We start from the raw sequence: 60948 nt of genomic DNA, 5'->3' as shown, positions 1-60948 counted from the left end.
TATTCACACAATTGATATTTGCTAAAAAAATCAATATATTTCAACGAATCACGATCTATGAAACTAGATCTAATGTATCATTTTGTAAACACAGTTATGACTCAACTTCACGAAATACTGCAGTAAATTTCACAAGACGAAGAAATCCTTTGCGGCTGTTGTTCGGTGATGTTTTCCAAGGAAGCGCTAAAGAGAACGATCGATAGCTATTGCATCACTACTAGAAGTCGTTGAACAAGACGAGTAAAAAAAAAAAAAAAAAAAAAAAAAATAGGCATTGAATATCGTGTCGATAAGTCATACTTCATATACAAATTTCAGAATCGATCAAGAATTGCGTAAATTGTGAATGTAGTTTGAATGTTTAAGTTCTGTTTACTTATATTCACATTGAACTGACATTGGATCCCTCAGTGAACTCACTGGCAGTAAGGCAGAACTCTGTGAATCATGCAACACATGATTCACAGCTTTAGGCTCATTTTTTACAAATCAGCTGTTGGCTTTTAAATATATAATAATCACAGAACTAAACAGGGACAGAACCCGTCTCGGACAGACAACAATTGTATACATATTTTCATACTTTTTTTTTTTTTTGACAACTAGCCGTCGGCTTTTGCTTTGTTGTACACAGTCAAATGGATGGGGTTAAAAAAAAAACTTTTTTTTTTTTTTTCATATCGATTAAAAAGAGATTTAATGTTTGCTGACTCCCGTTTTCGAAAAACACAAAACTGTACAGTTTACATTTTTTGAATTAACTTATTGGCTAGTTTATTTAATTCGATTCTAATAACTCGCCTGCTGCCTAAACCGGGCTTTTTCTAGCAAGTGCGATTTTTGAAAAAGATACAAAAGAATATTGTAGAAACGATTCAAAGTTGATAAAGGTGACATGAAAACTGAATTTCAAGATACTGTATTCTTAAGTTCATTCATATATGAATCAGTGTGTGTGTGTGGGGGGGGGGAAGCCCATGATTATTGAGCTTGACTTCATCAGAACTGTTTGCTATTTCGATGTTAAGGGAAGTCCCTTACAACATAAAACTAGGAGGATGTGACTGTGACTCACTCCATTGATCTGAGAAACTGCAACCTAAAATAAATCAATGAGTCACTCGTAAGGACCATCTGTCCATGGTCTGAAATGTAACAACTGAAATCAGTCACCAATGGCTCAAACCAGAAATTAATACTTCACAGCTTTATTACAGGATCTAGTTCACAAAATTCACGATTCTTAACTTTTTACTTATTTTCTTTAAAATTCTAATGCCTCTTTCGTGAAATCCGGGACTTGCAGAGGCCCGAGCAGACATCTTCGTGGACGTGGGACAAAGGATGGGAATTCCGGGAGTGTTCCAGTAAATTGGGACGGTTGGCCACTCCAGTACGGTCACTTAAACAGAATGGGGCATGAAAAATTAGCAAAGCGTTTCATGCCAGGAAAAAAGACTCGGAGGAAGACTAACATGTAGGTGGAATGATTCCGAAATATGACATTTGACAATATTGCAGTTCTGATTGATAAGGGAATAATGTCGATTGTTGACAGGAAATTAGTAATAATGAAAACCTGTCATGTACTGTCATAGCATCCTGTACATCCCGTGGGGGATGAGTTTAGATCAACAGTTACCATAGAAACATCTGGAAACTCATTCCTCACCATCTGCCTAATTGTTCCCTTCTGTACGACTCATGTGTTTGCAATTTGTAGAGTTATTAGTTCTTCGGGGTGATTAGAAAGAGAGAACTTTCTTCCTTGCATTCTAAGGAGACTATTCTTCAGTCATATTCATGTCCGGAAACACATACGGGGGGGATAATGTAACTGAGTAGCAGGTAAGAGTCAGTCTAAAGAACATGGTTATTTGCTATTTGGATATAAACAAAACGTATTATTTTCGCATTTCATATATATATAATATAATATAATATTATATATATATATACATATATAATATAATATATAATATAATATATAGACACATATGAAATACTCAATGCTATTATAGACCAAATAAAAAAACAATAAATAAAAATGCATGACCTGCTTAGCACTGATTTCTATAAATATATTAAGTGAACTATACAAGTAAACCCTATTAAGAATGAACAAATAAAAGCTTTTGGAGGTTATCTTCATTTCACTTAATTTTTATTTCTTGAATTCTATAATTCCATGTGGGGTTACGTTACGTACCATAAATCAGTACCTTACATCCCTTTACGGAATGACTCTTTCATTATTCTTTTAGTCGTGATTCTAATTATTTTTATTTTATTTTGTGATTGTATTGTATTGTTGGGATCTATCTTTCTTATTTGGTGTCAGCTATTGTATCTTTTACCTTATTTAATACTTAGACAATATCACCACTTTCCCTTTGTAGAGATTTCCAATTTCATCTCATCGTAAGAACCCTGTAATTTATTCAGAAAAAAAATTATTTGATATAAACACAAAATTGTTTTAATATAAACGTATAAAATGATATAAAAGTCAACTTTCAAAACCTCAAAATGTTCTGCTCCCCCCCCCCCTCATTTATTTTTAATTTCCAGTATTTAGCACGACCGTTTTCATACTAATTTCCAGGAAAAGCTTAGCTGACGCTAACCCGATTGGTCGCAAAACCTCGCGTTAATGTGCAAATGAAAAGGATTAATGAGTGCTACTCTCGTCCGTAGTGTGAATGACGCACAAAGCAAAATAATATTTTAAGCTATTGATGGCTAAAATCCATAATCCTGTTTTCGCAAAGACAGCATGATAGAATGACATAACGGTTTTTTTCGTTCGGTTTACCAGATTAAAAGAACAGAAAAAGTCCGGTATATTTGGTAAGTGACCTATCCTATTTTTTGTGTATTTTAATTAATAATATTGATAAAATTTATTTTAATTAAAATGAAACATTTTAATTCAAAATTTTCGTTGTGAAATTATTATACGTCGCAAGTTAAAATTGTAAACATTAGTGGAGTTATATTCAAACACGAAAGGGTTTTGCTTTGGTTGGAAATTGCATTTTTCATCGTTCTTAAATAGATATTTAAGTAATATTTGAATACAACTTTCTTCGAAATGATTCATACTATACTTTTACTGTCAATCATAATTTTATTCTGTCGAATATTGCATTTGTTATTGTTGAAGTTTGACTTTGATAAACTTATTACAAATCTATATGACGTGATATGCTGTTCCTATACTGTACAAATAATTATGATAATGAACTGTCCAAAGGGTTGACGTAGTCACTATTCGCACGATGTTGAATAGTAAGACAGTATTTTCATGTGTCAAAGATGATTGCAAGTTTCATTTTTTTGACTAACATTTTTTAATTGGTGTATTAACCAGCTAACGTATTTTAGTTAACATCAGTGTACTGTTGGAATGAAAAAACAGAATTACAAAGAAGCATTAGATATATATATTTACAATAATCAAAAAGAAATTTTGAAAGAAAAAAGATACCTTTTATAGAATTCAACAGAACAATTTAAAATCAGTAAACATCGGAAATATTTCACTCATCTGCAGGTTTTTCGAAAAGAACCAAAAATAAGACCACAATATTCCTGGTTTCTTCTTATAGAAATGTTTATTGCTGAAGTTATATTCATTAAATGACAATTTAATGAATATAACAATATAAACATTCTGCGACAGATCAACAACATAGGCATCGATGAAATAAAATAATCGTAATTTCTATATTTTCTATCATAATTCATTAAAAATCAGGAATAAATTACTAGTCTGTATTATATATAATAAATATTATATATAATAAATATAATTCATTATATTATAATCATTAATACGTTTATATTAAGCAATATTTTTATTTCATACGAAATCAGAATATTAACATTCATATTTCCTAAATGTTTCGATCAGAGGGCGCTGGTTTATGTTGTATAAGTTTAGGACAAAAAGAGAAAAATCCGAAATGCATAATTATGTAATTTTATGGATAAATTTCTGCTATATTATATTATATTATTTTTATTTAAACCCTGTGAAATAAATGGTTTCTATGCTTTGCCTATACTTACAAATAAAATCTTTTTATGATTTTAAACCATTTGTATGCTATTTTTAATTTCAGTGTTGCATATTTAATATACATTTTTACTGCTCTACGTTAATCTGTGCTTTGTCGGGGTTTTGAAACTTACAGAGTATCAGTAAGTTTCAAACCTCCCTCCTTCCCCGGCCATTGTAAAACAGGCTATTCTCAAGAACTTTCAGTTTACTGCCTGGGGCGACACTAATGGGTCGAATCCTTAAACACACACTTTAAGATCGGCAGGATAGTTTCAGACTTTGTTCTCAAATGCATTAACAATCCCTCTCTATCGAAATCTTGTTTGCCTTTTGAGAAGTACAAAAAGAACTGACTTAAGTTAGAATTCTTAATCGCCAGTAAAGAGCACCCCCTCCCTCCAACAAAGGGAAAGCGGGAAGAATGAAACGATATACATGCTATAGACCAAGTCTATCATATATATCTTAATTCGAATCCTGTTTAGGACAAAGCAATGAATATACACGAATTTTATATAAATTGATAAAATATTTTATATTCCTCTATAATTATATAAATATAATACAATATTTATATCCAAGTAAATATAATGGATATAGACATAACATTTTATTTATAATTTTCAGATTAAATATATTTATTTATGTCGAAGCAGGTTTCTATTTGAAGTAGGCGCGAATATGTCATCACTTCCGGTTGTGGAATGCATGAGCAGACGACGCCACGAGAGTCAATAAATTTCGTGCACAATTACTGTTAAAGCAACACCTCAAGATTGTACAGCTTTGTAACAACCCCGTATTATCCATGCTTTGGAACACGTGGGATATTCAAATTATGGAAACTATGCGTGCATAGCATTGGACGAATGCCACGGCTCCTCCTCTCACTTTCCCGCCATACAGACGCCTAACTTCTGCAGCGATGTCGCATTCCGAGACAACATAGTTCGGTTATAATATCAGTAGAAATTGCTGACTGTCTGTATTTAGAGGTGGAAAAGCTTACAAATACTCAAAATGTCTCGGTCTTATCCGATTGCGGAGTGAAAGTTAAGTTATGCAATAAAAAAATACAATGGATTCATCGCGCAAAGATATGAGAAATGCCGGCTTATATCTGACCGGTCACTAGTCTAACACTCATAGTATTCCACGCTACTGCTTACGTTGAAGGGAAAATTGGACATGAATTTTCAAAGTTTCAATGAATATTTCACTCAGTTCGGTTGTTTGTCCATCTATGCCAAGCCAGATGATCCAGGTGAGGATATATTTTTAACTATTGATGGTTTATTTTCTTTGTGTTGACAATTGACGCATCTGGTACTACGTATTACCGGAAGGGATGAATGAAAAGTTAATATTTCTTTGTGTGAGGTTGCTGTTTTCCGCTATAGCGGGCTTTTTCTAGACGTGATGGAATGTAGCATGTATAAGGGGAGGGGTTGTGGAATGCATCCCAATATTTGTAAGTGGTGGTTAAGCTTAAGTCTAAAACAGATTTCTATACTTAAGGTATTGCTACAATTCCTGCATGGTTAAATATTTTTACGACTGCGCATATGAGACAATCTGGTGAATTTGAAGACGTTTTGGCATTTCATCATGCCTACGTGTACCGTGATTGCACAACATTGTAACAGCTCAGGCCTTTTGTTGGTCTGTCATGTTAAGTCATGTGTATTGATTTAATGCACTAACACTTCTCTTGCTCTAACATGTACAAGACGATGTTAGTAAGCCATGATGTTACGCGGAAGTCACGAATATGGACCTTCGTCTGTAACTGAATTTGTTTTCATGCGTTTTTAGTATATTAAATTATTTACGGTTACGTGGACTGTATATAATGATAAACTTGCCGTATGTCAATTTGACACTTAAGCATCCAAAACGCAGTAGGAATTCCTAGAGCTGACTCAAGATCTTGGCAAGTTGCCAATGATGACGTCGGTCTAATGAACTTGATGGGAGTATTTAGCGCAGAGGTGAATATATAATATTACAGCATTATTATATATAATGCTGTCTAAGAAATTGTCTTGGGATTGGTTATATATGAACATGTACTTTAAGCATTAATCAGACTATAAGCAAAGTTACTGAAATATGTTTTATCCTGTTAAGATATTAAAAAATAGCCTCACAATGGAGAAAACTAGGCTAGTAAACTTTATTTCTTTGCATTATTAGTTCCGTCTTTTAATAACTAGGCTAAATCAATCAAAGCTTTCTGCCAGCAATGTGTTAATTTTATGGCAAATTAACATAGCTTGTCTACTACTTTAAATATGGATGAAAAAAAAATGACGCTTAGATGCGGTCTGTCATTCGGGGTTGCTGACCGAGAGCTGCTATTTGCTAGTTTTTTAAACTTTATTTAATATTTTAAAAGGGTACACCAGTGTAAGAGCCACTCGACAAAAAAATCATTAGTAATATACAGCTGCTTACCCTTTTTCACAGAAAGATGTGGCGTCTTTCTGTGAAAAAGGTATTACGACTCTCTCAGAACGAGAGTCGTAATACAGAGATATTTAAAATGACTTCATTTACTTTCGCATAATAGTTAAATGTAATCTCTCACAAGTAGCGTGTTACGCAACATACCCGGAAGTGTATTCGGAATATTCATGGAACTTCATCCAATTAATATTACTAAAATTGGAAATGCTAACATGAGCTAATTTCTTACGAAGTTCTTCACCAGTATAAATAAAAATTCTGCGTTTGCATTTCATCCGGCAACGAAGAAATAATTTCGAATCCCTTGGCTAATCAATGCTAAACATAAGAGCCCCTTCACAAGAGAGTGGTGCCTATAGTACATTAATAACGTGGACGGCAAGTTATTGCGTATGTGTGAAACATTAATGAACTATGGTACAAATTTCCCTGTTGTAGATCAGAACTTGAATTTAATGGATATAAATGCCTAGGTGGCGTGGTGTTCCTACGACAAAAGCCGGTTATAATCCGTTACACCTGATTAGGTGTACGCATTGCTACTATCATTCGATTGTTTTGGAATTTTATTGTAGTGGGCTGGTCACGTGACTCATCAGTCCCAAATAACCGAAAATTTGGTATTTTCGTAAAGGTTAAGATAACATTATTTTAAGAAGAAAAACTTTTTAATTATGTCAATTGTCGCCATGGGACATTCGAATTCTGTTCATTTGCCAAACGCAGTGTTTAGCCCATCCGCACCTGATAAATTCAAGAAATTTCTACGCAAACTATTATTTATTTTTAAAAATTTTAAAACTTAAATTGACTGCTACAATAAGCATGGCTTTTGTGTTACCAACGTTACTGCGATGGACTGCTTTTGAGATGAGTTGATATAAGCACACCCTGCAGTATGCTGATTAAACCGCTGATCAGTGGAATTAATCGACGCAAAGTAACCACACGTCGTTCCATCCACACTAACTTGCATGAAGCTTTGGTAGATTTGCCCGTTCCATGAAAACCACGACATGCAACTCGTTCTTGGAAGTCTTGTAGCTGCTCCTACCCACGTTCTTTTTTTCCTCATGGAAGGTAAACCTTTAGTATTAACACTGGATGAGCTAAAACGGAATCATTGTGCCACTCGGGCTCTTGTCAGTCAATATTTTCTGAACTTGCTCATATCTTTAGCTCATTGTTTTTCAAATCATTAAAATGTCTTAAAGATTACTCGCTTCGCTATTGGGGTTATACATGCTTTCTATCACTACTGCCCAGAAACACGACTATTGCAGAAGAACGCATCCCTGTCATCACTCCGAAAAAGTCGAAATGACAGAATTGATTAAATCTTGACGCACTTGTAGCATGACCTGTTCAGTTGAATTTCCAGATTAGCTGCCGTAAGTTAATGTATCGGCAACCTGGAATTTCGTGCTTATTGATCCTAAATCAGCCACGAATCCAGCAAAACCTTATTTCAACTCTATCCGATGATTCTCGGAGTCTCTCCGAGAGGCCTTGGGTTCTAATCTGTTCATTAGCAAGGACATTTGTGACTATCTTCCAGCTGCTCCTTCTGAGACTGGCTTGTTCGAAGTCTGAAATTCCTTTTTCCTACAGCATTTTAGGGATATGCAAAAAAAATCCAACTTTAAAGTCCTTTGCCTACACACGGTGCTAATATGCTATTAGTTTATAATCCAGTGGGCGAGGAAAAAAACCTTAGACGATTTATAAGTTTCAAGTTCACTTTCACTGAGGTTTGAAGAGTTAAAAAAAAAAAAAACAAAAAAACTTGTAATTTTTTCTTCTACTAATTTGGTAAGCTACCGTGCAAACCCTACCACAAGTTTATAGCTGCGGAACTATTAACGTTAATATTTTCTAAAATCGAAAGTATTTGTCGTTGCGGCGAGGCAAAGCGACCCAACGATTGTCAAAATGGATATTTCCATTGATAACCAGTTATTGTTCTGATGCTTCTGAGTATTTCTAAATATACAACGAAATATTTTTAAGACATTGAAAACTGAGTCATATTTACGTCCTTCAGTATAAAAATGTTACTGTAAACCTTTCCACCTTCCCCTGAGAGATTTAGCTTATCCCTGATGGTGGTTCAGTTATGCTATGCATTCAAACACTGAAGTGGGGATAAAATCGTCTCAGCTGAGTGTCGAGTATTGTGCATGACACTGTTGCATTGTGAATAACACCAAGGAATGGAGATTCCTATCAGAATAACAATTACCAAAATGAAATTAGGTGGATGGGGAAAGCATTTAGCTGAAGAGCACATTCTTTTCCTGGTAGTCAGTGCAGTTTCTTAAGCTTTCGTTAAGTGGACATTTGGAATCATTTCTGTAATTTTGTGAGTCATTTAAACTTTTGTTTACAATTTTAGTAGAAAGTATCTGACATTCTGTGCATAATCAAAACCAGGTATAGAGGCTGTGATAATGTTAATTAGAAATTTTTTACTACAGGAGTATGCACTGAAATTAGGTACAAAACATTTAGATGGTGTGAGAAGTCTTTTGTTCTGCTAATTTCAGAATGCACAAGTACTGCAGAAAAGAATGTTAAAATGAAATCATGATTTGAATAGAGGTTACCTCCCCACTTTTGGAAGTAAGTTATCACTTAACTGCACATGATTGGTTAATGTTGGAAATTGTACCACTGAAGAGTGGTACCAAAATGCATTGCTCCCTCTTGCATCATCTCCAGTACTGCATGGCAAGTCAGAATCCTTGGGACTGACAATTTACTTGTGACAAGCAAATTGCATCAGTAGTTTCTCTAGACTCAGTTCCTGTTTGGGGCAGTGGATGTTCTTGATGCCTGGAGTAATGATTTAGTTGATTGATCATTGAGCAAGGGATTGTCAATCTCGCAGATGTGCTGTTTTAGCCTTTCCAGAACTACCATAGATACTGCTGTAGTGAACTGGCATCAATCATTCCTCTGCTTTCTTTTTGGCTTCTTTACAATAGAAGCCTGCAGTTTATCAACATGCCTTTTGTAGTCCAGCTGGAATGTTCAAATGTTTCATTTCATCTTTCCTCTTGAACAACTTCCAAATGTTCAAGAAAAATCTCTGAAGTCTATCATTACTTCTGCTACTGGCCCAACTTGTTTTGATTTGTTAAAAAAAAAATTCTGCAATGAATAAAGTTTCTGAATCAAAGGATATGGATATTCAAAGAATTTAGGATAAGATTATTTAATAAAAAAATTAGTAACAATCGGATTTCTTTAATTTAACAACTTCAAGGTAAGCAAAGTTATTCTCTACATCTGCCACCCTACTACGGTTCACCATTGGTTAGCCAGGTTTTGAAATAGATAAGGTATTCGAAGACTTAACACTGAAGGAATTGTGACTACTCGGATTCTTATTAATTTCAATTTTAGATAAATTAAGTGCAGTCTTACTCTTCTTGACCAGCTGATCCTCTGCTAGAAATAAAATGCTACAAAGTACCAGAATGACCAGTCTTGTGCCGTTTCCAAACATCCATGCTCTCAGTGGGATCAGACTTGTTTGAGTGGGCATGCTATCCACTCAACCAATCAGCACACAGTCGGAATTTGATAATTCTGGTCATTTTGTTGCTCCCTAGTTAATTTCTTGACAGAGGTACTGTTCCTGTTTTCAACAAGTCTCTTCACTGTTCAGCGAAATGCAACTTATTCAGTTGAGCAACGGCTTGTTGTATTGCTGGAACATTTCCCTTGGGTGATGAGCAATGCACTTAAAATCCCAATGCTCGAAATAATTGTAAGGCTTCATGTCTCATTCATTAACTGAAAAGCATGAATTGCAGGTTGCTCATTCACTTCTCTACCAGCTCGATTTTCTGCAACTCACTTTCGCGATCCTGAGATCAGGACAGTGTCATTCTTTCCTGAGAATGTACTGGAAGTTACACAACTTCAGATTGTATGAAAACTTCATGCCAGTATAATTATGCATTAAACTATAGAAAATTGGCCATTAAGTATTAACAACTACAAGCTTACGGTAACTGGGCGATTCTCTTCGCTGAACCACGCAGAACTGACATTTCGATTAATTCAAATTCATGTGACATAAGCGTAAAGTTTCTCGAATCTACGAGAACATAGTTTCGCTACTTGGCTAATAGATGGCGCTACTTTATACGCGAATTCCATTTCATTAAAAGAAATGGTCTTAAACGGCGGTTTCATAGATTTTTAAAATGTAATTTTTTAGGTGTGCTAACGATCCTTCAAAGGGTTTTTGAAGACCCATGCTATGCATGCTACGTAAGTTTCTTGGATTGCGTGGAAAAGGAAAATCCATCAACATGGGTTTCGTTAAAGGGAAGTTTCACATTTGCTTGCTTTATTTATAATAAGCGACTACCGTTCTGGATAGTGGGTTATTCAGGATGATACTTCTGGATTTTACAAAACATTGAGTGGAATTGAAAAAACCAGTTGGTTGATCGAATAGCAAACTGTCTTTCTAATCTATATCAAACGGTGTACAGAGGTGCCATCTCTCTCGGGAGAGTTACTAGTGGACTCCCATAGGTTTCTTTCTGGGCCACTGCTGTTCAATTTTTTTTACTGATATTGCCGAGTGATCTGCAAGCAGATTTGCGGATGATACTAAACCGGGAAAAGTTAAAGTGTGATGGAGATGTCTTGGTGCTTCAGAGCGAATTGAACAAAGTGATTGTGGGGATGTCAATTTAACACCCGTAAATGTAAAGTTTGCACTTTGGATCTCAAAATAAAGCCGATCTATAATAGTGGAGACGTATTACAGGTGGAGGAAGTGTGATCTTTGGGATATCGATAAATCAAGGGCATATTTCAAAAATAATAAACACAAAGAAATGCCAGTATACTCAATGTTATCAAGTAGAGAAGGATGGGGTCATTCCGCTGTACAAAGCTTTGATTAGACTACATCTGAACTACTGACCATCTCTTTGCTCACCTGCGTTCCTAGGTGAGAAGCAAGCTCTGGAGAAAGTTGAGGCGAATCACAAGCAACATCGGTATTGTTGAATTCTGACTGTGAAGACAGGTGGATAGAATATAAATTAAGCGGAAGAGAGGCTGTTAAGAGGTGCTTATGAAATAAATACCGAATATATTTTTGAAAGGGTTGAAGGAGGGAAGGGTATAGAAAAAAGTCATTCTTGGAAGTTCTATAAAGCCGTGTTGAGTGGAATTTATTCTAGTGGACTCCCATGGTGCGCAATTGAACCAACTTAAGATGAAGCATGATAAACATCTGTTAGAATCAATCTTGCTATTGCCTTTCCCGGTGAGTCTCGTCTGCAGGTATTTGTATAATAGATCCAAATGCCGATACTACTTTCTGCATACTTACTTCATACGTTAATAATAGCCCCCTAATGTCGAGACGGGTCTGGGTAGTGAGCTTTATCATATACAGATCCCTAGTTAAGATTATTTGTCTGCAAACTTACGCAAGCGATCTACTGTAGACTAGTATAACGTAGTGTAGACATAACGCCCACATGCTGTTGATTTAACTGAATCAGGTACAATAGGTCCCCAAACTCCTCATGTGGGCCATCCTTAAACGTAAATGACATGTAATTCGACTTAAGTTACTCCAACTTTTCAGTCGACTGCTTGGAGGCTTTGAATTTTTTTCTTTAAACAGTCGTACTTTTTTCTATTCTTTCTAGTGAGTTTTCATTAAACTCACGTGGAAATGTTATGTGAAAAGTACAATGAAATTTGACTGGTAATTTTGTACACTTTATGCTTTGAACAGGCTACTACAATCGATGCAGCATTTTGTTTAGAACTACTTAAAAAAAATTAATTCAGGAACTCATCTGTTGTTTATAGCTTACGAAGAAGCATTTGACGAAGTAAAAAGATATACTCTGTATGTATTACAATACCTAATATTTTACATGCAATATTGAATATATATATACAACCATAATGAAGTGAAAAACAATCTATAAACCAAGCAGTAAGATGGTTCTGTCACCAACAGTTAAATATTTATAGTAATGAATTAATAATACAGTGGAACACATTAAACAATCCAGGTATAGAAATTTTCCGGAATAACAAAATAAATACGCTATTTGCAGATGATCAGGTAATAATATCAATTAAGAATTTACAAAGAGCGAGATATAATTTAAACGTTATAGTAGAACAGTTTGGAATGAAAATATCAATAGATAAAACAAGGCATTTTGTGGACAAACACCAGTTGGAATAAAATAATTTTTACTCCTTGAAAATATACAATACTTTAGCAGTGCCCACATTATTATATGGCAGTGAAGTTTGGGCAATAAACAAAGAATAAAAACAATTGAAATGAGATTTATGAAAACTGCACAGTGCACTTTATTAAGACCAATAAAGAACAAAATCAAGACCAAAACTAAACAATTATATAAACAAACGAGTAGAACACAAACCGAATGGCCAACACCCGATATCCTAAGGAAATAATGAAATTTCCAATTGGAAAGAGGTCTGGTAGACCTCAAAAAATATTAGATAATGAGACCAGACCAGAACAATGTGGTCTACACACACATCCGTAATTAGCTTTCGCAAGCACAGATTCCCGACAGTCGATCTGATAACGACTCAGAACGGCAAGTAATTAAAACTTCTGAATTTTCTTTTACTAAAAGAAAGAGCATACAGCTTCACTTCGGCGATGTAAAATTACATCGTCAAAGCGGATATTAGATCTAACAAATTTCAAAGGCGAATATTTATAGAAACAGAGGCAGTTTTTATATATATATATATATATATATATATATATATTCCAAAACATGCATTGTTTTTATTTCAAAATTTATAATATAATTTCAGCATACTCAAATATTTGGGATCTTAGGGCCTAAAGTCTTCTTGGTTCAGCAGGTCCACCAATTTAGCGAAAAGCATGGCTATTTTGAAAAGCAGTATTCGGACTGGATTTGGAGTCCACAAATGCCACCAGAAATCCTTTCGAATCTCATGGCAGTTACTGAATGAATGACTAATCCTCATTTGTGACTAGATTCTAATGTCGACTTAAAGGGTTTAATCATCTGAACATCTCCATGTTCGGGTAGTTTATTCTTTTGCTCAGACCAGTACAAATAGTAAACTTGCCCATTTGTAAAGTTTCAATACAGATTTTGATCCTTGCAGTGGTTCAATCGGCACTCATGTTCCATTTTTTTGCATTTGACATTGTGTGGTAGACTATACTACCGTACAAGTGTATCTGCGGGACAAGTGTTATTTAAATGCAAATGTGTGTTCACGCATAGCTGATGCATCAATAACTGCATGACCCATCGGTTATTTTAAACTTTCAATTCTTTCAGTACTGTATTTTTTAAACTAATCGATTCTTGACGCCCTTCTTAAAACCATTTGTAATTGCATTTTTCTTTGCTTGCAGGTCTAAAGTTTTGCCGTGCAAACAAGTTCCCACCAGATACTGGGACTAAAGAAAATAGTCGTAGTATCCAGTATGCCACCTCACAGAGTTATGGGCGTTACTCCAAGTGAAGAATCCACTCCCAATCCATTAAGTCAGACTTCTACAGGAGGCACAACAGAAGTCTTCCAGAGTGGTCAGAGATCAAGAAAACAGGATGATCCTACGCTTGCAGGACTCTGGGAACAACCCGCAATTGTTTCCGAAGTCAGAAGCTCTCATTTTTGTCTAAACACGTACGATGATTACCTCTTGCATAACAGTAATTTAGATGAGCTTACTTTCCTGGGTAAGGAAGATGCTTTCCATCCTAATGAAATGCCCGAAAATTTCCAGCCAGATAAATACGACGAGGCAATGGCGACAGTTGAGGAAGAAGCCAAAAAGTCGATAAAACACGACTGCATGGTTCTAGGTTACTGTCGTATAACCGAACCACACAAGTCGCAGGACCCCCCTCCAGGCTGGGATAAAAACCCGCTGGATTTCTCCTGGGTTTCTGAACACCGCACTCCGTTAAGCGGTGTCCAAGAGACGTTAGCACGTAATGAAAACGGGGAGTATAATTTTTTTGATGAAAAATTAAAGACTGAAGACGAACCAAAATATGTATACGATACCGGTGCAATTAGTTACTTAGATCACAGCTATTACATAAAGCCTGGCGCAGAAGGAAAGGTGAACGGTTCATCTGGAAGTTTGAATAATAACTATTCTTCTGAAACCGGTAAGTTTTCAATAGAATAGCGTTCTTTTCAATAGAGTTCCCAAATTTATTCTAGACTGTATTCTACAACAGTGGTTTTTAACCTTTTTTGCCTGCTGCACCCGCTCAATTTTGGAGTAGGTTAATGACTCAATAAGATAATTATAATATTATTGGGCAAACCTAAATTACCATCAGCATATTTGAACTCTTAATTAAAAATGTCTTTGATACAGATTAATTTTTACTCAAAAAAGATAAACTTACTGTATTTAATAAGACAGCCGTTTATGGCTACCCTGAGCCTGATGAGATTCTGCTAATTTTTCAGTATTAGGTTCAGTGTTCGGCAACCAAAGTCTCAAGTCTCCTCTTTTACTTATTTGCAATCTATTTCGCTGCTTGGCTAACATTTGCAACACGACGCTGAATCCTTTATCGACCAAGTATGGAAAAGCAATGAGCGGTATTTGTTTTCTTGCCAAAGCTGCAGATACTTGCATTGCATGTTTGGCCTCAATCTTCATACCCACGCTGTTGAAATTCTACTTTAGCTTCAAAATTTTTTTTAAGTCAAATTCTTACACAAATTTGGATTAACAGAAGTGGCATCAGAAAGAAATGGATTTATGATCCAATCGGGTATTTTAAGCTAATCGAAGGTCTGAATCTGATCAAGCTTCTTTCAGTGTCAGAAGATGAACAATAACAGTCCAAATCTGTATCTAATATTAAATCATCATCTATTATTTGTAGACTTGAACTGCAGAAAATCTCGTCTTGCAATGCTCTGCTTGTAGAATGTTTGCTGATAAAAGCATTTATAATTCCCTTTGCTTTAATAAGATTCATGTTCCTGCAATTTGTTAACCTCGTTTAATTTGAAAATATCGGAAAGATATGCGATGCCAACCTTCTCCTTTTTTTAGAACATTACACATGTTCTTATCACGTGAATTAAGAAATCCAAAACAGTATCGTAGAGATCACTAAAGCGTCGCAGACAGTTTCCATTTGAGAGCCATCTAGCTTCAATATCAAGCAAAAGATGGTCAAATTCTTTTGCTTCATATTGAAGCTAGATGCTCAAATTCTTTCAAGTTTCCGAAAAATACGGGTATCAATGACTTGGATTTTATTTTATTCACTGCTTTAATGACATCATCCAAAGTGTTACGTAGTCTAGCGCTAAGATCTTTTGCAGCTAAGTGCTGTCTATGAAGAATGCAATGAATTGTCGAGATATTTGGAACTGCTTTTAAATGTTATAAATCCATGGTGCCGATCAATCATAGCTGGTGTTCCACCAGTTGTACACTCAATATTTGAGAGGGGAATGTTTGTAGCATTAAAGTCTTGAACCTTTAAAACTTGGAACCTTTTGTTAATTTTCAGTTGTTCAGCAAATGAACAATAATTTCTTCATTTGTATTTATATAACGTCGCAAAGTTACATGAAACAACTTTAACGTAAAGTTACTTCATCGAGTTGCAAAAAAATTCTATGATTTTTAAATCGCCGGGTTTTTTCAATGTCTTTTGTCAATTCTTGTTGACACTGAATTAGTGCTAAGAGGAATTGACGTCATATTACAATACGTAGGCTGATCATCGTATCAAAAAATTCATTTATAAACCTGTAAGATCAGTTTCGCCAATAGTAAGTGGCTTTCCACATTTGGCAATTAATTTTACAAGTTTGTAAGACAAGTTCCTTCTCTTGTTGGTTACTTTGTTTTGCAACCAACCCTGTAAGTCCAGGACTTTTTAAATTTAGTCGTTAATTCGCGAAAGTCCTCCGCATCCTTTTTTTTTTTTTTTTGGTAGTAACTTGAATGTTGATTTTTCTTTTTCGCTCATCTTAATGGGCCACAGTACTATCAACAAAGTGCGCCACGGGTTAGATGTAAACTGCAAACCAGGGCTGTCAGATAGCTGTTGGGAAAAGTAGAAAAATTCAGACCCCAAAGTAGTCAGATTACTTTTTTTAGAATTTTTACATTGAAAGTTAAGTATTGAATAAATTTGAACAGTATTGCCAGACATACAATATTCTGAACAGTGTTGTCAAACATACGATATAAATAGGGATAACGGAATTTTTTGTTTTTATGATATAAAAGTAGTATCATTATGCTTACTGCCCCCTCATCGTTCACAGCGCCCCGGGGGCGCAACCGCCAAGGTTAGGAACCACTGGTCTACAAGATAAGTGAATAATATCTTGCGGTTGATACTTGTCTTTTTTAACTAATAAGAATAATTTTGTTTTTACTGTGATAGCTTGGAGTTCTCAAGGGATATGTGTAGTGATATTAAATCTTGACATTAATTATCCAAGCATTAACTGCTGTCATTAAAGCATGTTCGCTTTAATTTATTAATTCGGTAATGATTTAACTCTGGGCCAGTAATAGTACAATTTAACACCAGCTATTGAATAGCTAAACGATTGGGTATGTGTACTTGTAATTAAGGAAAATGTAAAAATGGTAACGGGTGTTAAAGCCGGTCCCTGTTAAGCAGTACGTTCAAGTTCATGATCACTCCTCTATCGTAGAGGAAGGTTCAAGGTTGCGATCTCACAAGCAACGCAGACTGAGCAATACCAATAGGTCGTTGAGCTGTTTATGCGCAGTTTAGTTATTGTGACGCATTAGCGCAGCCAACATGCGGGGGCCCTCATAAAAGGCCTGGAAAATGGCATTATGCATGAGGTGAGCCCACTCCTGTTTCTCACAATTTCTACCGTTCGTCCTAAGTTTTTTAGTGCAAGAATAGCGTTCTTCAATTTTTCACTGTTGCATTCCTATATCCTCTAATTTGCTGTGCGAAATGGGCGGAGCAAACTATGGCTCATTTCAAATGAGCATATGTAGAATGCATTTAAACTCGGTGTACTTTTTTAAATTTTCACCCAAGATTGTGTTGCACAATTTTTTATAAGCAAATATTGCTGAAACTTGATTTAAGAGGTGCCATCTTTCTTCCAAAGGGGGAAATTAAAATATAGAAACATCGTTTTTTTCCCCATCGATGTTACATCCATATGGAGATTGGGAAAAAAAATACTAACATGCATGAAGTTAAAGAATCCCAACAAACGGATATGCAACTTTTGTTTCAGAAACATGCTGGGTTTCACTAGCACAGTGGGGGTAAACCATTTTGTGTGTGCATGCCAAAAATTTAGCAATTGAATTGTTGACATGCTGGGCAGTTTTTAAAAGGGGAAAAATTAATCTAACTTTATTTATTTTATGAATTTTATTTTAATTATATAATATTTGGTTAAAATTCATTATTGTATTACTAAATTGATTTTAATGTTTTTTGAGAAAAATTATGCATTGTAACTTTTGATAGAAATCAGCTGAGTAGGATAAGCAGCAGAAGGATGTCAACTTGTCAGCAAAACACTTATGGTATTCACTAGAATATAACTTGCACCACTGATTTTACTTTATAAAAAAAAGACAAAGTTTTTAAATGTACCTGCACATGAAGAATGTTTAAACACGTTCACGTCGAGACAATTGTAACTCGCTTCCCACAATTAACAGCATGCCCTCCCTAACAGCCATTATACTAAAGATTCAGGAAAAACCCTGAATAAGATATAGAGCCTTTTGCAGTCTGTATAACATTTCTCAAATAATGCAATTGCAGTCAGCTGGAATAAAAATGGTTCTAATTAATGAATCGCATGCCCCTTCCAGAGAAACTAGTCTGTGTAGACTCGAGCAACTTTGAGTTGAGCCTGTAGTAACAAATTCTGTCAGAAAGATAAACAATACCTTGTCATGAATGTGTTAAAACTAAAAAAATATATACAGCAATCTCCTGATAAGTGCATTTTTTTCCTATACCCAAATTTGATTAGTGTGTCTATATACATCGTAAAAATAAAGGTTACAGATTTAAAAATTTTTCTATCTATACATTTTTTATGGCTAACTATTTAAATCCCTAACCAGGATGAAATAATTTAGTTACCAATTTGAAACATTTTAAAGTTTTTTTTAATGGCATACATACACTATTTCCATGTATGCTGCGTTCCAAATTTACCACCAAAATTTGTCATCTGCTTTACATAGCATTTTGCTGATCATATCTCGTGTAATTATTTTCCTAACCTTTAATCATGACTAAAAGAATTTAGTGAGCAAGAAATAGAAGTGTGAAAATGATTCAAAGTTTTCAGATTGAAAGAAAAACTTGAAATAATAAAGAAAATGGAACAAGGTGAAATCAAAGTATTATAATGACTGAATTAGAGACTTCTTTTTACATGGATCAAAGATTGTAAACAAGAATGGATCCTGCAAAACACATCATCAAATTCCTGCCATGTACTCTCAAGGGGTGTACAGGATATGACAGTACTACATGAAAAAATTACATCATTACTAACTTACTATATACAATTTTCCTCCAAATCAGTCTGTTACTTGTCAAGACTCCAACATTATCAGATCTTATATTTCTATCGTCTAAGGCACTTTGTACCGTATCAATCCACCTATATCTTGGTCTTCCTCTGGGTCGTTTTCCTGCCAACCTGGCAGAGAACACTTGTTTTGCTAATCTTTCCTCTCCCATTCTATTTAAGTGACCATACCATCTGAGATTAGCCCTGCTAATGCATTCCTGGATGCTGACAATGTCAAGTTCTTTCCTAATATCCTCATTTTTAATGATATTGCCATTGATGCCATCTGTTCACGCCTCTAATCTTTCACAGGACTCTCATATCTGGGTCAGAAGTAAAACATTAGAGTGTTTTACTTCTGACCCAGCTCTCAGATCCATAAGTTAAAACTGGTTTGAACGCTGTCTTATATACAGCTAATTTAGTGCATCGACTAATTTCTCTCTTATTCCATATGAATTTATTCAATTGACTTCCTACCATACCAGCTTTGCTGATTCTGTTGTCTATTTCTATATTTAGTTTACCATCTTCAGTAAAAATTGTGCCTAAGTAGCTGAAATGTTTTACTTGTTCCACAGGTTCTCCATTCACAACACAGTTGACATTTTCAATGATTCTGCCTATTTTCATTGTCTTTGTCTTTTTATTGCTGACTTTCATACCATATCTATTACAACAGCTATTCAATTTAGTCAGAGAATCTTGCAGACTTGTAGCGAATTTATTTAGAAGTATGACATTAACATCTGCAATTTTGATATCAGGTTTAATACCACATTCCTTCATAATGTGATCCATATAGATAATGAATAACAGAGGGGATAATGTACATCCTTGTCTCACACCAGATTTAACATCAAACCATCTTCCTGCACTTCCTTCAATTCTAACTGCTGACTCACAACTCAAATAAAGACTAAGTATTGCTTGGTATAATGCCCCATTGACACCATATAACTGTAGCATATTGAATAGCGTCTCTCTTGACACCTTGACATATGCCTTTTCCAAATCGACAAAATTTAAATACAGATCTGTTATATTTCCTTGCTTTCTCAACTATTTGTCATAAAGTGAAGATCTGATCCTGACAGCCTCTATTTGGCCTGAATCCAGCTTGTTCTTCACCAAGCTTTTCTTCCACAATTCTTCTCAACCGTTTCTCAAGTATACTTGCATAGATCTTGCCAGGAACATTCATTAGGGAAATACCTCTGTAATTCTCGCATTCAGTTTTATTTCCCTTTTTATATATGGGTACTATGAGAGCTCTACTCCAATCATTAGGAATTCGTCCCTCTGTCCAGGCTTTCTGAACTATGCAGTGCAGCCACTGTAAGACTCTTATACCACCATACTTCAGCATTTCTGGTCGAATATCATCTACTCCTGCTGCCTTTCCACATTTCAAGCATTTGATGGCTTTTTCTACTTCAAGTATGGATATGTATTCCTGACTGCATGCCTGGTCAGTGTTTTTTATCACTGTGCTGTCATCACTGCTTGTTTCATTTAGCAGTTTTTCAAATACTCCTGTTTTCATTGCACCTTTATCATCTCTGATTGCTTTTACAGCACTCTTTCCTCCATTCCTAAGCTTCAACAACCTCCAGAATATTTTGCCACCTTCTTGATATTTATTTTCTATATTCTTGCTAAAGTCCTCCCATGACTTTTGTTTAGCTAGTTTTACACACTGTTTAGCTTTCTTACATTTGTCTCTGTATTCTGTAAGAGTAAAATCTGACTTATTTGCCAGGAACTTTTGATATGCTTTCTTTTTCCTTCACTGCCTCTTTAACTTCCTGTGTCCACCAGGGAGTTCTGATTTTTTTTATCCTTGCACACAACCTCACCACATGCCTCTCTGACAGAATCAATCAATGTTTCCTTCAGAGTTTGCCACTGAATCTCCAAGGTTTGATTCCTGTTCTCAAACTCTTTCATTTTCTTTTCAATAATATTTCTGTATTTTAGTCTACAGTTCACATCTGAGAGCTGCTCAACTTTTATTCACTTTAAAACTTTCTTACATGTTATTCTTTTCAATATGAAATTCAATTTTATCCTGCTCAAGACTAAATAATGATCACTTCCAATTTCAAATCCTCTGTACACTCTGGTGTCCTGTACCAGGGAGAAAACATCACTATCAACAATAACATAGTCAATGAGACTTTTCTTATTCCTTGCCTCTTCTCTCCATGTGAATTTGTGCAACATTTTTATGTTGGAACATGGTGTTAGTAATAACCAGTTCATGTCCTGAGCAGAAATCCAACAGGTATTTGGCATTATTATTAGCTTTGCTCTTTTCTCCAAATTTTCCCAAAATATTTTTGTATGTCTCACAATCATTTCCTACTCTACTATTTAGATCCCCAACAAGGACCAACTTTTCCTTTTTCATTGTGTCAGTTGCTTTTTCTAAAGCCTCAAAAGATTCCTCCACTTCTACCTTAGTAGAACCTTCTGTGGGACCATAGGCACAAATAAGTCTCATTGTCCAGTTCCCCATTCTCATATTTGCCTACATTACTCTACTTGAGACTGACTGCCATTCAAGAAGATTAGCCTCGTGTTTTGTGTTGAATACTATGGCTACTCCTTCTTTTTCTTGATTGTCATTGCCTGAATATAACATTTTGTATATATTGCTCAGAAAAATCTCGCCAGTTTTGGTCTTTTTTGTTTCAGTCACCCCTATTATGTCGATCTGGTACTTATCTAATTCCTCAACTAGCTCCATTTCTTTGCCATTCAGGCTTCTTACATTGATAGTACCGATCTTTAACTCTGATGTTGAGTTGGGGTTTGTTTTCAGATTTGTTCCAGTAGCTGACTTTTCGCTGTTTGCCCTGGTTCCCTGGTGAAAACAATGGGGGGCCTTGTTTAACCGGGCGACGCCCCAGCCGGCATGAAATTTTGTCATGTTGTACCATCATTTTTTATTTTGGTTTAACCAATAAGAATACAACTTGGTCGGCTAAATCCCAAATTGCCAGCCCATCCTCGTTCGTTCAGTATCAAAGTAGATACCCAACAGGGTGCACCACGAGAAGGTGAGGATTGGACATTAGGTCAGAAGCCCTGGTCGGTTCTCTGCATTCCTTTAAAGGCTATGTGGAGGTCTCCTCTCAGTTATACAGCTTTGACCCTTAAGCACCCCTGCAAAACACTGGCCTTATTAAATCAAAAGCATTCTTTGTAACCTGGAAAGAAAGGGCTATCAATGATCGAAATGAAGAATTCCATGCTGGATGATTTGAGTATTTCAAAAAGAGAAATAGCCTACATAATGCTCTAATCACAGGAGAAGACTAGTGCAGATAAGGAGATCCAGAAATTTTGAAGAAAATTGTGTGAGGAGACTATTGTGATCAACAAATATATATATATTTTTTTTTAAGCAAATGCCTTCCAAGACTTCTAGCCAAATCAAAAAAATCTCAGCATGGTTATAAAATAGCACAAAGTGGAATGAAATTACTGCTAGCAATATGGAAGCACATTGTGCAAATGATTTTAGAGGATTTTCAAATGTAGCCAAGTTAAACATCATTCTGAGAAGTTGAATACAAAGTTGATCCGACCTGCTAAATTTAGATACACAGCGAGAAGATCTGAAGAAAATTTAATCGCTGAAACAATTCGAAAATTGTTTTAGTACAATCTAAGTTTTTAAGCAGCAATACTTCGATTCGAGAAACTTACAAGAGAGAACCAGTAAAATTTGCAAAAGAGGCAATAGGGCCACACTGTGTTTTATGAAAAAAAGAAACAGAATGCCTGCCAAACTATGTTGGCTCAATTCTTTAAGAAGCAGAATAACGAATTTATATTCTTAATGTTTGTGTTGTCTTTCATCTTCATAGTTTTCCTATAACTAGGCACTGAGATTAACCTAATTATTTTATTTAAAAAATTTATAAGGGTCCAAAAAGAAATCTGAGGAACGAATTATAAATTTTCCCATAGGTTATTATATTCGATTAATGCACCTGTTTTTAAGAATGCATTAGGTACATTAAGCGAGACGTTACTGTATAGTGAATGTTGACAGTTTCAGATGTTATGGAATTTGGTTGAAGAGAATTAGCATTTCAACTCAACAATTGAGTTTTTGGGTTGTGTGATCTTTTGTTAATACCACACCAATCATATGCATGTCTTCGTAGCTGCTCTCGCGTGTAAAACAATTTTACTTTTGTTTTTAACAATTAAAAGTTGCTTAATTTATAAGCATAAATAAGGATATCACCTGTAAGTTGTTGACGTGCTATAGGTTTGCCATCGATGCACTAGAAAATCGGACATTTGAATGCCATTTTGACTCAGTGATGCCGATAATTTATAATTTGTCAAGTAATTTTGATATTTTTAGATTGTAATTGGAGTTGGTCTACTCTTTGCATTTGTTTACCTTGGGACACCAAATCTGTTCATTAATCTTAATTTGTTAGGCCATAGTAATGCATAATTCTCACAATATAATGTGACACAATGTAATTTAATTCATGCCAGTCTCTTGAACAGCTTGTTGTAATACTCCTCAATAAAAAAATCATGTTTATTATATTTAGATATGTTTATAATGAATTAAATGCCATAGAAGAATGGGAAAAATTTTTGTAACAAATTTTCTCACAGGCAGAAACAGAAAGCTTAGGTATAAATGAATTAGACTGAAGCCTGGAACAACACCAAAAAAATAAAGAAGATAGGCAGTTACCAGAAATGGCTAAATTTTAAAACAATGGAAGCAGAAATAAAGTAAAAAAAAAATCATGCAATTGCAAGGAAAAACATGTTACAATTTTGTAACAGAACTAGCAAAGGGTATATTTGTCACAACTGAAAACCTATAGAGTAAGAATGAATAAAGAAATACAAAAAATAGATATAGAAAAACGGGTGACCTACTTTCAAAATCCTCTGGACAGATGGAAACAATGATATAAAATTTTATAAAACAAAGAATGATCTAAAGGGGAAATATCACAATGCTAGAACTGAAAAATATAAGGTGTAAAATGGGGCAAACACCAGGAGAAGACTATAAATATAGAAATACAGTATACAAAAATATAGGTGAAAATTTAATTCAAACCATCTGAAATTTTTTAAGATGGCTTGAATGTCTGGTAAATCTAACTTGGAAAAAAAAAAGCACTGGTTGACCCAATCTATAAAAGGAAACTGAGACGATTGCAACAACTATAGGTGAATTAGTCTGCTAAATGTAGGATATAAAATATAAGGAATATTAAAAGATGAACAGTATTGTAGATGACAAACTACTGCCAGAGCAACAATGCTGCTCTTGCATAGATCGAATTTTTTTTATTTTAAAATTAATAGAATAAAGAGAATTTCAAGAAGGAAACGTGTGGTCTATATAAAATTAGACATTTTGTTTAAAATAACTAAGTTTAATAAACCAACTTTTACAATCCATTCAGGAAATATATACAGGAAATAAAATCAGTAGTTAAATTACAACACATCTCAGAATGGAAAAATATCTCTAAGAGGAGTATGACAAGGACGTACCCTCTCCCCACTGCTTTTCAATATACAGGTATCAGTCTTTTTTACTATGTATATCAAAATTGTGTTAATCAAATCTAATAATCAATGGTAAAATTTACAATTCATCCATAATTGATTATTGTATTAATAGTTCATTTTATATGGTACTCTTTAAGGAAAGGAAAAAAATGAATGCAAAGTAAATGTTTAATAAATACTTGTACGTATATTATTTACTATATTTTTTTTTATCATGAGTCACTTGAACAGTTTTAGTTTTTTTTTTTCTTATCGGCATAAATTCTAAGATAACAAGCAAAATGACTTCGGACATCGGCAAAGAAGCAATAAAACAAAAACAAAAAAAAAAAAAAAAAAAAAAAAAAACTGCAAATACATGATGGTACAAATTAAGTGGATATTGAATCCAACATTATTTCATAGCCGAATATAGAAAAGAGTTTTTGTATCGAATATATAGAAACAAAGTTTTGGCTGATGCAACCTTATGGACAACTCGTGAAGGTGGAATAAGCTCCAGATCACTTTCCTTAGTATTTTCCATAATGTAAAGCACATCTCCTAGAGAACATTTATGATAAATAAGCCTTTGGCTTATTTATCATAAATCTCTAGAAGATGTGCAATACAAGAGTTTATTTTCAGTTACAATCTAGAAATTATTGAACAAAGAATAAATGAAGAAAAAAAAAAACCAACTCAACCATACTATGATATTGAATCCAACATTATTTCATAGCCGAATATAGAAACGAGTTTTTGTACCGAATATATAGAAACAAAGTTTTGGCTGATGCAACCTTATGGACAACTCGTGAAGGTGGAATAAGCTCCAGATCACTTTCCTTAGTATTTTCCATAATGTAAAGCACATCTCCTAGAGAACATTTATGATAAATAAGCCTTTGGCTTATTTATCATAAATCTCTAGAAGATGTGCAATACAAGAGTTTATTTTCAGTTACAATCTAGAAATTATTGAACAAAGAATAAATGAAGAAAGAAAAAAAAAAAACAACTCAACCATACTATGACATCAGAGGTCACTGTATCACTCAGATATAATTTCTTGTCAAATATCAAACCTTTTTTACATAGCATGTTAAATCAAACTGACATAAAGAAAAGTGTGGAATATCACTCGTAACATGAATGCTCAGCTACTCGTGACCTCCAAGCTTATACACTGAATTGTGTAAGAATATTTATATTAAACATTTGGATGTATCTGTCAGATCAGCTGAGTTGCCAGTTAAAGGCACGTATATCAAGGGAGTGCAGTAATTTTGCTGCGTTAAGCAATGGATACCTATGTCTATAAATAAGATTATAACAATCTGGAAACAGTATAACCAATTAGGTATGCAAATGAAGATGGGTACACATCTGTTTACAGATGATCAAATAATAATAGGTGATTGTCAAAGATCATTAAATGATATCTCAAAACAATGACTATAAGACCCCCCAAAATGACATTCAAAGGACACTCAATAAGTAAAATAGTGATAGAGAATAAAATATAAGTAAATACTTCATCTGATTTTTCATATCAGAAGAAAGACACAGTGAAATGTCAAACTTTATATCAAAATGACATCTACTATATGGGGAGCAAATCATGGACCATAAAAGGAAAGACGAAAAATGAATTCAAACAAATGAAATTTCTCAGGAAAAAGGTGCATATATATACCAATTGGGACCATAAACAAATGAGGAAATTTTACAATTCCTGAATGCTAAAATCAATAATTACTATATATATATATATATATATATATATATATATATATGATGACAGTATAAACAAAAATGGATGGAACATTCAAATCTAATGGATAGCAGACTACTGAAAATATTATACAAATAAGATAAGAATCAGAAAACCAAGAAAGAGATGAGACTGGAACAGGCCACCTGGCCTAAAATCCATGTTGTGAATATTTTATTTTTTTGAATTGGTAGCTTCATGACTAGCTTAATTTGGAGCATGAGACGTATATCAACATTCTTCGATGCTTCCAGTATCGAACCAGTGATGCAAATAGCTTTTAAAGCTTCAAAATAAATATGCGTTACAACAAAAAAAGATACTGACGTCCAAGTGCATGCGAACAATTAAATTATAGACCTATTACATAGTAAGCGTGTCCTCTTGCACAGGCTATGTAAATAGCCCATGGTGCAATCGCAAAATAAAAAATATAACTTACAAATTGAATAAAATTTTAAATTATTCTGTGATAAATTATAAAGTTTAAATTCAATTTTAAAATTTTCATGTCAATTTAATTCACCTCCAAATTGCATAATTAACAATTAAAATCATTAGTGCTGCATTATTACTATATGGCTGTTTCCCAAAGTGTGGTATGCAGAGGTATGAGGTTTTTTACAGATGAAATGCAATTGATAATACACGTGGCATGGTTTGGGCTATATATGTATGTATATTATGCAATAAGTTTTAAAATTTTAGGATATTTTTGTAAAGGGTATAAGTTTTCTGAACATTTGGGAAGCATTGCCATATGGGAAAAGCAGAATTGCCATTAGGATTAAATGCTTGTTTTATTGACAATTTGAATACTGACTCACTGTAATTGTTTTCTTTTAACAGGTAGCGATTCTGAAGATATGGAAACAGAGGACAAATATCTTGCTCCAGTAGTGCGAAGAGGAAGAGGTAGGGGTAGAGGAAGAGGAAGAGGTTCATCAATTACCACTAGGTCAAGAGCAATCCTGCAAGACCAGTCCCAGTTTCCCACTTCAAATTCTTTGTCGACAGCACGTGGACGTCGAAAGACCAAGCTATCATCCCGAAAACCACTAGCAAAGGTTCCTGTAGCCAGAATAAAAAAGGAAGGCACCTGGAGACAGCATCATAACATAATTGAAAAGCAAAGAAGAGATGAACTAAGTAGCCTCGCAAGCAATTTGTATACCCTGATCACAGGAAAAAAATGCAATGTATCGAGACAAGAACTTCTCCATCTATCAGTACAATATATAAACAACCTTAAAAGAGAATCGCAAGAATATGAGGAGAGACTAGATAATTTGCAACAACACAACTTAATGTTACGAAGGCACGAACAATGGCTTTTGGAGAAAGTCATGAGATACGGCTGATTATTTATTACGTATTTAAATACATGTACATTCTTTTAACTACAGTGTGGTGAGCTGAAGAAAATCTTCAAGAAATGCATCCATTTCAGTTCTGAGTGTCAAATCATGTACACAAGCATTTGTGTTGCATGAATATTTTCTTGTAGATGGTTTAAATATTTGCTTACAACCACTTAAGAGGAACTGTCATTTGTGTGTGTATATATATGGAAATTATCATTGATACATCAAAGCATGAATAACAATTTTCTTAATATTTGAGAAATTTTATCATTAAGTTAAATCACGGCAATATCTACTAGAAAATTAAAATTCCAGGATTATTGCTATAAGCACTGTGTAGATCAGATCATTGTGAAATCACAAACATAAACTGTTAGTATTATAACACTGGTTTCTAGGAATTGATGAAAACAATATTTAGATATACATATTGCCATTTAGTCGGCGTCATCATTCAATCTTGAATATCTCATTTGCAAGCTCAGTGTTTTATTAATTATTGAAACTAAAGTGAAATTCATCTGCATGCTAGTACTTTTTTTTCCAGAAATACCCACGACATGACTAGCATCAAAAAGAACAGGGACTGGGTTTAGCTTGTTACCATTTTTTGTCTACCTTTTCATTAATTACATATACAACACATTTAACTATTCAATGCAATATTGGGACACAATTGTACAATTACTGCCCCACAGACTTAAATAATTAATAAATTGAAGCAAACTGATATTTTAATCCAGCAGTTCATGCATAATTATCACAATTTAATATCATGACATCCATTGGAAAATCCAAACTATCTTATTGCAAATAATCATAGTAAAAATAAACTCTCATCCTAACCTCAATAAATTATTCACTTATCTTCTAAGCCAGTGGTTCCCAACCTTTTTACACTTGTGTACTCCTTTTAAAGCCATTTCTATAAATTGTACCCCCTGTTTTTAAATACTGAATTTTGTTCATTGCCTATCAATGTAAAATTGCTTACTTGTTTTTCTGCCATTACTGATTATTTTTCGTGTACCCCCAAACAGTCCAGAATGTACAATCAGTTGGAACTGATTTTCTAAAATGAATGCATCTAGAATAATTTGGGAACTTGAACAGATAATGTTATTAAAAACGTCTATTGTAAATTCTGGTTGAAACATTGAATTTCTCTTCTGCAGCAGGCTTAATATTAGAATTGATCAAAATAACTAGCTTCATGATGGTGTGTGTAGGTTCTTCAGGCTTTAATTTTTCATCGGAAAAAGTTCCAAAAGTGTCCAAACCCAATAGAAAAAAAATTTTGATTCCATTCCACGTGATTTGCATGGCTCAGTTATATATCACAATAGCCCAGCACCATGCAGTTGTGCTTTATGGAATTCTTGAGCATTTCGGCAAATGGGAATGCATCTTCCTTGTCAAGGAAGGTTAGCTCGTCTAAATTACTGTTGATTTAACATAATTGTTGTAGCTGTTTGCATAAAAATGCACCCTTCATCTGACTTGGCACACAATCCCAGGTTTCCTGGGAAGTGTCAGATCCATATGCTGCAAGCCCCCATCCTGAAGTCCTGGAATTCTTTGTCACTGGTGGTGGATCTAATCTAATTTTTATGGTATGGTAGTGTTATCTTGTATGGGTATGTTATACTTTTTTGAGCAGATGGTTAGGTAATTTCGTTCATACATATGTACATTTGTGTTAATGGTGAGATTGCATTGATGGTTTTGATAAATATTCTTGGGATTTGCATTGCTTGCAGAAGATTGGTTAGTTATTTCAGATTCTCATTGATTTCTTGAATATTTAAAGGCAATCCAGTATGTAAAATTGAATTTAGTAAGGCTGTAATGGAATTGTCTTTCAATTTTTATTGATCAAATATACTGGAATGAAATTTAATGATTTTTTTTTTTATTGTAACATTAATCTCATAACTAAATGAAAGTGAGAAATAGAGAAAGCTCAAATTGCCTGCAGGAAAAACAATCATCAGACTACTCCATGTGGGAAGGCAAAGATTAGGTTTCTGGCTAGGGAACTATTTACTTGTTCACACCAACAATACATCTAAAAATGAACCGCCTGGCACGACTACAGGAAGACCTCGCTTAACGCGAATTCGATATGCGCGATTGGGTGAATTGATACTATTTCCCTCTTTAAGCGAGTGAATAACTGGGGATTTGCTAGTGCTGATAAATTCTGTGTCGTCCACATTTCCTGAAGAATTGCAAAGGATAATTCAGGAGGGTGATTATAACGATCGGCAAACAAATATTCAACGTCGATGAAACGTCTATTTTGGAAGCGTATTCCAACAAACGAAATGTTGATAAAACAATCGCCGTCTTTGGCAAATTTCATGACAAGATGAAAAAGTCGAGCACAATTCGAACATCTTTAAGCCTCTTTTTTACAAAAAAAACAAATGTTTAGACATTAAATAAAAATTTAAGCAATTGATTTTTATTAACTTGAATGATTTTATTCTACAGTTTATATACTGTAATCATTTTTTTTCCCAAATTTGCGCTAACTGATGTGTGAATTATAATTATTGCTATATTCTTTGTATTCGCGATTTCGCTTAGCGCGAATTACATGGATTAATTAATCGCGTTGAGCGAATTTTACTGTATAGAATTTGTCAAGCATGTTTAGAGGAAAACAAATTCAGTTTTTTTTTTTTCTTCAAAACGAAAATCAACAATTGATTCAAACTCGCCCTACACAACTACAAAGACTGACAGTCAAACAGTACAGAAGGAAGTATTAAACGCAAAACCAAGAAACAGTACTTGCAGTGCCGTAACGAGGGCTTGGAGAAAGAGGTGCCCGCCACGGCGTAACTAGGTTTGGGGGTGCAAAACGTAAAAAAATAAACTAGTAAGAAGCAGATAGCAAATTACAATTAGAAATAACGTTTGCAAACTGAATTTCTCTTCTTGCTTTTCTGCCACCTGAACTCCTGCCGGCTTGGATTGCAGAGTAATAGGATGAATCGTCTGAACTGAGCCGATCGGAGATATATTTTAATAGCAGTATTAATAATTTTGAATTTTCGGTCGATGTTTTACCCTCAAAGTATTACTTTTTTTCACTGAACACATTTCAATGTACGAGTTTTATTTTATATGTACAATAGATTCCCATTTAATTTATTTTAATAACCCACTTCGAAAGAGTATTATGTGGAATAGCCGTTCATTGAAGTGAACAGTTCGGTATCGGATTTTTTCTGTTACTGAATCCAACTTCAAAATCGTGCTACTTTCAACCTAGTGTTCTCTGAGATAGCTAAAAGTACTTAAATCCGCTAGTTTTGCTATACTTTACAAAATAAGGCGAATCCCCTCGCTTGAGTAAAAAAAGCCCCCTATCTTCGTATCCCCTCCCTCTGTAATTGTTACATTTCATCCATACATGTGGATTTTCCAAGCTGGATTCGGTAAGTAAATAGATTTCAAATCGGTGATTCCAAATAAGTCGATATGCTTTCAGGGCGTATTATTAAAACATTGGCGATCCCCCCCCCCGGGTGCACTTTTTTGGCGTTTAAGAAACCTTGCTATATACTGTCTATAAAACAGTAACTGAGTGAAATAGACTTCGACAATAAAAGAATTAACGAAAGTCAATTAACTGTTCTTTTTTCGATAATGAAAGGTCGTTCTCGTGACTGTAAGCCTGAAATGGATCGCCAACTTTTATAAGAACTTTTATTTTATTTTCTTATAAAAGTTATTCGGAAAAGGTTTTAGATTTTTGAGGTGGTCAAACATTTTCCAGAAACTCTAAAAATATCATTTTCAACTAAAAAGGATTCTAATGTTGGAAAAGGTGCAAATTGTGTCTTTTTTTTTTATTTTATATTTTTACATAATTAATCCGTAAAACCGTTTTTTCTCGAATGCCTTTACCTTTATTGTGTCGTAGGCATCAAGAACAATTAAAAATTTTTCCTGAAGGGGAGATAGTTAATTTCGAAAAATTGTCTGCAAGATAGGATAGTGTTGATAACCATGCTTCGTCAACTAGGATTGATGCAAAACAATATCATGAATGTTGTTATGATGCACATACATATATATCTTACTTAGCATATTAACCGTGCATCATTTGTAACATCAGTAGTCTCGTCTATTTGTAATGCATAACAAGTACTGTTTTAACTCTTTCGATTAACTGAGATTCTGCAACTGACAGTATCATTTGAAAGAGGGATCAAATCGACATCTTTTTGTAACTTGTTGCCAAATATAGTTTTTACAATTTTTACAACATCTTTTATAGCTGGAAGTAGCAAATTTTCCCTGGTAGCAAAAACAGGGAAACCTCATTCTATGCGCAAAACTTAAGAGATAGGATGCTTCCAGTGCCTTGCTATTAATGGAACCCATGGCCGAAACTATCTTTCCCATGATTTAATGTCCCTAAGCGTCACTGAAAAAATTCAATTGGCTTATTTTTCACATCACAATGTTTAGTTTCTAAATGTCATCGGAGTTTCGTAGGTTTCATGCACTCGTTCGACAACACTTCATAACACAAAACACATTGAGGTTTCTGTTCACTTTCATCTCCACCAAGTAAACCCGAATTCCAAATATGAACTGTTATATTTCCTGCTGTATTTTTTCGTTGAACTGCTTGTTTCTTCTACTTTAATAGTATCAGATTTACTCGCCGTTACAACACGTGTATCACAGTTTCATTCAATTGTGATACACATTCATCACCTGTTTCATTTGCTCTTCTTTTCAAAGTCCTAGTTCTAAGCCTCTTTTCCATTATTAAAGTTTTCCGAAAAATATCAATACTAGGGTTAACTTACGACACACTGTCCAAATATCACTTGGCACTTAAGATATACTGAGCCTTGGTTGAAGGAGGGAAACCTTCAATAATTAAAATCAAGAAGCAATTGGTTGAAATGTGGATGACGCATGTTCACTTCAAATCAGCTAGGGAAGTCATTCTGTTGCTAAATAAATTTGTAGCGGAAGAATGACGAATAATATAAAGAGTTATTGCTTTCGCTGTGAACTTTCTGGTGATTTTTTTTTTAAAAAGCTTCCATATGACTTCAATATTTTTTAATTTGTTTTGTTTGGATAATTAAAAAATATATTTAAAGTCCCTGTGGGCTACCTGTCCCATCGTCGCGGAATATAGGTTGAAAAACACTGGTCTAGGGGGATAACTCCCCTATCCAACCCCCTAGCGCTCAGGAGTCATGTTTTTGAAAGATCGGAAACTGACCTGGTATAGCAAAGCAAACGTGCACAAAAATGGCCTAACCTAATTTGAGGCGAAAAAAGAAAATCAAACAGGTGTGGATATACCCCCATACTAAACTTGCTAGTTATTTCCTTTTCAAAAATCTATTGCAAGGAATAAAATTCTTTCCAAAGAGAATAAGTGATGCACTTTTATTTTATGAATCTACTTGAAAAACATGCCATAACCTGAATTAATGATAAAAACTAAGTGTAGCAAAAGGAGACTCATTAATTCAGGTTTTTTAATTCATATATGTAGACCTAGGGAAGGGAGGCATTCCCTCATACTTAAACTTTTTAGCTAGCTATATATATATATATATATATATATGTTGAGATACTTCGTTTTATACAGAAAATGTTACTGATTCCGGAATCGGGTAGGATGAAAAGAGTTCCTTTTTATTGTTATTAATGTTATTAATATTAATAATTTGCGTGTATATGTATATATATATGTGTGTGTGTATATATATATTTCAGTGGATTCAACGCAATCGCTAAAGTGAACTGTTTGATAATTCAAAATAAAATCTATATTCTGTTTATCGATGAAGATAAGACTGAAGTGGAAAACGCCGATACTGGAGGATATGTCATGTGACCAAATATGGCATAGAGAAGAATCAAGTTGTCGCTTTTTAAAAATTGCATGTCCGAGTGAAACAGCTCAGGATTAATTTCAATAAGTCGTTAAGATTAGAAATAATCTTTCTATTGGAAATTTTACGATGTTTATTCCCATTCATGTGCCATCCTACGTAAGGGGTTGACTACCATGATGTGATTCATGGTTAACAATGGGCGTAACGACATGTGGTGAGGACCTTGTCTACCAAGACGTAAATTCTTATCGAGTTAATCTTAAGTCTCTTATTGAGAGTAAGGAGAAACCTAATCAATGATCTATTGTAGATCATTCTTAGATTATACAGTACAGGGTGTTTGGGATAAATTTGACAGTTTCGTAAGGAAAAAGAAAATCTTCTTTGTATCTATTAAATTTAATGAATTGACAAAAAAACATTACAGGCAGAGTTAATTACAATACTATCAACAAGATTTACTCAAAATAACCACCATTAGCATCGATCACAGCTTCAATTCTGCTTCGGAACCTCGAACAAGCTGATGCTACAGTCTCCCTGGGAAGGGCCGCAAAAACTGTTTTAATTTTATCCATTAACTGGGCTTTTGTATTACTGGAAGTGCGATTGGTGTCTTTTTCAACTGCGCCCCATACAAAATAATCCATGGGGTTAAGGTCTGGGGAGTTTGGAGGCCAAACATTTGGACTGGTGAAGTCGTAGAAATTTTCAGACAACCATTTTTGACTTTTCCAAGAGGTGTGGCAAGGGGCCGAATCCTGCTGCCATACATACGGCCTACCATTGGCTACCCTTGTTATCCAGGGCTTGACTACAGTTAGCAACTCCACGAACAAAGCCCGAATTCCAATGCCAGGGTTCTTCAACACCTGTTCCTGCAGATTTGCGAGGAATTCTGCTGTACGAACGCAATCAGATCGTCTGCTAGGGATCTTTCTTCTTGCTACATCCTCGTAGTCACCATTGCAAGTCTCTAGTTCATGCCTGATTGTTTTTCCTGTATTCAGGGAGCATTGGGCAGCAGTCGTAATATCCTTATTTTGATGGCGGGCACGAATCATCATGATACAAGTTATTCTCTTCCATGATTCAGGTGGGTTCCAGCTATCCATCCTTTCTGACATCTTGTATATGAATGAAGAAGGGTCCAAACTTTTAAATGAAGAGAAGTGTGTGTTAATACATGTAACTTACGGAAAAATATAATTAATTATAAATATGTCAAATTTATCCCGAACACCCTGTATATATCAAGCTAACAAAGCGTCGCATGCTTTTCAATAAGTGAGGATCTCCATTCAGAAATGTTATTTTTGAGGAATTAGATTATATAGCAATTATTATGAGGTGAATTATTTAGTTTTCTGCGAAACTTCGACAGTTAAGCATAAATAGATGAAAACTAGCTTCGAACACATCGTAACATCATTGTTACTTAATTTCACGGTAGGAGTTATGTGACTCATGGATGTATCCTAGACTTCGGAACTTCAGATGGATGGACGACCATGCAAACAAATGTGGAAACATGCAGTTTCTATGGTCGTCCATAAGGGTGCAGTTTTTATATATATATATATATATATATATAACACACCACAGGGTCGTGGCGCCCTCGAAACCAAACAAGACCGCTTAGTACAATCAGTCAAGGGGGAATGCATTTAATTACCTTTTGATAAGAAGGGTATTACCCCCCATCCCCGATTTAAACTACCTCACAGCAGTACCTACTACGGGCGTTTCGAGCAGTATGTTCAAGTTCATGATCACTACTGTGTCGCAGAGGAAGGTTCAAGGTCACATCTTACTACAAGCAACGCAGTGTACTCTGACAGATCAATACGAGTAGGTTGTTGAGCTGTTTATTGCGCAGTGGAGTTATTGTGACGCATTAGCGCAGCCAACGTACGGGGCCACGAAAGGCTTGGAATTATATGTGTGAGGTGAGATCATTCTGCAGCGTCTCATAATTTCTACAGTCTGCACTATAAATATAAATAAATTTTGCAACAATTTTTTGGCAATGCAGGAAGAGTGTTATAGGTCCTGGATTTTCACTGCTGCATCCCTATAGCCTCGTAGTTTGCTGTGCAGAACAGAATGGGGAAAAAAAGTTAGCTATGGCACATGTTATGAGAAATAGAACAGGATGTATTTTTAAAATGCACTTCAAATTCATTATGCTATTTAAATTTTCCGCAATGATTGTGCTGTGCATAATTATTAAATGTTTTGTTATATATATATATATGCAAATATATATTGCTGAGAATATTTAATATATATATATATAATAAAATCCCTTTTACACTTTTCAGGGGACTGATGGAAAAAAGTGTAAATAGCAAGAAATGTAAAAAAAAAAAAAAAAAAAAAAAAAACATAAGGCTGAAAGATGATACCAGATTACAAACTTTTTTTTTTTTTTTTACATCGCGCCAGATTGCTTTGCATTGAGTTCAGTGCTTGACCTGTTTTTTTTTTTTTTTTTTTTTTTTTTTTTTTTTTTTTTTTTTTTTTTAACTATCGTGTTCAAAGTGGACCCGGAGAGTCCAAGAACTTTTGTTAAATGCACACGTGTTCCAGCATGCCATATATACTAATTCACACGTCGCAGAATTGCCATCTTTTCTTCTACCGAAATACATTTTGTCTTTTTTCTCCATGTTACTAACATGGATAATCCACCACCGCAACTTTCACACGCTAAATTACGTAGCAGAAATTCTGCAATATCAATTCGTACTGTGATTGAAAAATCACGGTATCGCTCATCACTACATTACTGCGGCAAGCGTGCAGGTCACCCTGAAACTACAGCCTAAAGTAAGTACCGCCATCTGGGAACAAATGCGCAGATTTCCGCAGCAATCGATTCGAAAATCAGTGTTGCCATCCTAGAAAAAACGCAAATCAAGGGAAATAACGTCCACATCAAGTTGTTAATGGCGGGAAAACAATACATCGTAAGAATAGGCCTTACGACGGGACCGATGGAAAACGACGTAAATTGCGGGAACGTAAAAACGGGGTTTTACTGTATATATATATATATGCAACTATATTGCTGAGAATGTTTAATAGGGGGCGCACCTCTCGAGGAAGGAATTCCAAATATGCAAAAACATTGCGTTTGTCGCTTCGATGTGCCGTCTGGTGACTTTTCGAAAAAAAATACTTAGTATTTTCCCATCATGTAAAGCACATCTCACTAATAGATGTATATTGTTATACATTATGGGTAGTGACCCCACCCATAATGTATTGCAGTATACATCTCTTAGTGAAATGTGCTTTACATGATGGGAAAATACTAAGAATAGTGATCAGAGCTTTAACCACCTTTACAATGAGTTGTCCTGGTGTTGCACCACCTTTAGACTTGAACTACGTTCAGGCGCAAACTTAACTGTTTGCTTACTTGGGATTAGGAGTTAAATAACCAAGCTTATATAAAATTACTTGGTAACCCTAATATACATTATTCCCAAGGTAAAAAAACTTTTTTACATATATATATATTTAAATTGTTAGATTGTTGTTTGAGTTAGTCTACCCTTTCTGTTTATATATTTATATATATTTGGTGGCCTTATGTATTCCATGGGACACTAAATCCGTTCAGGTAGAATGACGAAATAGATGGATGAAACCCTGGGAGGGTAATGAATGGCAATGCTGTAGCCAATGAAGTTCTAATTGAGGCTCGGCTATTGCTGTTACCTTTCTGCCATGATCAGAGCTTTAATAGTTCAATAACACCTTATCCTTACAAATAACGGGGAAGATGAAAAGCATTCTTGCTTTGCCCCTTTAAGCCAGTCCTTATAAGGACTAAATCTGTTCTTTCCAATAAACAGTCTTATCTCATTACTTTCATATTGAAGTTTCACAATTTGATTCTAGATATAATTTGCAACAACTCAACTTGAAACTTGATGCTACAAAGGCATCAACAATGGATTTTGGAAAAATTTGAGATACGGCTGATAATTTATGTAATTAAATCAAGTATTCTTTAAATTACTATGTGGGGAGCTGAAGAAAATCTTATTGCTGATTGCACGCTTGAATCTTCAGTTCAGGAAGAAATGAAGTGGATTGAAATAACTTAATCCGCTGTGGTACTTCTACTGGAATTTTTCCCAAAGTAGAAATTTGTTTTACGAAAACTACACGTTGAACATCAAATTCTGAATGCTATGACGTCGATTTTCATAATTGTATCAGTTTAATCTTCTGAACAGTTCATATCTTTACCAAGACTAAGACTGACATTTAGTTGAGTATTAACAAAAAGTGCTTTTCTATGGGAGAAGTGTTCACCTTGCTTAGCCTCGATGATGAATGTGTTGGAAAAATCAGTCTTTAATTTAAATTTCACATTTGACGTCCGTAGACGCTATGATCACTCATGGTTTTGGCACCGATGTCCTCTGATAGAATAAGTGGTAGGGTCGCAGATTCCCTTTCCATACAAAGTTTGTAGGACACGGCGGGATTCGAACACGCAGCCTCTTGGCTGGTGAGCGGACACGCTGACCACTCGGCCAACCAGGCAGGCAAATAAATATCACATAAAAATCAGTCGTTGAAGTGTTATTGGCAGAAAACAGATGCTTTGGCAAAATGTCAACATGGACATGACATGAAAGGAGTTTCTATTGTCAAAAATGACCATGCCTTATGGATACAATGTTGTGTGTGTGTGTGTCAGTTCTTGTTTTTGTAAATTTGCCCACTAAAGAATGTGTTTTGATTCTTAATACATGGGATTTTCTTATGGGATGAGGCAGTTACACCAAACAAAGGAAATGCCCTTATGAAATCAGTCGCCTACTTCTTTGGAACCCAATGTCAGCCATCTCCAGCTTGCGTGGATGTTTATTACCATCTTAAAATTATAATTTTATTATATACGAAAAGTATTCCAATACAATAATTTGGAGGTGAATACTGTGCACAAATTTTTCTTAACCCATACTAGGCTTTTGTTGCTGTATGTATTTGATTGATCTTTCCAACACCTACTTATTAGTGTCTTGTGTTCTTTCTAATGTAATCTTCGAAAATAAATATTCGTTGCTAACCATTATTAATCATGAGCGCTTCCAAAACCTTTTGCTGTAATTTATTTTTCGATCTATTTTATGATAGAAAAGTCGGGAAAAAAAAGTTCCATTGGAGGTTGAAATTTTTTAGCTAATAAGCTCGTGTATCGTCTTATGTCTTGACAGACATAATAAACAAACCTGTTAACGCTCTCCACAGAAGGATTTGAACTTGTCTTCCCAAAGGGGAAGACGCTAAAAATTTTCGTCATGCTGTAAAGAAAAATACCGTCGCTTTTGTTAATTTCAATCTACTCCATTAGTCATCTAAATCCTAATATTAGAAATGACGCTGTGCTAGTTCATTTACAGCTTTCTTTTACCATATAGCAGAGATCAATTAAGTGTACAACCAATGCCAATTCTTCGATGCTATTTTGCAGTGGCAAGAGATCACGAGAGATGTTGGAGAGTGAGGCGCTGTACTCACTAGGACACCATAGTATACCGCAGTATTGATTTACTGTACAGGTACAACCTTAAATTTGATTTTCCAAGATCTAATCCTAGTGCATATGACAAAATATTTCACTGAAAATGCATTTTTTGGGGGGTTATGGTCATGCCAGAAACCAGGCTTGTTTTATGTCAAAGTACAGCTGCTTCATGCAGTCATTCACTTGTAGTGTCGCAGAGAAGTGCACAATGACCTAGTATTGATCTATGAACGAGTGCATTGACTGCAGCCGCTTCTCATCGACCTTGAATTTTATTCCCTTGTAGTGACAGCAGTTCGCCAGCGACTAATTTGCGAATATCTTTGAAGTGTCGTAAATTATGAAGGAAAGTTAATATTTAAATTTTTTATTGTGAAAATCTGAGACGGTAGCATTACATAAAGTATGGTAGGCTTGTTTCTCTTAGGAATGCAAGAGCAATAGGGTTATACACTGTTTCTAGTGTATTTAAATGCAGGGGCGGCTCGTGCATAGGCACTGCAGAACTGCAGCATCCCCAATTTTTCTCGATATATTTATTAATTTATTTATATTTGCTTGTAATTAATTTTATCATCAACAGTCCTATACAATTTTCTTATTTTGTATAAAAAAATAATAAACATCCATCTTGTAGCACTTAGGAGGGCGAAGAACGCTAGCAGTACTGTGTTTACCTCATTATTAGCATAAAGCGGCACTGTCCGTCGCGCAGTTCCACTGTTTATATGCAGTTTGCGCCAGTAGAGTGTTCGTAGTGCTTATCGTGTTTACTCCGTCTCTTTAAATATTTGGACATTACAATTAAAGGGTTTAATTGTAATGTCCGAAAATTGTAAATCCATTCTTTTAATTACAATTAAAGAAATGGATTTTATTTTTAAGGAATTTTGAATTATACCAAATTATAATTTTATCGATAATAAACAATATTTTTCATGTTTAATTTTTTTTTTTTTTTTAATTTTCACCATAATTTTGATATTTTATCCAAACACGTATACACTGTACTTACAGTGTGTATGTATATTTCGAAAGTTGCAGCACCCCCACGATTTCAAGCCACGAGCAGCCACTGTTTAAATGATAGATTAATCTATTCAGTTTTTTTAAAAAATTTGCTATTCTAAACGTTACCAGAAAGAAGAGACAGTATTTAAATAATTATCAAATAATTTTTAACATTTGTGAAGCTTACAGTGCATAGTAAAGGTAGTTTTGATTGGTAGGAAAGCCAACAGTACATTGAGAACGTGGCTGTTTTTCATAAATTAGGATTTTTGGAATTACTGTTTCAATTTCAATGCGTCGATAAAACTCAAATTTCCAGCAAACAGCATTCTCTCTCGGTTGCGAAGACCGAAGAGGCTGTGTTTTGATATTTGGATTACAATAAATCGTAGCAGTAGGGCACTCAGGATTTAATCTTGTGTGTGTGTGGGGGGGGGGGGTTGAGCTGACGATTTGAGAATACACACTACGCATCGCATACGACCTATGATTGAGCATCTGCAGTGATCGCTAATTCATAAGTAGTTTAGAAATAGAAGAAAAGATACAACATAAATAAAAAAATAAATTTTAATTAAGAAAAAAAATTGGAAAATTTTCTAGTGTTTTTTTTTATTTTTCTTTGGGGGCCCAAACCCCTTTGCCCCCCTCTGGGTGCGCCACTGAATCGTAGTAAACATCAATCTTATTATTTGGGGTTTCTTATAAAACTAAGTATTTTTACATTTTAAAAACGTAAGAACTCAGTTTTTTTATTATTATTATTTTTTTTTTACACTAAAGAAACTTGTGAGAATCAGTGAAAAGTTCAACGTAAGAAAGCGCGCTTTATTCCGATGTGCAACTGCATGATGTGTGGCAAAGCTTACCACACATCATACTTGCAGTTTTTCTCTTCCGCCTTTGAAAAAAAAAAGGCTTTTGTGATTGATTCCTCATATAGTCTTTCAGATGGACGGATATTTCCAGGGCAGCAACTAAGAATATTAACAGCGTGTATTGTCCCATTTGTTCTGGTAGTGACAGTGTTGAGTGGATTCTCTTAGTTCGGACCTGATTGTACTTCCCAGAAAAATGAGCATCAAACGTGACATTTTTGACAATTCTGTTACATATTATCTGTTGACAGTTGTACTGAAACAAACACCAGTAATCATGCACTGGATGGGGACATATTCTTTGGGAGATTGGAGTACTGGCTAGCGTTGAACTGGCCAACATAGTTACAATTTATTGTCATTGTCTCTTTGAGCGATACAATGCACCATGTCACAAGGCTGCTGCTGTAACTGCGTGGTTTGTGAACAAGAACGTCACCAAACTTGGCTGGCCTCCATGGAGCACTGATCTTAACCCTGTAGGATGATTAGAACGTCAGTACAGATAATGGACGTCTTCCCCACAAGTTCAGGACCTCATTATAGCCAGCAAAGGTTGGTCGATTGGTAGAGCCTCTGCTACTAATGGCTCGCAAAAAAGTTAATCAAGTTTGAGCGCAGTTGGTAGTTGAAAGGAGTTCGATGCTGTTGGCACACTCTCCCTCGATGAGTCTTTGGACTCCCTGGAGGTGTCACATAATAATAATAATAATAATAATAATTACATGCCTACAGGAAGAATGGTCCAAAATTCCCATTGATCGTTATCGTATCCACAAGCGTATGCGCCTCCCTGTAGGGTTGCTGCAGTCACCGCAGCGTGGAACTTCATTTAGATCCTACATCCTATTAAGGTGGGCACCCATGGCTTTAGTTATTCATACTATGGTCCGTTGACTTCTTTTTTTAATCACTATGCTTCACATAACGAGATTTCACATTTCAAGTAACTTTATTGTGTATATATATTTTTTTTAGCATTGCGCTTTCAGATCTGAAAACTGGAATGCTAGTGAAAAGACCAACGTTGTGTATTATATGAAGGAATGTAAACAGTGAAAAAACCTGTATGCGTTTTACTAACAAGAGTAGTGATTTTAGTAGTGTTTTAGAAAATTTGGAAAAAGCTGATCTCTTGGACATCACGATAGCTTGGCCAAAAGCTATCAATTTTGTAGAATGTTATGGGAGCATTTGGGCACCCAGGGAGGGGGGATCAAGGGGTCCTGGTCCTCCCCCAAAAAAGAAAAAAGAAAAACTTTTCTTTTTTCCAAAAATTTCCAAAAATCTTTTCCTAATTAAAATTCTTTTTTAATTGATGTTGTGTCGTGTCTTCTATTTCTATGCTAGTTATGAATTAGCGGTCACATAAGGTGCGAATACCCTATAGCACGCGGGAATCCTGGCCGCTGTGAACGCAACGAACGAAGTAGTGCTCGGGCGTTACTTCGTTTGCCCGAGTCAGGCCAGAGGAGATCACGGGTATCATGTATCGGCGATCAATGCTCAGTCATTTTTTGTATACAATGCGTAGTGTGTATTTTCAAATCGTCTACTCAACTCGCCCCACAAGATTAAATTTTGAGTGCGCCACTGTATGGGAGATAGCATGGCGAGCAAATGACACCATCTCATTGTCGTAAACCCTAACAGGTGTATATTATTATATCCGAAACAGTGAGTTTGGTGATCAATTTCCTTGTATTGTAGAGTTAAGCTGGAGTTTTAAGTCGAAAAAACGCCATTTTGTCTACCCTGGGCTTAAGGGGAGATGTTACTTAGTCGGTATCCACGATAATCTTTAGTTGAAAGACCTGTTTGAATTTCGCCTAGAATATAGAGATCATTTAAGGTCTTTTCAGCTGGATGTATTTGACACTTCAAGTTTTTTTTTATCTACAAAACGGGCTAGAAGAACATGTACAATTTACCGATATAATACACCAGCCTTATAGCTTTGGGTGTTTTTGCATAACTTCACTGTGCACAAATTTGCATTGCATGAATTCTAAAAACGGTCCTAGTTGGGACCAGAATCGAATATATATCACTTGCTTCTGGAAGTCTACTGCTACGGAGCAAACGCCATTCCCACAGAATTACACAAGCACTTCATGAACTCTTCATGTAACCATGGAGGACTCGGCAGAAGAATTTCTGGTATAAAAATTAGTATAAACTATTTTTATATATAAAACAGTATATGAACGAAAATAATGCTCGATAATAAACGTCTTTTCTTCCAATATCCACACCATTGCTACAGCTATGTAATGCTTCCAACTATAATGCAGCTCAATGTAATGGCGTAGACGCTACACGGGCTCTTCTATTAAAATGTGCATGCAGGCGAACGGCATATCTGATATCGCGTGTACTGAAGAGGAATGTCGAAGTTAAGTACTGTTTTTTGCGCTGCACCATGGCGCAATATATATATATACACACACACAGGGGCGGCTCGTGCATAGGAACTGCAGCACCCCCAATTTTTCTCGATATATAAATATATTTATTAATTAATTTATATTTGCTTGTAATATTTAATTTTATCATCAACAATCCTATACAATTTTCTTATTTTGTATAAAAAATAATAAAAATCCATCTTGTAGCACGTAGGAGGGCGAAGGACGCTAGCAGCGCTGTGTTTATCACAGTGAAATGCGAGCTATTAACGTAATGCGGCACTGTCCGTAGCGCAGTTCCACTGTTGTTTATATGTAGTTTGCGCCAGTAGTAGAGTGTTCGTAGTGCTTATCGTGTTTACCCCATCTCTTTAAATATTTGGACATTACAATTAAACGATTTAATTGTAATGTCGTAACCTCGTCACCGTGTCACCTAAATCCAATCTGGATCTGAAATCTTATAAACAAAATTAAATCATACCAAATTCCTCAAAAATACTGTCTAGAAGTGACAGACGTCATGTTTTTAAAAGTAAATAAATTTGTTTATACAGTAATCCTCCCCCCCCCCACAAAAAAAAACTACTCAATTACATCGATATATGATATGGAGTAAACGGGTTTATTAACAAAACAATTAGTAGTTGGAAGGGGCCTTGAATAACAAGGGCTACACCGAGAATGTGTTAGTTCGATGGTGTTGACACACTTTCCCTCGATGAGTCTTTGGACTCCCTCGAGGTGTCACATAATAATAATAATAATAATAATAATAATAATAATATATGTGTACACATGATGACATGTACATCCACAAGTATCGGTGGAATGTTGGTCGAATAAAGCATTAACGACGGTAGATTACGTACTCAAAATGTGCGCCTTGTCTTTCAAGAAAGTTTCATAGCGCATGCGTAAGTTCTCTGTCATCTTCAAGACAAAGGGTTGGGACATGTGCTGGACATATTGTGTAATTTTATCCCTTAGTTCATCAAGGTTTGAAGGTGGGTCATGGTGGATTATCCATTCCTTCAACACACCCAAAACGAAGGCATGAAGTGATGTGAGATCAGTCTTGAAATGAGTCTTCCGGGGGAAGTTCTGATAAATAGGCTCCAGAACCACGGGATGTGTGACAGGTTGCTCCATCTTGTTGGAATGCATGTGCACGAAATGGAATGTTTTTTGTACGACACATCCTATGCAAATCCTGGGTGAATGGAACCAATACATTCTCGATGTAGCGCTTGCTATTCAAGGTCATGGTTACACCATCGTCTTCAATGAAGTAGGGCCCAATTATGCCATGGCCCGAAACTGCACACCATGCGATAACCTCGCTGTGAAGTGTCTCTTGAACAAATTCAGGTGTCGAGAAACCAAGAAACCTGTAGGTTCTTCTGTTTACATGACCGCTTAGATGGAAATGCGCTTCTTCCGAGAACCGGCATTATGGAGGAAGGACGGATCTTCATAGACATTGGTCAGCACGAGTGCACAGTATTCGGCAGTGCAGCATACTCTGTTGCTGTTAAACACTGATCCATCTGACTGACGTACGAAAAAGCACCCAGTTCCTGAAGGATTCTCTGTAGTGACCGCCTCGGTATCCCAAGGTTTTAACGGCATTGACCGATTTTGGAGAAAGACTGTAACGCTTGCTCCAGCACACGCCCGTGATTCACGTTTGTGTTAACAGTTCATGGTGTCCCCGAATGCCTTTTGTAACACGGCAAAAGACCCCCAGTACTTCGGAACCCCTCGATTAAGGCCATGATGACACTGCTGCTTGCAGCATGGTTGCGGAATCGACGAACAAACTGCTCACAAACATGTTGTAGGCTTGGACCATTTTCCCTGTTCGTCTTTTTTCCCCAATATTATTATTATTACATAACACCTCCAGGGAGTCATCGAGGGAGAGCACCTACTCTACAACCGATTAAAAATTATTTGCGAACAGCAATGACCCAAGAAAGATTAGTCGGTCTAGCAACTATATCGACAGAGGCAGACATAGCTTATAATTTAAATTTAGAAGAGCTTAAAAACAGTTTTATTGTGCGATATCCCCGTAGAGCAAACATATAATTAATATTATTATGTAATCGTTTTGCATTAATGTTTTTCTTGTAATTAAAACAAAATAGCATTGGAGATTTTCTTATGTTTTTGTCTTATAATCCATCAGGAGCGATATTTAATTGTTTGCCTGAGGGCACGATCCAATATGGCGACGACCTTGTATTCATATATATACACACACAGTGGCGGTTCGGTGCTGCTAGCGTCCCTCGCCTTCCTAAGTGCTACAAGATGGATTTTTATTATTTTTTATACAAAATAAGAGAATTATATAGGATTGTTGATGATAAAATTAAATATTACAAGCAAATATAAATAAATTAATAAGCATTTTCACATAACCACTAGGCTTTTGTTTATTAAAAATAATAAATCCGTTTACGTCTTTTATTCCATATAAGGAATAGACGAGGCCGTTTTGGCCCTATCTAAATTTTCATACTGATGCAGCAATTTCAGCAAATAAATTATTTTGCAATAAAGTTATCATTTGGTTCGAACTTTTAAGATTAATTTATTAGTAAAAGAACACACAGATAAAGAATTGAGATGTATTTCATTTATGTAGTTTCGTATTCAATTTTATTAGAAGATTATGATCGCATTAATCCAATCGTGTGTGGATCGTGTTATATTTTAATATCTGAGCATTTTAAATAAACAGTTGGTCAATAGATGGCAGCACATTGCGCTTATTTTCCCATCGCTCCCTTTGATCTTCAATGACATAAATGCAGATTAAGATTTAATAGAAAAATTGTAAATATCAAATTAGCTCGCTTATCATTTAATTCATGAGTGAAATTATATGCGTTTTGCATTCTGCTAATTGTAATTTAATTTTGTGCAGTAAAAGATTCTCGGCCAGCAGAACACTCCCAATTTACAGACAAAAAATAATGTTGTTGGCAACAGAAAAAATTGCAAATTTTCAACGTTGTTTTATGCATTTCTTAATAAAATTGTTATAAGGAAAAAATGCAAATTCAAAAATATATTAAACGATTTAATCACCCTTTCAGAGATTGTATTATCTGAACTGCAGGTCTCTGGCTGACACCTTCAAACTTTTAAATTTTAATCACTCACTACACCAAAGGTCTTTTAATTAGATAATTCAATAAAGGTTCTTTTAATGGGATTTCCGCCTCCCGCTTTGCCCAAAGCACGTGCTTATAGTTTTAACTATTTGCACGTGTGGGAGTTACATAAAACAAACACGAAATGCTATATTATTTATTTATTTATTATTTTTTCCTTTTCGTTTTTTTTACTACGAATTTCTCAATATCGTGTGTAAAATGTTATAAACATTTTACACACGATGAAATGATGCTTAAAATCATATTATTATTTATTATTATCGTAATCATTATCATTTTATTTGCAAATAGACAAACCGCCCAGAGGACATAGAGTGAAGATTATCAGCACATATAATGGGCCAAGGGCCAGCAAGAGATAGTTTGAATGTAGGGTGTTGGTTAGGGGACCTAATCTAATGAAGAAAAGGCAATATACTGTATATAAGGGGAAGAAGAAAAAAAATGCACGAAGGATTCAGGATAACTAACGAACATGTTTTCATCTCAATGTTAGTTTCTGCTAACATCCACCAGATGGCAGACTATTCCTTGTATATTTTCATTCTAATTTACAAGAGATTGTCACAAAATGTTTTTTTTTTTTTAATGTGTTTATCAATTACCTAACATTGTCTATTTGATTTACTTTATACATTTATGCATTGTGTATCACCCTAGTATATTTTGAGTCTTACTAGGGTTATTCCACTTCTTGCCAAATCGTCTGTTTTCTTTGGTTATTCTCAGGTGTGTATTATTAGCCTGCTCCGCTTGCAAAAGCTCTGATATATTCTTTAAACTAACCATTCGGAAACGATACACTGATATATTAGCCGTTCGGTAACTCTTTCTCTCTCTTCTTCTACTCACAGTATTGAAAATATTTGCGGAATAGGTAGGACGGGCCTCTGAGGGGGGGGTGTATCTTACCTGGGGCCTGGGGTCAAAATAGGAGTTCGGGAGCTATAAAAACGGAATGACTAATGGAGAGGGTAAAGGGGCCCAAAAGAAACATTGGCCTCTGATAAAATTTTTCTCGGGGGCCCTGGGTAGGACCTAATGCACAAAGTTTGAAATTAATGCCAACTCTTACCGCTTGGCTAGATGTCTTAATTGAGAGCATGACCGATATTTCGTTTTTGACAATGTAGTATCACTGGAGCAGTATGTAGCATTCATCTTAGATAAAACATAATTTATGCCATAGAGAATTTATTTATTTATTTATTTTTATTGGTTATATGAGTCAGTTTAATGAGGAATGAATCAGCCTTTTCAGATATAGTGCTCCCAATTGCATTAGCATTAGAGAAGAACAAATACTATACCATGTTAAAATAAGCATTGGGCCACTTTTCCATTTAAAAATGAACCATACTGATGTACAGTATATTTCTAAAGTCCGACATAGTCCATACTGATATATTTCTGAAGCCTCACACGCCAGCAACTCTTCCCCCTTCTCCACTTTGGGGGAAGTCTTATAGCACCGTAAAATGGAATCAGTAATGAATTATTTTGATATCTTGGTCTTCTGCAGAAGGCACAATTAATATACACAAAGGAAACACTCTATAAGATAACACGATTATGAGTGATAAACATAAATATTGCATTTAGAGAGATCTTCTAATGCAGTCTTAAACATAATAATAATGATACTAGTGGATTATGGTGTCTGATAGAACAGCTCTACTCTGGCATTGATTGCGATGATTGCATCACCTTAAAGGGAGTTTACTTTATGCATATAACACAGTATTGTAAGAAATACCGCAGATGCATTTAGCGTTGTATATAACCTCCTTCCTTGCTGATGAGCTTCCATGGGTTTTTACTGAAAAAAAAACGTTGAAAGAGGAAAAATAAATAAAAAAATCCGCTAATGCCTTTTACCCCCTTTCCCCCTTCCATAGGGAGTAAGTGAGGTCATTTAGCCCTGAGTTTTGGAGACTGAAGTGAATACAGAAAACAATTGCCACCATCTTGGGATACCTCACCATACGAGTAAAATTTAAAAATTAATGAAACAAAATTCAAGCCTGTGTTGGTCTGTGGAAACGGCTTTTGCCTCAAAAAAGGAGCTTTCAATCGCTGATTTTCTTTTACTGGTTTGCGATCTTTGGTACTGAAGGAAATCAGACATCTTTCTCCTGGAAACTGCTATTTTTTAAATTTAAATTAAGGGGATATTTTATCCCACATTATTTCAAAGTCGAATAAGAAAACTCTAAGATAGAAATCAAAGAGTTTCATGCCGAATATAGCAAACTATAAAAGTTCGGCAAGTCCAAGAGTCAGCAAACACCTGGTTGGTACAATACCGGGCAACTCGTTGTAAAGGTGGATAAAACTACGATCGGTATTCTTAATATTTGCCCTAATGTAAAACTCATCCCCTAGGAGATGTATGTTGTTTTTTTCATTAAGGGAGGTAGGTCACTACCCAGACCAGTTTCAACCTTATGTATAGGTGAAGCGGGCTCTAAAAATAAGACGATCCCGAAAGATCTCCCAACTCAGCGTTGTTCCACTCAGTGACAGGCTACCCCATCACCGAGAAGAACATCTCAGCATTGGCTCTACCCAGTGGCAGGCTCACCCCACCGCCAAGCAGAGCCGTAATCTGAGCATTGGCCCCACTCAGAGACAGACAAAAACCTATCTCCAAGCGGAGCCTCTCAAAGCCAGATCCGCCATGCGCCGGTTTCAACTCTCCTTGGGGTACCATCATTGAGTAGGTAGACCAAATAATATCAAGATTATAGTGATAATAGCTTTAATACTTTACAGTATGAGTTGTCAAAAAGGTGCACAGATAAAGAGCCAAAAGGCTTCGCTTCGACGATGTTAAAATTATTTAAATTAAGGGGATATTTTATCCCACATTATTTCAAAGCCGAATAAGAAAACTCTAAGATAGAAATCAAAGAGTTTCATGCCGAATATAGCAAGCTATGAAAGTTCGGCAGTCAAAGCGTCAGCAAACACCTGGGTGGTACAATACCGTTTATTTCATTCCGTAAACTCAAGGAAATCGACTGAAGAAACCACACTATTTTAGACTGTAACATATTGTGAAACGTAGGTACACGAAATGACGAAAGTTTCTGCTGTACCATCTTCGCTGCCTGCTGTTTAATATCTTTAATATTTTTAGCATTAATATCAAGGGCGAATTCTCCATGCTTGCTATGATGGCTGCGCAAGCTCATTACTTGAGAAAGAAGTAATATTTATTTGTTAATAAATGCATGCATTTATAAGCATTCCATTTAGGCTTTTATTTTTGTAGACAGAAGACGTCTTAAGCTTGCGCAGCAATAATTGAGCTTTGCGTTGTGTGTCGAAGGCCGATGCTTGCTCGTCTTGTCAAAGCTACCTTAGCTTGCTCGGTTGTAGGAGCTTCCAGATCCTCGTAGCAGCAGCACTGTGATTTCATGCGCGTGCATAGCCATTTCACGTCGTCTCACTCTGTTGCTTAAACACAGGCCATATGCAGTTAATGTAGCTCGAGCTAGTGAGCTTCAGCCAGCCTTTACAAATGTGCGTGTTGCTTGGAAAAATTAAGTTACAACCAACTTTTAATGACGATGTTATTGACCCGCTCAAGAAGAACCGTAGGGTAGAATTTATATTCAAATAGCTAAATTGAAAAAGATAGAATATCATTTGTAAAATAAATGTTGTATGATTAAATGTACATAAATTTCTAAATATATAGTTTTAAATGGTCAGTAATTCATTACTCCGCTAATCAGACTTCAATCACACGGCTCATTCCCTGAATGATAACAAGAGCAAGCGTGAATTTCAAGACCAGCATTCGCCCCTGATTAATATAATAATAATTATTATCATCTAATGCTTTTTATTTCCATATAGGGAGTAGGTTAGGCCGTTAAGCCCTATCTAACTTTTTGGAGACTGGGTGGGCAGTTCAATCTCCACTGGTACCCAATCAGAGATAGCTGGCCAAGGCTATAAATAATAAGCGACCTACAGTGAAGAGACTGCTCAATAAGTGCTTCCATCTCGTGATTTCTAACCCTAGTACAATATTTTTAAATGTCTCAAATCTCAAATAGTGTGGGTTCTACAGTCGATTTTCTTGAGTTTATGGGAGAAAAACCCAACTTCCCGGGTTTTTCTCCCATTTCTTCCCGCTTGCCTTCCAGAAATCGACTAATTGGGACCAGGCGAAAAAAGACTTAGAAAAAGTTCCTCTAGTATATATATATATATATATTATATATATATATATATATATATATATATATATATATATATATATATATATATATATATATATATATATATATATATATATATATACTGTATATATATGAAACAAAAGTGTTGTGTGTATCCTTTGCAATGGATAAAATTGAGTATCGTGCGGTTATAAAATTCTCTGTAAAAGAAGGTTTAAAGCCAAAAGAAATTCATTCGAAGTTCATAAAAGTTTATGGGCACTCTTCTCCTTCATTTTCGACAATTAAGAAATGGGCTGCCTAGTTTAAAAGTGGCCGTACCAGTATTGAAGGTGATCCACGTGAAGGACGTCCAAAAAGCGTAACAACACCAAAAATCATTGATCATATGCACGATATGGTATTGGATGACCGGCGAGTCAAAGTGCGTGAAATTGCTGAGACTGTAGGTATTTCAAAAGAACGTGTAGGATATATTTTGCATGAAGAATTGCATATGAAAAAGCTTTGCGCAAGATGGGTGCCGCACTTGCTCACAGCAGATCAAAAACGCACTCTCATGAAAATCTCTAAACAGTGCTTGGAGCGTTTTAATAAGAATAAAACTGATTTTGTGCGTCGATTTATTACTATGGATTGAGACTTGGATTCATCATTACACAACAGAATCAAAACAGCAGTTAAAACAGTGGACAGAAGCCGGTTTTCAGCACCAAAGAAGACAAAGTCGGTTCCATCAGCAGGAGAGAGGTCACGACATCGGTGTTTTGGGATGATAAAGGCATTTTGTTTATTAATTATCTTGAAAAAGGTAAAACAATAACTGGGGAATATTATTGCGATCTTTTAACCAGACTATATGAAAAAAATTCGTGAGAAAAGACCCGGTTTGCAGAATAAAAAAAATCATCTTTCATCAGGACAATGCACCTGCCCACAAAGGTGTTTTGACAATGGGAAAATTAAGGAAGCTGTACTATGAAGTGTTGGAACATCCATCCTATTCCCCAGATTTGTCTCCCTCTGATTTCTACCTCTTCCCAAACTAAAACTCTTCTTCTCTGGTCAGCGTTTTTCTTCGAATCGAGAGGTGATTGCAGCTGTGGGGTATTTTGCAGATCATACCGAGAACCACTACAGTGACTAGATAATGGCGCTGGAGCATCGCTGGAATAAATGTATTAGTCTTAAGGGAGATCATGTTGAAAAATAAAAATAATTTTGAAATTTTAAATCAGTTTTTTCATTGTTAGGCCGAGAACGTATCAGATCACCCTCGTATATATTCTTCTTTTTGCGTTTTGCAGAGCAAAATTAAGTTACAATAAGCATCACAGCAGTGAAAATCTCCAAGACGCCATTCCTACATTACAAAAAACAACAATAAAAGCTGGACATTTTATTTCGTTAGAACTGTTTGAAATTGTGAAACTAAACAAAAGTTGGCTCACCGCATCTTGGGTGCGCTAATGCTTCATATTAATTCTACACTGCCTATAAACGGTTTGATTCAACCACCTACACGAGATGGCAGCACTTATCTGCCTCACTTTGCCGGGTGCTTTGATTAGCTACCTGTGGAGATAGGACTGCTCGCTCAGTGTCCAAAAGTTGATAGAAGCTGTTTTGCTTAGTCTGTCTAGTGGATGAAAGGTCTATTTTATTATATATACATAACCTATTTTAGCTTATTTATATAACACACACATATATATAGAACAAAGTGTTGTTTTATATAAAAGAAAATATTTCTAGGTGTTTAGTACTCATCCAATCGAATACTGAACGATCTATACATTGTAATTTACAATGTGTGCATTCAACTGCGCAACGGTTGCTATGTCCATACTTATAGACATCAATAACTAATAGATTATAGCGTGAAAGATGCACTAGTGCGGTCGTTATTAGGTTTTCCGAATAATCAGTGCATTGCCACCTGCATTACGGCATCCGTAAGTTTAAAAGCACGCGTGCGTATAATGGCCGGGATAAAATCTGTTTGCTCGAGTTCGTTAAGTCCTGCACGAATTCATAGTATCTTCATAAGCAAGTGTCATGCAGTGGTGTAGCTAAAAGCACTGGTAGAGCTTTTACCACCCGGGGAGGTCTCTGAGTTTGCCGCCCTCTCAATACACATCAAAAATACTACAAAAAGTCAAAACGACGTATACGGAAATAGAAGACGATACGACATAAATAAAAAAATGAACTTTAATTACAAGAAAATTTTTAGAAAATTTTCTATTGTCATTTTTCCTTTTTCTTTTTTTTTGGGGGGGGCCTCCTGGTCCCCCCCCTCTGGGTGCGCCACTGCATCATCTCATATTACTTTACCATCGTTACCTGTTTCTTAACTTCAGCTTCAAATGAATGTAATAATTCATTTAATTTGTGATGTTCGTGTAGGATACAAATCGCATGACTGATTATTATAGAAAGTTTTTTGCTTGGTTATAAATTAAACTTGCCAAGAAAGTATATTCTTGTTTAATCCTTTATCCAAGAGTAAGCAAACAAAGTTTAAGTGAAGTATCTACAAGTAGCTTAGTAGTGAATATACTTCATGCATCAGATTTGTTTCTTACAGTTAAAGGATTAAAGATAATGTAATTTTTTGGCACGTTTAAAAAAGTGAATGGATATATATATATATTAGCTGACTGAGTGGTTAGCTTATCTGCTCTCCAACCAACATGATGCAGGTTTGAATTTAGGCAGAAAATGAATTTCATCGCTTGGTGTGTGTGTGTGACCACTGCCTTGCATATTGGAGCTCTGAAATGGCCTGAAAAATTTCTATTGTTCTTCTAGAGTAGGGTTTCTGGACTATGTAAAAAATAAATAAAAAAATTAATAAAACATAAAAAAAAGAATTATTAGTCCTGATGTAATAAGAATATTATTATTATTATTATTATTAGCTCACCTAAAGCACTAATGTACTATAGGTTTGCAGCCTTTCTTTGGTGGGAGTTATATTTAAAAAAAAAAGAAACACCTTTACTTTACTTGTATGCTAAGAAAGATAAAACTTTACATTATCTTTCCTTAGCATGCAGTCAACTGAAGACCATTCTATTCTTACATTTTTGTATTGTTCTAAATTTAAAAAATACCAACCCCCCCTTCCCATGGTACTAATGCACTATAGGTTTAAAACCTTTCATGGGTGGGAGTCACATTTAGCACAAAAAAAAAAAACAACTTTTTATTTAAGCTCCTGAAAAATCATCACAATATATATAAGGAAGGGAAGGGAAGGGGATTAAAAAGAAAAAGAAAAAAAGAGGCAATAAGACTTGGAACTCTCCAGGAAATCACTGATTTTATATAGAGATATATGTTAATGTTATAATTTTTACAATTATCATTTAACTTTATTATTTATTTATTTATTATATATGTATAATGGTTATTTTTTCTCCAGGATATCAGTGATTCATCAGATTCTTCTAGATCCTCAGATATTTTCTCAGATATCAGATAATTTTTCGAGGAGAGGAATATTTTCTTCTTGAAACTTCTCTTTACTGTCTTATCAGGTAAAGTTTTTAAGTTCTATTTCATGTACTGAAACTTTTATTATAGTAAGTATCATAATTTTATGTGTGTATATATATATATATATATATATATATATGCAACCTGCCAACTTTAGTCGAGAGTCTGTCCATCATTAATAATAATAATAATTCACAGCAGTGAATTATTATTATTATTGCATGGACACCTCCATGTAGTCCTAAGACACATCGTGAGAGACTATCCACAGATTATCTGTCGTACCTTTCCTTGAAATGATTAACAGACAAAGCAATCACAGCTGACGCTGGCAACCCATTCAACTCATTCACAACTCTCCAAGCAAAAAATCTTACCTCATGCCCCTACTGACCACACCTTTATTCAACTTCCAGGGATGACCTCTTGTTATGGCCCTTCTAGCCAAGTGCTGAAACATTTCCCTGCATCAATCCTAAAATTCTTTAAGTAACTTAAATGTTTCTGTCAAATCCCCACTTTTTCGCCCATCAACCAACTTTTGCAATTCACACACCTTCAATCTGTTTTTGGGAGCATTCCACAGGCCAATCACCATTTTGGTCACTTGCCTTTGGGTCCTCTCCAATTCATCATCCCCAATAAACCCAGGTGACCAGATCTGAGCACAGTAATCCAGATGTGGGTGTATCAAGGCCTTATAAAGAGGAATGATAACTCTCTTATCTCTGCTTGTTAGTGTGTTGTTCAATGACCAAGTAATCCTGTGATCTCCCTTAGCTACTTTAGCAATGTCCACCTCTAAACTTCAACTCTCTATCTACTACTACTACCACCCCAGTCTCTGTCTTCATCAGTTTTGTGGAGTACAGTTCCCTCAATGTGGTACACAGTTTGTAATCTTTGTATGCATAACTTTACACTTTTCCACATTAAATTGATGCCCATTATTTTTTGTCCATACTGTCAGCCTATTGAAATCATCCTGCAAGGATGGATAGGATATCTCTACATCATCTTGATTAACTATTATCCTACCCAACTTTGCATCATCAGCAAACAACTGAATATCTCCCTTTAAATTATTTCCTAAATCATTTAGGCACAAATTAAACAGCAGTGATAAGCCCTGTGGCTTATCACTAATCACTTGCCTTCTTCTGGATTCTGCTCCTCCATATACTACTTTTTTTGGTATCTGTCCATCAGCCATCTTTTTTTTATCTATATCACTAGTTTCCTATCCATCCCCATTTCTTGCAGGTTGTGTAAGAGACTTCCATGTGGTATCCTGTCAGATGACGTTGCAAAATCCAGCGGTATCATCATGTAGCCATTTCCCTTTATTCAACTCAGTTGTCATGCTATTATAAAGAGTTAGTAAATTACTTATCATATTCTTATCCACCAGTTCTTGAATTCTTTTTTTCTTGCCCAACTTTTCCAGCACTTTTACCACCACTCCTAAGATTCTGATTGGTTTATAATTTGCTATCACAGACTTAGATCCTCCTTGCAATGGAATTATTTTGTCCTCCTTCCAATCTCTTGTTACTTTGCCAGAGCTGAGGCTTAAATTAAAGAGCTAGTCAAAGGCACTACTAGTTTCCCTGCGCATTCTTTTAAAATGCAAGCCAATATTGCATCCAATCCAACAGCTGTATTTGTATTCAAATTCCGAAGTATCCTAAGTACCTCCAATTCATCAGCCCCTGTTCTTAAATCAGTCCCTGTCACCGCTGTCATAATAATATCTTTACTTGGATAATATCCCCTTGCAAAGAGATCACTTAGCACCTTAACAATTTTGTCTGCTTCTGTTACTTCTCTACCATCCGTACTCATTAAAGTTATCCTTCCATAGGCATTCTTCCTCCTCCTCCTTGCCACATAACAAAAAATTCTTAGATTGTATATCTCCTTAATTAGCCTGTTCAGCTAATCCATCCATCTTCAAGGCTCACCTTTCCTAATTGGGTTGTGGGGGCAGCAGCTGCAAGAGGGAGTTCCAGTGGTTATGATCCTCTGCCACCAAGCTCAGGTATTCTGGTGGGACTCCCAGACGTGTCCCCAAGACTATATCCAAAACCTAAGGTTTTGGATATAGTCTATCCAGTGAGTCCTTGGCCTCCCACCCTCTGGCTTAGCAAAGAGGGCCTGCTGGGGAACCTCTCTTGTGGCATTCTGACCACGTGCCCATACCATCATAACTGTGATCTCTCAACACGGAGAAGCAGCGGTTGAGTATTGAGGGTTTCCCGAATTGCAGAGCTTCTTGTCAGCCCCACAACCCCTTGAATGAACCTCATTTCAGCCGCTTGGATTCATGTCTGCATTCTTTCGGTCATTACCCAGCTCTCATGATCATAGGTGAGGATGGGGACATAGACTGTATTCAAGACGGCCAGCTTTGCCTTCTGGCTTAACTCCCGCTTCAATACTACCAAACGGCCAAGCTCCAGCAATATTGCGCTTGCTGATCCAATTCGAGTATCTAGCTCTATGTTCCACTTTCCATCACTTGTGAATAGGGACCTGTCTCAGTGGGACTTCACTCACATGTAGAGTGCACTGGGATGGTTGTCTTGAGACCACAAATGTTTTCGTTTTGGCCACACTGATCTTCATCCCGGCTTCTGCACAAACCTATCGAGGGTCCGCTGGAGGCCATCTGTGGCAGAGCTAAGCAGAACTAGGTCATCTGCAAAAAAGCAGATGTCCAATGCTACATCTTTTAATTCTGACACACTCACTGTCATTCACTCAGCTGTGCCTATCAATCCAGTCCATAAATAATACGAAAAGGAGGGGGTGACAGAACACACCCTTGGCAGAGACCAACAGAGACTGTGAAAGGTTCAGAGTTTGTGCTGTTTACCCTGACACAAAACTCATGGTATTCATATAGAGACTTGATGGCAGCTAATAGTTGGCCATCCACTCCATACTCCTGTACTACTTGACAAAGCTTATCCCTAGGAACCCGGTCATATGCCTTCTCCAAGTCCACAAAAACATGTGTAGACATTCTTGGCATATTCCCAAGATTTCTCAAAGACTTGTCTTAAATTGAAGATTTGATCAGTTGTGCTTCTACCAGGACAAAAGCCACATTGTTCTTCTTGGAACTTTTACTCAACTATGCTCCTGCACCTTCTTTCCAAGCACCTAGCATATACTTTCCCAGGCTGAGCAGAGAGATACCACGGTAGTTGCTGCAATCACGCTCCATCTTCTCTAATTTCTACATCTCTAATTTCCTTTCATAATCTGATTTTGCTTTCCTTAACTATGCTGGTTATCTTTCTTGTCTGATTTTTATACTGCTCATTAGCTGATCACCTCCTTATATATCCTCCACAATGTTTTCTTTTTTTTTTTGCAGCTCATGCTTAATGATACTACTCATCCATCTAACTCCTACCTGATTTATCCTCCAGACCTTGGGTATGCAGTGTGATGTTGCATCCTCCACATATCTATTGACTATCTTCATGCACTGTGAACATACTTCCCTTGCAGAATTTTATGCCATGGTACTGCTTCAAGCCGTCTCCTAAATGTATCATAATCACCTGCCTTATATCCTTTCTTAGCCAGAATTTCCACATGTTTGCTACTTCTCAAGTCAAGACCACATGATCGCTTTCCCCAATTGGAGGCAATGTAGCAACCTTAGATATGGACAAGTCTTCTGATCCTAACAAGATCCTACACTCTCATACCCTGAGTCACCTTCGGCACATTCTACTTTAATTATCTCTCAGTAAATGAATAAATTCCATTTCTTTCCCTGCCATGTGATCTTTCTTCCTTCTAGTCTATGTCTTGAAGTCCCCCATAATAATTACTCAACTTGCACTGATTGTACTAATCTGCTGATGCATATCTTCCATATCATTCCTGGTATTCCCTCGCCTATATCAGCAACCAGTTTTATATTTTGTCCGTTGGCCTCAATCTCATATTGACTCAAAAGAACTGCTGTCTGCCTGACTTACTTCTAACCTTCTTGGCTGCAATTCATATGCTGTCATCAGTACCCCCCCCCCATCTCCCTGTCCAGTCTACTCTATCCTCCCTGAAAATACTAAATCCATCACATTCTATCTTTATAACTATGTCATCTGCTGTTAGCTAAGTCTCACTAATGCTATAACTTTTGGTACAGTTGCACTAACCAATCCCCCAAACTCTTTCTTCTTATTTCTGATGCTTCTTGCATTTGTAGAGCCTCCGTAGCTCAGTCAGTATAGATGACGCCCTTTGGTTGGAAAGACCTGGGTTTGATCCCAGTCAGTGATGTGAGGAACCTTTATCTGGTCTCTTTCAACTAAAGGTGAGTTAGCCAGTCTCATACGGAGGTAGGGGGTTTTTTCACCTGGAAACTTGGGTTTTTTTGCCCCCTAGAACAGTCAAACTGGTCCCGTGAACACACATGGATTATAGTCATGAATACGTCCCAGCCATATGCTGGTCCCGAGCCTGGATAAAATTGGGGAAAGAAATGGTGAACTGGGGTTGAGGAAAGCAATGATGAACTGGGATTGGGGAAAGCAATGGCAAACTACCCTGTAAAAATCTCACCAGGAATACTTTTTGTGGACAATGCCTACAAAGTCACCTACGGTCAGAAACGACTGATAGAGAAAATTTACATTGAATTGACTACCTATTTGATATTGTTGACCAAGAGACTAGATTCTGCATTCTTTGTTCATTCACTCATTCATTTGCTTCATGGGTGTTTTCATACACACTCGTTTGCATTTGCCCTAATTGCTTTAGTTTTTGACTTTGCACTTTCACACTCTCAGTGAAGAAAGCTTTATCCAGACATCTAACTCCGAATCCATTTAAGTGCAGTCCATCAGCAGTCTACAAATCTGTTCATCAAAGTCAGGCCATACGTCCACAAACTTAGCCCTCTTGCTCTTCTTTTTGAATTCTTCCAAAAACACTTTCACATCCTCTCTCATACAGTACTTCTCAGCTCATTGGTTCCAAAACAATCATTTATTATACCTTCTCTTTCTGCATTCTTGATGGCATTACTAATATTATTAATGTTTTTCTCACCAGGGAAACAAGACTTTGCAGTGATTTCATGAAGAATTCCCCTTATTGTAGAATCACCATAAATAATTATTTAGTTATGCTTGTGTTCTCAATTATTCTTAAAATTTTCTTTTTGGCTTCGAACCTCTTGTTTTTTCGTGTTTTCAATTCAATCTCTTGCTGTTTCTGCAGCCTTTCAATCTCACACTTTGTCCTATGAAGTATTACATGCAAGGGTGTGAGATTGAAAGGTTATCAGAATATCAGATTTTATATGTCTCCTGAACTTCCACCACTTCACTTTCAGGATTATCTGATATTCCATTTTCTGGTCTTGTATCAATGGTCTCTACTGTTATATAATTAGTCAAAGTATTTATTACATTCTCACCAGTTTTGCTCTTCTTCCACAAATCTTTCAACTTTCACAATGAATATATTTCACAAATTTTATACTGTATCTGATATTCCATTTTCTGGTCTTGTATCAATGGTCTCTACTGTTATATAATTAGTCAAAGTATTTATTACATTCTCACCAGTTTTGCTCTTCTTCCACAAATCTTTCAACTTTCACAATGAATATATTTCACAAATTTTATACTGTACAAAATCATGCAAATTTAGCTTGCCCAGTTCTTCTGTGCATAAATGCCATACTAACTATATATCTAATTAGGTATATAAATTGTTTTACTTATGTCAAAATAACTCAGTCTATCTCACCCACTTATAAAAGAATAAATACAATGAATTAATTTAGTATTATTAGCAAAACTTTGAAAAAAATTACTTATCTTTCTGCAGCGTTATGAATCGACAGTGTTCACCTTGAACTTGAATCCCAAGTAACGATAGAGTAAGTAAGTAAGTAAATGAGTAAGGCCCCATTTTTCACCTTCTTAGAAAGCTCCCTATTAGTAGGCATTATATACCTACTAATAGGGATATTAGTAGGTAGGGATATTAGGGATTAAGTACCTACTAATAGGTAGCATACATCTTATTGGTTATTAATAATGATCTCTGAATTATCCAATCTTCAAATAACCAAAGGTCTGTTAACCAAATCTTGACTATGTTAGCATGTCATTTGATTTCAAGAACAGCACTGTAATTGTACATTCACTTTTAACTGATGAGCTAACTGTTGGTCTGTTAACTGACCATTTAACTGAACCCAGCAAAGTTGATAATTTAGTGATTTCTGTAGATGACAAATTGTAGTGCGACTGGCAGAGAAGTCATTTAGAATAAAATATATGTGGAAGTGCAAAGATGGGGGTGAATTTACTGTATCAGTATTTTTATATTTGTCATGTGTTATATCCTTATGCACATTGAATATGAGTATAACCTCATATAATAGGGGTTACAATCAAAGGGCAATTTCTGTCCTGTTAACATTAT

General features: G+C 35.6%; 1 protein-coding gene across 1 annotated transcript; it reads left to right on the top strand.

Annotated features, from left to right (window-relative positions):
- Positions 1-5187: 5187 nt before the first annotated feature.
- On the top strand, positions 5188-28179 carry LOC150101093 (uncharacterized). Its single transcript, XM_090401926.1, has 3 exons — positions 5188-5333; positions 13977-14742; positions 27336-28179. The coding sequence occupies exons 2-3, from the start codon at positions 14049-14051 to the stop codon at positions 27845-27847; spliced, it is 1206 nt and encodes a 401-aa protein (XP_090258052.1). The 5' UTR covers positions 5188-5333; positions 13977-14048; the 3' UTR covers positions 27848-28179.
- Positions 28180-60948: the final 32769 nt, after the last annotated feature.

This window comes from Typopeltis vanoorti, chromosome 12 (assembly GCF_054136105.1).
Source record: "Typopeltis vanoorti isolate ZY-2024b chromosome 12, IOZ_Tvanoo_1.0, whole genome shotgun sequence".
Lineage (NCBI taxonomy): Eukaryota > Metazoa > Arthropoda > Arachnida > Uropygi > Thelyphonidae > Typopeltis > Typopeltis vanoorti.
This window is presented reverse-complemented; position numbering and strand designations above follow the sequence as displayed.

Excerpts from the sequence above, each read along its gene's own strand:
- LOC150101093 (XM_090401926.1), top strand. The coding sequence starts at position 14,049 with ATGCCACCTCACAGAGTTATGGGCGTTACTCCAAGTGAAGAATCCACT. Across the intron at positions 14,743-27,335 it reads TAACTATTCTTCTGAAACCG|GTAGCGATTCTGAAGATATG; the intron begins GTAAGTTTTCAA and ends TTCTTTTAACAG.